Below are 72089 nucleotides of genomic sequence, written 5' to 3' on the forward strand. Positions count from 1 at the left end.
ATATTTGGATATTTCTCAAGCATTGATTACTCTGGACAGAGGATTGAGGTCTGATGTTGCATAATTAAAAATGAAGCTATTGCACTGGGAAAATAATACCTGTTCCTAGAGAAAGTGACCGGAGAGCCCTATTTCACTGCATTAAATTAACTGAAAAAGTTGTTGAAGCATTTGTTCTCTTATGACAAGGAAAATAATTTTTCTTATAACATTATTATGAGGAAATTATTCTCAAGAAATAAATTCATACCGATGAAAATGTCATTTGAAACAGAAATAAAATCAGTTGTTTTACAGTGATGATTATTTGTTAAACTTTGGATAGAAAAAATGTGCTAGATTAGGTCCATGTAGATGTTTCAAAACTGTTGTAAAGAAATGTGAACTACTGTTCATGTTCCATGGACCATATCTCCATCCCTTCCTCTTTCACACTATTTATTAGCATATTATATAATTCTAAAGGCAAGTTTGATTTTCATTATTTAGATGCTATATGTCCAATTACAACTGTCATAATTTAAGCAATGATATGTTAAGTAACCCATTTTAGATCTCCAAGCTTTGTTAATGAAAGTCTGCACTACCATCTCTTCTTTTGTTAACCAAATTCCGTGAAAATTTTGCTAAAATAGTAGTATAAAGTTTCACTGTTTTCCATAAAATCATATGTTGCCCGTTTGTGGCTATTTACTGTTACAGTAGGTAATATTGATTAAACAAAATCTGTTTTTTCATCATTATAATTGTAATCTAATTTGAAGATTATTTCTTAAATCCTTTTTTTTTCTGTATATGAAAACGTGCTGTTCTTTGTATGTAAGAAAAAGCATTCCTTTTAGGTTATCTAAGAATTCAACAGTTCTGTTGGCTTAAAGCTCAAAATAGATGAGAATGCTTTATGGGTATTAGAAGGAAAAAAAAACTAAGAAAAATAAATTTCTTACACAATCAGAATCATGAGAATTCCTTTTGAAACAAGTTTTATTTGCATTGTTAATCATATTAAGGCAATTGCATGAGCCTCTCTAGGGATTAGATCCTTATAAAGACTTAAATGACTCTGCAGATTGCAATGTATTCTTTACCATTCGACACCCAGTTCTTAATTAAGAAAAGACATTTTATTTCCCCACCCTCCATAGTTACTCAAATCACAGAGTCTCTATGATTTTCCACAGTAAATATGGCAAACACATTACAGAATATATCTGTAGAGAGCTTTTATCTTTTTTCTTTTATTTTTCTGTATTCTTTATTTTGTTTTGCTAGAGAGCTTTATCTTTTTAAAAGCATTTTCACATGCGCATGACCTTGAGAAGGAGGCACAATTTCCATGTTCTACAGATGAGGACAGGGAGACCTGAAAATGAGTGGTATCTTCTTATTCCAGATCTTCGTATCTGGGCTGTAAATTCAACTTAAGTTTTGGGATACCCAGATTTAGGGATTTTAATGACCATTAAAAATGCATAGATAGATCAGTTTTCCCACAGCCTGGAGAAACTTCATGACAAACAACAGTATAAATTAGTTTAACATCCTTCTTTCAGATATCTAATTCCAATTATATATTTTAATTGGTATGAGCAGAGAATAACCACTCACAAAAGTTCTTTTAAACATGGAGCATGTTGATCCTGAAGATGAAGTGTGGGGCTGTTATCAGATGTGTCCAGATGTATTGGATCCAGGTAATACTTGGAATATTCTGGAAGTATCGTGTTCTGAGTTTTATCCCAGTCAGTATGGTTCTGGTCTAGTTCAAATCCTAGTTGTAACATTACTAGCTCTGCATCTGGGGCAAGCTATCTAATTACTCTAAGCCTCAGTTTTCTTGTCTCTCAAACGGGGTTAATAATATGTAATTCACAGGGTTTGTAAAAAGAGGATTAAATGAGTTACTGCAAGCAAAACAGTTTCACAGTGCTTGGGAGCATACTCTTGTCTCCTACCCCTCATCCAAAAATGGGGCCAATTCTGTGGTTTCCAACCCTGACCACACATCAGAATCACCTAGGTCAGCTTTTACAATCCCATCACCCAGGCTGTCTTTCACACTAATTAAACAGGACTCCCTGGTGTGGGACACATCATTTGTATTTTTTAAAGTTCCCTTGGTGATTCCAATTCAGTCAAGATTGGGAACCACTATATAAAAACAGGCCCATAGAGGCGCCCAGTCTTCTGGATTATCCAAAACTAGAATTTTTAGGTTTTACCTGTTCAATAAACCAAGCCTTCTGAGGAACATAGAGGAATTTATTGTTCTGTCAGCTCACCCACACAAATCATTGTGATTGTCTCTTTCACACATTTAGCTTGTCCTTTATGCCAACTCTCATTACCTGTAGGAGCAGAGTTTAAGAAAACAGTTTGCTTTCGTTTTCTAGGCTCTTATGTAAATGCCATGAAATGGTTCAGCTTTAACAATGGGAATTTACTTGTTTATGGTTTTGAGGCCAGAAAAATATCCAAATCAAGGCATCATCAAGGCAATCCGTTCTCCCCAAGACTGCAGCATTCTATGGATGGCTGCTGGTGACCCTTGGTTCTTAGATTGTCATATGGCAAGCCACATGGTGGCATCTCCTTGTTTTTTCCAGGTTCCATTTCGACTTCTTGCTTCCTGTGGCTTTCTCTCTCATGTCTGATTTCTTTCCATTTATAAAGGACTCCAGTAATAGGATTAAGATCCATCCTGAATGAGGTGGCTCATACCTTAACTGAAATAGTCTCATTAGAAAGCCCTATTTACAACATGGGTTTCCAGGTTGGAGTCTATTGTAAAGGGTCCTATATTGTAAACTCTTATAGCAGTCACATATACTCAGGAGCTGTTACTGTTATTTCTAAATTTTGAGAGATATTGATCTTTTTGTTTATAACCTGGTCATTCCCAGAAACTTCGGGTATTTATGTGACACCTGAGACTCAGAGTTAGAGCTCTGAAGTTATGAAAGTCAGAAGTATCCCATATAGGAATTGTTTAAAAGTTGAAAAAATGATCAGACTAATCTGGGTAGAACTAAGGTAAATCAGAATACAGGGTAAAGGATGATATCATTCATATTTTAAAACTTCGAGTTCATGTGTGAGACCAAAGGGAGAGATGTTTATTTGGTACAAAATTTGTATTTTGGGCAGTGCATTTTCCTATTTAACTTGTATGGTCAATTTAGTTGTACAGCATAAGTACATGGAATCTTGAATAGGCATGAGATTTTGTTGATTTGTCCAGGTTAGTGTGATGCGCCAATATATCCCAGTGTAATTTGGACAGTGAATAAAGAAGTATTTGCATGGCCCCCTTGAGGGACTGGGGAGAAAGGAGAAAATATTCAACTTCCCCATTTGGGGACTTTCTGATATTTTCACAAGCAGTGGGGACAACCAAATTAATAGGCCAAGCCCTTGATCTTGGGGTTCATCCCTATGAAACTTATTCCTGCAAAGTATAGGCTAATCCTACTTAAAATTTGGTTTAAGAGTCACCTCCACCGCCACGCCCGAGGACCCGGGTTCGATTCCCGGTGCCTGCCCATGTTAAAAAAAAAAAAAAAGAGTCACCTCCAGAGTATCTCTTTTGTTGCTCAGATGTGGCCTCTCTCTCTTAGCCGACTTGGCAGGTGAACTCACTGCCCTCTCTCCTACATGGGACATGACTCCCAGGGGTGTAAATCTCCCTGGCAACAGAAATCCTGAGATGAGCCAGGTCCCAGCATCAAAAGATTAAGAAAGTCTTCTTGACCAAAAGGGGGAAGAGAGAAATGAGACAAAATAAAGTTTCAGTGGTTGAGAGATTTCAAACAGAGTCGAGAAGTTATCCTGGAGGTTATTCTTATGCATTATATTGATACCCCTTTTTAATCGGAGTGGTTGGAAAGAAGTATCTGAAACTGTTGAGCTGTGTTCCAGTAGCCTTGATTCTTGAAGGTGATTGTATCAAGATATAACTTTTAAATGAGACTGTGAGATTGTGAAAACTTTGTGACTTTTGCTCCTTTTATCTAGTATATGGACAGACGCGTACAAAAATATGGATAAAAAATAAATAAATAATGGGGGGGAAGTGTAAAATAGTTGGGTAGATGGAAATACTAGTGATCAATGAGAAGGAGGGGTATGGTATATATAAGGTTTTTTTCTTTTTATGGAGTGATGCAGATGTTCTAAAAAGTAGTCATGATGATGAATATACAACTATGTGATGATATTGCGAGCCACTGATTGTACATCATGTATGGAATGCATGTGTGTGAAAATTTATCAATAAGAATATATATATATATATATTTAAAAAGGCCTTATTTACAATGGAGTCACACCCATAAGAATGGATTAAATTTAAGAAAATATTTTTCTGGGGGTAAATACCACTTCAAACCACCAAAGAGTTTAAGGCAGGTCTACGTGGAAGCTTTTAAGACAAATCAAGCTCCAACTTCAGTGATGTTCACTCAAGAGGACTGTTTTGGGGATTGGATACAGACATTACCAATTTATCTCCAACTCTAAATTAAGTCAAAGTCTGGCAGTGTTATGGACCCCATGTTGCTGGAACAGTCCTTTTCTAAAGTTCCTAGGCACCTCTTGCTAATAAAAATGCCACACTGGTTGTGATGGTTTGAGGCTGTATGTACCACAGAAAAATATATTCTTAAAGTTAATAGATTCCTGTGGATGTGGATCCATTGTAGGTAGGATATTTTGGTGAGTAGGATCTTAAGTTATGACCCACCTTATTCAGGGTGGGTCTTAATTATCATACTGCAATTCTTTATAAGAGAATGAAATTCAGTCAAAGAGAGAGAAAGGCATAAAAGCAAGAAGCTGGAAGCAACAAAACCCAGAAGAGAAAGGAGAGACAAGCAGATGCCACCATATGTCTTGCAATGTGACAGAGGAGCTCAGAATCACCGCCAGTAGGTCTTCGGAGAGAAATCATCACGTGATGATGCCTTGAGATGGACGTTTCTCTCAGCCTTGAAACTGTAAACTTGTAGGCTAATAAATTTCCAAGGTTAAAAGCCGACCTATTTTATGGTATCTGCTTTTGGCAGCCTTGTAAACCAGAACGCTGGTGGGTTTTTGTTGTTCTGCTTTGCTTTGCAATAGCTCAGGATGGTAACAAGAGTAGATATTTTCTGGATCGGGCTCTCGGAAGTGTTAGCATACTCTTTTTCCAATTATTTCCTTTCAACACGATTTCACACACTGACCTTCTCCATGGATTACAGGTGACCTTTCACGGCAAAACTCCAGGAGAAACTTGGAAAGTAAACTTAGTATTGTGCCACCTCCATCAGGAAGCCAGCGTATGCAATCAAACATCACCACCATGCAGAGCTGAAACACAATGTGCCCCTCCTTGCTGACATGCATATTATATTTAAATAACTGCTCTCTTCTACCTAGTTTGGTTATTCAGTCATCAAGTACAGGTCTCCAAGAGGTCCCATCAGTGACTCCTTCTGTTCCAATGGCCTTACTTTATCCTTGCTGAAAATGTGATCCCAGAAATCAGTATAATATAGTATTTACATTAAAGGGTACATGGTTGAGGGCAGGCCACAGTGGCTCAGTGGCAGAGTTCTCACTTGCCATGCCAGAGACGCAGGTTCGATACCAGATGCCTGCTCATGTAAAAAAAAAAGTGTACATAGTTGATAAAGCAGAGAAAAGCAGAGTTGTTTGTTGTCAAAATACAGCCTTAAGGTGAAGAAATAAAGCTGTAAATTATAGCACTTAGGCATTACTTGATTTTTGAAACATATTTTGAGATAGCAGGATGGGTCTGATGCCTTGAAATCATGCAACACGGCTGTCCACCTACTCTTCATACACCTTAGCCTAGACCCAGAGCTGGCATCTTCAGAACATCCATACAGTGCACTGGGATCCACACGAAATTTGTCATGCTCAGCCTGAGAATCTTAAAAGAGTAAGCTGGAATTCGGTCACAGACGTCTGCTTGGGAAAGGGAAGTGAATTCTGGGAAACTTGAGTGTTTTGGGCTGGAGAACGAGGTGGGAGTACATGAGCTCTCTAAACTTTCTATCCTGAGGGAGATGGACTTCTCTTTCCAAGCAGCATTAAAAGGTCAGCAGATTAAAAACACGCAAGATCATTCAGTTATACTTATGTAGATAGCAAAACTGTATTTAAAAAAAACAACCAAGATAATGAATATCACAGAAGTCAGAATAAAGGTTACATTTGTGAGAAAGGAGGTAAAAAGATTCAAGAAAGGACAGGGCACTAGAGGGTTTCTAAAAGGAGCAATGTTCTATTTCTTAATCAATAGATGATTATATATATATTTATTTTATTATTCTTTATAAGTGTTTTAAAAATATTTTTCATGATGTATGCTATATTTCACATTTAAACAAAGAGAGCTGGGTTAAACTGAATTATGAAGTATGGAAAAAGAGTTTATTTTTTTTCCATTTATTTCAAGTTGCCTTTTATTTGGGGACAGTACATTTGGTTTATACAAATTATATCCCAAATTTTAAAAAACATTCCATAAACATGCACATCTTTAAGTTGAGAAGTTTTCATTGTCCACCTTTAAATCACAAGGGAAGTTATCTTCTGGGATGAGCACAGAGCAGAGAAAACAATGGGTCTGCTCATAAAACTGCCTTATCATTATCACTGTTTCTGAAAATGAGAAATACTGAGACACAAAAGAAGACATTAAGAGAGAGAACGGGCAGAAAATTGCTGTTTAACTGGTCTTCCTGTTAAATTTTCCAACTCCTATTCCTTTAACTTTTCCTTTTATTCACAGAGTTTATATCTTTTTCCCCAACTGCTGCTGGTTTTCACCCAGTATGCCTGCAAAAGCCATCGGTGAGGTCGACTGGAAGATTTTTGGAAGACAGTGTGTGGATCCATAAATGCTGGAGTAGCTCCTGGGAACCTGGCCCCTCGTTCCACCTCCTTTCCTTGTGAGTCGCCTTAAAAAATGGCTGTGGGCTTGTTACATTAGTAAATGGACTTTTCCACTGTGTGGGCGAGTTCTAGGACTTAATATTATTGAAAAATGTAGCAATCATAAATTTTTTTTAAAAGTTAATGCAAAGAGGGCGGGCCGCGGTGGCTCAGCGGGCAAAGTGCTTGCCTGCTATGCCGGAGGACCTCGGTTCGATTCCCGGCCCCAGCCCATGTAACAAAAACGGAGAAACAAAATACAATAAAGCAAGAAAATGTTTGGAGATGTTTCCCTTTCTTCCTTCCTTCCTTCCTTCTATCCTTCCTTCCTTCTCTCTGTCTTTCCTTTAAAAAAAAAAAAAAAAAAAAAAAAAAAAAAAGTTAATGCAAAGATATAGCCTGACAGTTCAGCTTATTACAACATTTATATTTTGCTAATTTGGATACAAAAGTGGCAATAGAATTTCAATTATGCCTTTCCATTTCACCCTGTAAAATGAATATGTGAAACACAAGAAAGGTGATGTTCATTTTATTTTATATAAAGCAGATCACTAGGGTGAAAGCGGAGGGGGTGTGTAACTTTAAAAGATACATTTTAGTCTCTTCCAGGAGAAAAAACAGTGTTTTATCCACGCAAGAATTTAATTGGCATTTCACAGCAGTTTGCTTTTGTTCTTAATTTTCTAATCCATGAATTTAATGATTCCCACATTTAAATTTTGTTTTAATACCCCAAAAGATTTCATTGCTTTTATTTCCGTTTATTGCTTTGGGAAATTTTTAGCTCTTCTTTCCAAAGTAACACTATAGAGACATTCTTAATACTGATTCTAGGTTTGGGAATTAATAATTCAACTAGAATTTTTGTAAGGGTATTTGGAAGCATAGGCTCACAAGGCTTTCTTTGTTGTGTCAGTATTTATTTACTCAGATCCCCACACATTTTCTACTTTAACTGGGGGTTGTGTGAGTAGGTGAAGAAGGGGGTAGGTTTTCTTTAAGTCAGAGTACAAGTATTTAAAGGGGTTCCTAAATTCAGCAACTGTTCAGCCTCCGGTGCAGAGAAAGTAAGTTATTTAGAGTTGCTGACATTTTAAATAGACCGAAAGAAAAAAGTGCTAGTTCAGACGAGCTAAGTGAAGGGAAGTTGGGTGAAAGATCAGCGCACACCCCGACGGTGCCTTTCGCCCAGCTCACCATGGGGTGGCGCTCTAAGGCCCAGATTTGCCTGCCGTTGTGCTCTTCCCAGTTGTAGGGAACCAAGAATGAACGTTCTAAAGCTCTCTCGTGGCGCTTACTCACTGTGCATGTAAAATATTTACGTAAAAACCCACTGGCTGCCCAGCACTGATGAAAATTACAAAGTAATTAGAAATCGGTTGGACATTTGTATACTTAGTCGTGCTAGTGTGTTTATACAGGTGATAGAAATGAAGGTTTTGGATAAAAGGAATAGTAGCATTATAATATTTTCAAGTTTGAATTAAATTTTTCCTGAAAATATTTTAGTAGATTATAGACAAAAACATCTTCATATCTTAAACTCCCAGGGGTCCACTTTTAACTTTTCAATAAACTATACATTGCAATACAGTTTTAACACCCAATGACTCAAACTGATTTAATGTTATTGAAGTCAGACTGATTTTTGCACAATAAAAGAAAAAAGGTGACTACATTTTAAATACATGAAGATTTCAAAGCAGCATCTTTGTTTTAGTTTAGTACCTTGGACTGGGCTTTATCAGAAAAAATGCAAAGTCTTAGAATAAACTACAAATTAAACTCTGTTCTCCAAATAATCTCAATCACTTTTATTGTTTAACTGGGCAGATATATTGCTCTGTGCAAAGTGAAAAAAAGGGAGCACTCCGTTTTCAAAGGGAAAGAAGCATAGAGGATAAGGTTCACAGCTAGAAAAATACGTATGATTCATTTTTAAATGAAGTCTTCTTACGGACAGTTGTCTGGAAAACCACCAGCATCTTCCATGGCTGTTGCCAAGAGAAAAATACCCTCTCATATGCACACTTAACGATTGTACCATACTTACTATTGTTCATCTTATACTTTTTAATTTAATTTCATATTGTGGGCACTTTCTGAATTATTAAATGCTCTCAGAAAAACTGATTTTTGAAGTCTGTCATATAAATGTTTTAAAATTTGCTTATTATTCATTTTCCAAATAATGTTTTAATAATTATTATAAGTGTGAAATAATTATTGTAAGTGTGAAACTATGATGGAATTATTTGCACATAAATTATTGTCAAGTAACTGTCTTCAAATTTTGAAAGAAGGTTTTCTTTAGTATAAAAGTAATGGCTCTGGGGCGGGCCGCGGTGGCTCAGCGGGCAAAGTGCTTGCCTGCTATGCCGGAGGACCTCGGTTCGATTCCCGGCCCCAGCCCATGTAACAAAAACGGAGAAACAGAATACAATAAAACAAGAAAATGTTTAAAAATGTTTCCCTTTCTTCCTTCCTTCCTTCCTTCTCTCTGTCTTAAAAAAAAAAAAAAAAAAAAAAGTAATGGCTCTGATTTTGACTTTTAAAAGTTTAAAGAACAATTCTTTATACAGAATTAGATAGAAATTTATATGGTATAGAGTTGATTGAATAGACAGGGGGTTTTCTTGTTGTTTGCTTTTTTGTTGTTGTTATTATTTTTTTTTGCTTTGGTCTGGATTTTAAATCCCTAATGAGAGTAAAAGCTGATACTGAATCTACTTGTATAGGAAATTCTCTGTAACCTCAGGTTCTGAATGATCTGTTTGAGCAAAGCAAGCTGATGGATTAATTATGGGTTACTACATTTTCAGAAATGTATTTAGCAGCTTTCACATTAGTAACTTATTCTCTATGCACAAAATAAAATGCATGGGGCAGGCCACGGTGACTCTGAAGGCAGAGTTCTTGCCGGCCATACCAAAGACCCAGGTTCGAGTTCTGGTGCCTGCCCATGCAAAAAAAAGGACATGACCCTCTCAACAAGAAGGCGCTTTCTTAGGCTCAAGTCACCTACAGAATTATTTCACATCTTAATGTCAGGTTTACACCCTAAACAGAGCTGAAATATCAAATCTAATTTAATGTTTAAATGTTGACGTTTTATGTTATTTTCTACAGAAATATTTGGAAAAATCTTCAATACCCCTGAACCTAAGGAAGTGCCCTTCTTTCTTAAGAGGATCATGTATTTCATTTTGTATATTGAGAATGAGTTCCCCATGGCTACTAAATATGGAAGATTTTTGTCCATGATCTCAAAATAATGGCAAAAACCTAAAGATATAAAGGGTTATGCTCAAATATACAGTTCAACAAGTGGTGTCTGCTGAGAAATTCTCTTTCTATATTTGGATGTGAACTTTTTCATAGAAATTCAAGCATAGACTTTTGTTCTTTGACTTGCTGTTTACACATGCCCTGGTCATAATTTCTTAGTGAAGAAGAACCTCTCCTTTTATAAAAATTTGCCAGTCAGAAAATAAAACAGGAGTCTCATAAAGTAGAACTGAATTTTCGCACTTTAGACTATTAATACTATTGGATACAGTTTAAACCAAATATTTCACAGTTCTAGGATTCTTTCAATTGAAACAAATGTAATCTTTAACTTTTGTTTCTTCCACTGTTACTGAAAAAACTGGTTAAATATATTCAGATAGCAGCTTGGAAAACTGAAATATTCTATTCACACATCAAAAAGGGCATTCTTCATGGGGCAATTTTCAGTGTTATACTTTAAAGAGAACAAGACCTCTTTATTCAAGAACTGTCTGTACTCAAACAATGAAGGCAAGAAAAGTTACATACCCTTAGGGCTTTTTTTCAATATCATTACCAAAAGGAAGACATGCAAAGAGAAATTATCTCAGCTTTGAGAGGGCAGAAGCCACGGTGAAGATTTTTTTTTTTTTTAATATAGTACCCAGGCCAGAGCTTGGCACAGGTGTGTGTTTTACAGACAGAATTTGCCGATGGAATGAGCAGCGCAGAGTCTCTGGCTCTCCATCTGTGAATGTCTGTCATTTGGGGACAGGCAGCAGCACTCTTATTTTCTTAACCCAACGGACAGGGAACGTGTTTGGATTGTATTGTGTGACATCTTCTCTATCGAACAGACCCAAGAGGTGAAGGAGGTGGGGTCTGGCTTTTTAAGGATGGCTGTAATGAATTCAGCTGTTATCACACTTTGCTGATTGTAACGACTCATTTTATGGTTTCTTTTCCAGCTGCTCCAAACATTCATTGCAGCATCCTTTAGGTTTATTTTAATATCCTGTAATTCAAAGATCTAAGAAAGAAGGGTTGAAATAGAAATCCATGACCTGATTCCCTCTCCATTTTTTTTTTTTTTTTTTTTTTCTCATGAGGAAGAAGGGATTTAGGATTTGGACACATTCCTCAAAATCCTTTCTGGAGAATGTTTCTTTTCTGTACGGAAGGGGCGAGAGTGGAGCACATTCATAGGCTTAATTAATTCATTGAAGAGTTGAGAAAAGATCCTACGTAGGTACATAAAAATTTTTTAATTAAGGGCGGGCCACGGTGGTTCAGCCGGCGGAATTCTCACCTGCCATGCTGGAGACCCGGGTTCGATTCCCGGTGCCTGCCCATGCGAAAAACATTTTTTTTTAATTAAAACAATTCAGAGTCTAATTCTTCCTTCAGAGCATAATGAAAATGTTTCATATTTTAGAGTGGTGGCAAAACAGTTATACTCTGTTGTGAAGGATGAGAATTTGCTCTAAAATTTGTTCTAAAACATAGTAAAGGTTAAATGTATGCAGCTTCATAAACTGCAGAATACTTTCGTATGTAGGAAAATTGGAAGGCGGGGTTCCACGTACTGCTTTGGAAAACATCTTCACTTACACATCAAAATCATTTTAAATCAGGGTATTAGATATCAGTTTTCTCATCAGTTTGATCCTCTGCAGAGTTAGATATATGAGAAGTGATCCGGCTAGAATTATATGTTGCCATTTCTACCTTTTCCACTGTGTAGCAGTGGCTCCTTTCAGTCCTTCTTAAGTCCTTTAAAAGCCCATAAGAGAGAAAAAAGTTGCCTGTAAATCGCAGAGACTCAGTTTCTTGATTTCAGTGAGGGGTCATTTTACTGTCTGCTGTCACCACAGCTGTCAGCAGGATGCCTTAAACATCCTAATTGTCACCAGGGACTGGATTGGATTGTTCCTTAACTAATTGTTTAGATCAGCTAATCTGGATCCATCATCTGCAAAGGGCCCGCAGACCCCAGCTTCCTGTAATTTAGATAAAACTCCTCTCCTGCGTCCAAACACAATTGTTTGGGTGACCAAGGGTCAGGGGACCAAAAATGCCTTCCTACTGTTGGAGTAAGTGTATGGATGGTAAACGGAAGAGTGGGTGAGCCTACAAGTGTGAGAAGTGCCAGCCACCTGCATGTGTGCCACTCAAACTTCTAATCAGCAGAAGATTCCATGTCATTGACAGCTAGATACTAAAATCCAAATCCAAGCCCACTGCCTGTGTCAGCTCTCCTATCTGCACTTTAATGGACTTCGGGGCTTAATGTCAGACACAGATGTACCACTCTATTTCTCGGTTCCTGAGTTAAAATTCTAAAATCATGTAAGCAGCAGTAAATTAATTATATATATATTTAAAAACATACACTTCATATTAGAATGCAGTCTACCTTCCCAGCACAACTTCTTAAGGCAGCTCCCCCAAATAATTAGTACATTTGTTATTTTAGACTGTGGACTGGTTTCTCTAACATTTTTCTGCTCATTTATCCATTCAAATAGAAATGTATTTCAAACATTTTTATGAGCCAGGCAAGAAAGTTTCAATGTCTCAGAAATGCAAACCCGTTTAGAAACAAGCCACCACCTTACATTTATATAATGACTATTTCAAAAGAATTTTTTAAAGTGGTTTCAAAAGAACTAATGAATCAACTTAAAATGAAAAAAATAATAAAAAAAGCAACCAGGTCTTTGTTCTCAATTTATTGGGAAGTGAATAGGGGGAAAAGACATACAAATCTCTGATAAGCAATAAAGAAACAAACATATTTGCCTTTACAAAAGTGAAATACAAACATTCATTAGAATGCTTTAAGAGAATGAGCTGGGGGATTTTTTTTTGCATAGTAGTTTGGAAAACTCTCCACACTCCCTTCCTCTTTCAGATTTAAATCAGATCCTATTAATTTTTCAGTAAAGAAAATCTATTAACTTTGCTTAGTTTTTCCCTCACTTATTTGGATTTCTTTTTAATAATTGTATGTCTATGAATACCTTATAGAGCCAATGTGCTATTACAGACTCTGAAAAAATAATAAAATAAAAGCAATTACCAAATAATAATAACCAGCATCTGTTGCGGCTTACCAGCCATTATTTTAAGCATTTTACAAATACATTAGCTCATTTAAGCATCATATTTTAATGATGTAGGTACTCTTATTATTCCCATTTTGTTATAGGAAAATGAATCAGAATAAGTTTAATTAATATCCCTAAGATCTCAAATGGTGCTAGTGGGTTGGAGAATAGTTAGGTAAGCTAAGGAAAACCTCTTAGAGGAAAGGGCTTCGAAATGGAAATTAAAGGCAAGCAGGACAGTGGGGAGTGCTTACTGTTCATCAGAAGCAGATGGGACAAAGAGCACACGGATCTGTAAAATCAGATTGGAGAGAACCAGACCCCAGGGCCTGGGACAGAGGAAAAATGAGAGCAAAAGGGACTCCTGGGAAGCCTCTGCAGTGATGAGATTAGTGGCCATGGTGGAATTGCCTGAATTTAGTAACTTGACTTTGTCACTTTCACCCATTGCAATGATTAAATAAGTTGGCAAATCTGTAGAATAATTTTTTTTCTGATTACAAAAAAAAATTGTATTTATTTATTGTAGAAAATATAGAGAACAAAAAACACGTGCACAAGAGAGAAAATAAATTTAAAGTGGTTATAATCCTACCTCCCAGAGATTACCATTTTTAGCATTTTGGCAAATGAAATTCCAGATTTTAAAATAAGAAAATCGAGTCATGCACATAATAATACACAATTTCCTTCCCCTCTCGACAACTTAATTTGGTTTAGTGACTATTTTTCATGGTTTATACATCACCATGTAAATGAATGCACTGAATTGGATTTATTTAACAGACCTGCTATTGCTAGAGTGTTAGGGTCTTTCCATACAATGTTGCAAAGGATATACTTTCAGATGAACATTTTCCCCATTTGAGATAATTTTTTATTATAATTTTGCACAAAATAACGTATTAAATCAAAAGGTGTGGGTATATATAAATATACATATTTATTGTATATGTATATATAGATACTATGTATATTTTTAAAGGATTTTGATTCTTACTGCTAAAGCCCTCCAAGATTGCACCATTTTATCTTCCTCACAGAATAGAATGAGAAAGCCATTTCTTCACACACCACAGCACAAAGGTACAGAAGTTCCTATACTTTCAAATTTACAAGCTTTCATGGACAGGAAACAAGTCATGTCTCAAAGCAAAGGTGGGTCACCTTGACCTGCCACCAACAGATGGCGTTGGTTGCCACTTAGATGGTGTCACTTTCAAGGAACAATTAATTTAGAGTGGTCTTTTAGAAGTTAACCTTTTAAAAATCATTGTTGATTTAACAAGTAAAAGTAGCATGTCTTTATTGTTTAGATTTTGTATTTCTTTGATTACAAAGAAAATAACATTTTTCACATGTTCATCTACACTTTTTTTGTAAATTGCCCTGTTATTTCTTTTGCACAATTTTTTTTTACAGGAAAGTTCATCTCTTTCACATTATGTATAAATTATCTTTTCATGTAAGGATATTAATCCACACTTATGTGGCAAATGTTGTCCCAGGTTTGCATTTTTCTTTATATGCATATGTATTTATATAGTTCAATGACGGAGAGGGGTATACAAAAGTTTTAAATGTTTAAATAGCCATTTCTATTTTGCTCTTTATTCTTTCTTTATTTTTATGCTTAAAAGCTTTTCTTTACCTCAAAACCAGAAAAAATATTCTAGTACTTTTATTTTCATTTTTAAAAATACTTAACTCTTTGATAATAGGTATTTAATTTAGTTTAAGGTGTTGGATGAAATCCAACATTATTTTTTCCAAAGAGCTAGTCAGTTGTCTCTGTACCTGTTCTAGTTTTCTAGCTGACGGAATGCAGTATAACAGAAATGGAATGGCTTTTAAAAAGGGGAATTTAATGAGTTGCTAGTTTATAGTTCTAAGGCCAAGAAAATGTCCCAGTTAAAATGAGTCTATAGAAATGTCCAATCAAAGGCATCCAGAGAAAGATACCTTGGTTCAAGAAGGCCGATGAAGTTCAGGGTTTCTCTCTCAAGTGGAAGGGCACATGGAGAACACAGAGTTTCTCTCTCATCTGGAAAGGCAGATGGGGAACATGATCAGTGTTCCTCTCTCATCTGGAAGGCAAATACGGCGTCATGAAGCTCCCTGGGAAGCATTTTCTTCCATCTCCAAAGGTCACTGGCTGGTGTACTCTGCTTCTTACGGCTACGTTGTTCTGCTCTGCTCTCTCTGAATCACTTTTATTCTCTAAAATGTTTCCTTGAACTTCAGAAACTAATCAAGACCCACCCACATGGTTTGGAGACATGCCTCTACCTAACCCAGTTTAACAACCACTCTTGATTAAGTCACATCTCCAGGGAGATGATCTAATTATAATTTCAAACATACAATAATCAATAGGGATTAGAAGAAACTGTCTTTACAAAATGGGATTAGGATTTAAACATGGCTTTTCTAGGGTACATACATCCTTTCAAATCACCTTAGTACCATTTAAAAATAATCCCAGGTTTCTATAACAATTAGAAATACCAACCTTACCCTAATATGAAATCTTATGTCTACTGGGGTCTACTTCAGATCTTTTTGTTCTATTTTTGCAACAGTTACCCTTTCTCAGTAGTGCATCTTAACATATGGTAGTGCTGATTCCACCTCAATATTTTTTCTTTTTTGTTTTTAATCTTTTAAAATATTTTATTGAATGTGATTTTTTAATTACTACATTAGCACATGCTCCTTATAACAAATTAAATAGTGGAGCATGGAGTCTACATAAAGTTAATAATTTCCTCCTTCCCCATTCTAGTTCCATGCTCCTGTGGAAACATTGCATATAGTTTGGCAAATAAAGTTTTACAAATTGCATATGTTCTATAAATAATAAATTACAAGAATTAAAAATTTTTTCAAGTACTTACTATGTGCAAGACAGTGTTCTAAGCACTCTACCTGAATTATTTCATTTACCCTTTATAACTAACATGAGGTTGATATTATTATCAATATTCAGATGGGTAAACTAAGTCATTTGGAGGTTAAAGTATTTGCCCAAGTCACAGTTAGTAAGTAACAGAACCAGTATTCAAATCCAAGCAGGCTGGTTCTAGAGCTTGAGTTTTATTTTCCTTTTTTTCTCCTCCTCCTCTTTCCTTCCTTTCTCCAGCTCTATTAAAACATAGGCTTATAGTATCCATATAGCTTTGAAACTTGCCTTCTTTCATTTAAAATATACTGTGTTTTTTCTAGGTTAAACACATGGACACATCAAATTTTTTTGATACATCAGCATATAAGATAGCTGCATAATATTTTACAGTAAGATATACCATACTTTAATATTTTTATCCTTTTGGTAGATATTCATTTCAAATAGACAATGATTTTCAAAACGACGGATGATTCACCTTTTTCTCTGTTTCATATCGCTCCTTTAAGACCCTACCCGAGAAATTTCCTTTCAACAAAAATAACATCAAGAACAAATATGATACAAATTTTCCTCCCTCTCTCTCCTCCTTCCTTCGTTTTAAGATAAAGCAGTCAAATGATTCCAAAGAGTCATTCTGAATGCCTTTTAGAATTCCAGCTCAAGTTGAAAACTTTTTAAAAAGTTTTTTTTCTTGTTCTCATTTTATTAATTTGGATTGCCCAAAAGCACACTGCAAGCTGGTACAGACTGAGATTTGAAATAGGATCTCCTGATGACTCACCCATTTCTCTTGTTATCTCAGAGCATCTTATTTACTCTGATATGGGCTAATGGTTTCATTAACCAATGATAACTTTCATGGTAGACTAATCTAAACTGTTCATTTGCCATCTTAGAAAATAAATTTCCCTTCTCATTTAGGAGCAGATGTAGATAAGGCCATTTTGCTTTACTTAGTTCAGAGAGTGAAAGATTTTTCCCATTAAAAAAAAAAAAGGCTATCTAAATGGACTATCCACATCCTTCAAGATCCAGATCAGAGACTGCTACTTCTATGAAGTCGTTTTGGCCTCTCCAGATTAGTTATTTGGGACTCTGTGTTCCTATCTCATGTTATTTCTTCTTTTATTTTGGCCTTTGCCATCAGAATGTTTTAATGAACTTTCGATTTGTCTGTTTCTCTCACCAGATTGTAGAGAAGGGCACATACTTTTCTAAATCATCTTTGAACCTTAGAACCTAGAATGTGCTGGTGTTTAGTAAACACAACAAATATTTGTTGAGCAAATGGCGGATAGATTGGTGAATACCTATTTATTTTCCATAATTGCCCTGTGAAGTTAACTTTGAGACTACTAAAATGGAGCAGCTGGAACTGGAATCCCTTTAATATGTTAATGTATTAACATCACATCAAAGAATAGGTGTAGGAACTAAAACATTAGTGCACTCATGGCTTTTCTCATCCTGGGGACAGGGAGACCCATTATATCCACCCCACCTGAGATACAGCTTCACAGTATGCTTGGTTCTTTATCATTCAGTTGAGGCTCGTCAATATATTTACTTGTGAGGTGATGATTTCTCTGAGCATTGCTCATTTGGTGGTCTAAACCTTGAAAAATCATTTTGGACTGGGCCTTGAATGAGACCTTTCCATCAAGGATGGCTTTTTCCTGCCATGTAAAAACCAGGTTCTAAACTCAACATGTTCACTATCGTCAGCACTTTCACCATTTGGTTATGACTGTGAATTCTTAAACCAGAATTCTTAAGCCAGAATGCAGTGTACCACCTTGGGAAAGCCACTTCCCCCAGTCCACTAAGCTGCACAATTTCAGAGGTGCCATTAACAAAGAATAGAACAGAAGATGATGCATACAGAGTGTTTGAAACCATTTAAATCAAGCAAGTAGCATTCACGGAATAAGCTAATATTACATTACTGCCGTCCCAGCACCCCCGAGAGCAGGTGTTGTCAACGCCATCGCAAAGGTGGAGACATTATGATCTACCAGATTAAGTGGCTTGCCCAAATTTAAACAGGAAGTCAGAAGTAGACTGCTGACTTCCCACCTCCAGACAACCAAGCTTGGGCATTTATTTCCACTTTCACGATTATGAGTACCCCTTTTGCAAGGATATGTGGCCTATTTTGTTATTGTTATTGTTGTTCTGGCTTTCCTGGAGTGGGTGTGACCTGCTGTGCATGGGGTAGGATTTTACCATGACCCAATATCAAAAAGCAAACAAAAAAACACCACTACAATGAAATGCCAATTTGGGATCTTGAGGGTGGTTATTCCATTATTCAGCACTAAATTCTTGCTCCTGGCCTCTTGTCTCCTTCCACACACTTTGTGTAATGCCTTGTATCATTACTGGATCATAAATCCTGTAAGGACTGGGGCCTTGCCTTACTCATCCCTGAATTCCACCTAGAGATGTAGAATAATATTCTATCCATAGTAGATGCTCAAAACTATTTCAATAAATAGGCACTTACTATCTAGGAAAGAATTCAGAATTCCATTATTCCATGCTCTTAAGGAGCAAAATCTGACTGACTATAGACTGGGTATTTTTTTTTTTTTGCATGGGCAGCCACCTGGAATCGAACCTGGGTCTCTGGCATGGCAGGCAAGAATTTTGCCACTGAGCCACCTTCACACTGCTCTAGACTGGGCATTTTTAAAATTATGTAGCATGTAAAGTGCTATATAACGACTACTTTATTCAGAAAGTACATAGACCATGAACTAATCATCTTTGAACATCTTAGAATTTGTGATTGATGTTCATAGACTAACAGTTTTAGTTGAGGTCTTCAAAGCCAAATTGAGTTTAATGCCAAGTCCAACTCTCCTCTTGAAAGATAAGCAATATTTTTGATACTTAAGTATTAATATTGGACTACTGGAGGGAAGCCTGGTAATTTGGAAAAATGAGGTGTGTTCTCTAGCTGAAAAATTTAAAACATCTCATAATTGTCATGATGAATGAGTCCGACTTTGAAATAAGCCTATTGTATAAAATTATAAAGGTACGTGAAAACCAAAGTCATGCCTCAGACTTAGCTAGGATTAGAATGAGTTCTCATGTAATTCATGTGTTACAGTCAACATTTTAATAACCAAAATTAAACTAGACTAAGATATGATATCTACTGAAGTTAAGCTATTATGTCTATAGGTTATATTTTAAAAGTTGGATTTCAGTAAGGAACTGCTTTTGGCTGACTGGTATTATAGATAAGAATCATTTGGTCATAAAATAATTAAGTAAGAGAAATCTTATCTTTGAAATCAAATAAAATGCTTATCTTCCTTAGTTAAGAATATCAAACAAGCATTATAATGCCCAAGTACTTTGGGATATTCCCGCTAGCTCCCTTTAGGAATACATTTATGGCTGTAAGAGTTTGCACATTTCTTCTTTTAAAATCACTGTGCTTCCCATGCAAGCCAGCCAACATCTTCTCCTGGCAGTCATCGAGTCTTGCAATTTCTCTTTAATGTTAAGCCCTACAAGCTGTTGGGAATAAATAATCATGCCTATTACTTGGCATGAAAATGTCCATTCATTCACCAAATATTCAATTTCACTTCTCCATTAGGAGATTTTCTTTGTGAGTAAAAAGGTAGCTTCCATGTCTCCTCAACATCAGCTGCATCCCAGCTGTGTTTATTAAACAGTGATTTCACATTGTCTGCCCTTTTGTTTTCTGTTCCATCATTTTCCCCATCTGGCTTTTTTTTTTTTTCAATATTTTAGTGAACATATCCATATTTTAACTGACAGCAGTTTTCTTTTATAGCTTTCCCTGATGATAGCAGTTAACATTCCTTTAAAAGCTTACATTTCACCTCTGTTCCCCTGTTCACATTGCAACTATGTGAAATTGGGTGATTTGAAACAATTTTAGCAGCTTCTCACTCAAATAAATCCCTTACGACTTGTGATGGTTTTGAATTCTTGGCAAATATTTTCTATGTTATTAAGACTTTCTGTAAAGGAAGGAGTGTGAAGAATTACAAGCAGTGAGGCAGTGTCTTATAGGATAAAGAAGACCCATTTATTTTAAGAAGAATAAAATGAAATTCCCAAATCACTTGCCCAGACTTCCCTACTTTCCCAGGTGGAAAAAAGGTGGGGTGAAGAAAACACACCTTATGTTTGAGAAGAAGGAGGAACGAAGCCCAGGGTCTTGACTGGATTGGGCACTCCATTCCTTAGGAACTCAAAAATATTAATCTCCAATTCTTCTGTCACTGTTAGTACTGTTTGTAGTTCTATTTTCTTTTAAGCTTACCTTATTAGGAAGATAAATACAGTGTTTTCTATTTATACATTACTCTGTAAAGAAATAACCTTGATTTATTTCTGTGAACAAAGTAAGTTCGCACAAAATATATTCCATAGAATTTAAAAATTATTGGCCAATCTCTAATTTTTTCAAAATCAAATATTTCTTTAATATTATTAGAAAATAGCCATTCATTTGTAAGGACTTATAAGGATAAGTTTACTATAAAAGGAAAAATCATTAATTCCAAAGTTAATTGCATAATTTGTTCAAATTTATTTTTTAGCTACAATTGCAAATAGAAACTGACCTTAGTCCTACACTTCTTACCTGTTTGATTTTTGGGCAAATTATTCAATCTTTCTGTGCCTTGATTTCCTTTTCTAAAATGGAGCTGATAATAGCAGTATGTACCTTACAGGGTTGATTTGAGATTAAATTAGTTAACACAGGTTAATATCCTAGAGCAATGCTTGGCACCAAGTAATGCCCTGTAATTGTAAGCTATTTAGTAGTTACAGTTATAACATCAATCAATCTAGGGCATGAGTTATATGTCAGTGGTTAACACACACATATTGGGATAAGAAAATTTCTATATGACCTCAAGAAAACTGACTGTGAGACAACAATAATCTGACGATAAGACAAATCTGAGTGTACTGCTTACCATGTGCAGGCATCCATTACCTTAACAGAGTCTCACTAGCGTTTTAGAGGCACAGGGCAGAATTGGGATCTTTATAGAGATTTTGAAGTTTGGCTTAAAGTAAGCCTTTTAATCTGCATGTATATGGTGAGAAACCATCTTGCTCCTCATTGATTCCTTTCGTTTGGCCTTCAAACATAATTATGCATGTGTTAGTATAATATAATATCTGTTGGGTCTGTGGGCTTCAAATCATGGTCTCCTTTTCCTTCTCTTCTGAGTTACTTCTATGCCTCGATTCCTTGATTGTTTCCTTACAGCCTTGATCATGGACTTGATAAAAGCAAAGCTCTCCCTTAACCCCAAAACTCTCTCTTGGTATCAACCTCTTACTCTCCAATACTTCTCTTCCAGCCAAGATTTTAGAAATACTAAATTCTGATACTGATTGTCTCCATTTTTTCACTCTCACTTACTTCTCATTTCACCAGAATCTAACATCTTGGTAAGGCTGCCAGTGATTTTCTAAGTGTCAATTTCAAGCGAAAACTCAAATTTCTTATCTTTGTGGCATTTGACACTGCTGCCCACTCCTTCATTGAAAAATATATTCCTTTGGCTTCTGACACCACACCTTCTTGATTCTTTTCTGACCTCCAAGACTCCACTCCCTTCTCCCTCCTTCTCAAATAGGTTCTTTTGCCCACACCTTCTTGATTCTTTTCTGACCTCCAAGACTCCACTCCCTTCTCCCTCCCTTTCTCCCTTTATCTCAAATAGGTTCTTTTTCCCACAGCTGCTCTTTAAATGTTAGTGTAATTTGAGGTTTCATCGTTGGTTTCTTGATTTTATCATACTATCATTCCTACGGGCTGATTTCATTCCTAAGCATGGCTTCCCCTATCACTTATCTGTGGATAATTTCATAAGTTTAAAATTTCCAGAATGGCTCATTTCTTAGCTTCTGATACTAAAACCCACTTGGATCAAATTTATTATTTCCAAAGTGAATTCATTATCTTTTTGTGTAAGCTCTTCCTTCTCTTCTATTTTTTATTTTATTGATGGAGGCACTATCCTCTTTGCCCAGTATTCCCTTGACTACCCGAGTGATAAGTGTTACCTGCAGCACTTATTAAATAGTGAAGTCATCAGGCTTTTTACCTAGAAATTCTGATTCTGTTGTCTGCCATTGGGTAGTATAAGAAATGCTGATAAGACTGAGAATCATTCTTTCTCTCTCCATCTGCTTCTCTCACACCCTACTCTGTTGGTTACTGGGACCTATTCATTTTATCTATGAAATATCTCTCAAACCATATATCTCCTTCCCAGTTCCACTGTTATAGAACTATAATCCAGGCCCTCATGAACTGTTTAGTTTTTATATATTTTTAAATAAAATCACCTGCAATCTCACACCCCTGTCCCCAACTCAGTTCCCAGAGAGGACTTTCTGAAATGTGTGTCTTCTCTTGCTTTTCCCCTGGTAGAAGCCTTCAGTGGATTGCTATTTAAGCAGAATGAAATCCAAATCCTTAGTTAAGTCCCTCAGTGATTGTTCTCTGCATATTCTCCAAACCTGAACTTTCTATTGCCATTGTACTGAACATCCAAAAGTTCCTTTATCAAGCCATGTTCTTTTTCATATCTTTTCCTCTTCCTGAAACCCAATCCCTGATGCTAGCCTCTTTTGAATGTCAGATGACTCATCCTTTGAACTCAACTGGAAAAGTTCAAACATGGTTACTTGGAACATGGTAACTACACAGTGAGTTTTAAATGAAGAAATCCTCCAAGATCTCTTGATTAATGTCATCCTGGATACAGCTTTCCTGTTCTTGCCAAGGGAGCAGTGTTTCACCTGTGGAAACAGACTAACTCTACCCAAAGCTTTGGCTTCAGATAGACTTGAATTTAATTCCCATTTTTTCCACTTAATGATTGTACGATTTTGGGAAAACTCCTTAAAATTTGTAAGCCTAAAGTCTTCATCTATGAAAATGGAGATGGTAATAGAAAGGATTAAATATCATAGTAGAAACAATGTGGTAAACACAGTACCTGGCACAATTGGGGCTCTAGAATCTTCATATAAGGTAGTGATTTATAGTCCAAATCAGAATCCTTTGGTAGTCAACAAGGTACTATTAATAACTTTGCCAAGACACAGCTATAAATCAAGACTGTCCACAGCAAAGAATATATGCTTACTTTACATATAGGAAGGACTTTGGGGCTGCAGTCTCATTAGAAGGGTAATAGTGGCCAAAGGACTTGCCTTGAAGTTTGTTGGCAGTGAAATCCTACTATTTTTTTTTTTTTAACTAATTCATATGTTTGGGTGTGAGTTTTGAGAATGGACTAAAGACCCCCAACCCCCAACTCCATTTCCTGGCACAAGTAAATGGACAATATGTACAGTCTTCAGAGCTATTGGCTCAAGAACACATCCTGGCCACACGTGTCTCTGTTCAAATCTAGACTTTTAAGTCCTAGCTACATTCTTCCTGCCTCAAATCTTAGCCCTTCCATCCTCGTTATATATCTTGTTTGACCAACCAAATGCCTGCTCTCTTGTAGGGCACGTCTGTTCTTTGGAGAGCAGAAATGAGGCATCCTCAACGCTCTCCTCCAGAGTAAGAGATCTGGCTGAGGCTGCTTTTTCCTCACTTCATCAGCCTTCATTGTGTGTGGGATCATTCCACAGCTCTGCTGCTGGAGTCACCACTGACCTACAGGTAGCCCTTTTGGAGCTACTGACAAAGCAATTTAACCCCCTGGAATTTTCCGTGGTTTTCACATGAGCAGCTTCTGTTTCCTGGCTACATAAAGTTCACAGTGGTTTCTTAGTGCTTCCTCATACCAGGGAACACCCATGCCCCAATCTTCACACTCTAGCTTCACACATGTGTTGGTTCTGTGACTTACTGATTTATAGAATGAGAAATTGTCAATCCTCAACGTAGTCATCCCCCAATCGCTTTTGATGGGGATGAGTCAAAAAGGGGAGATAAGAAGGATACTTCTTTTTCTTACCAGGCCCTTAATCTATATTAAGTACTCTACTCAGGAGTTCTCACAAAACCCTGTACTTTCCTATAATATGCCTCCCTTATCATGATTTATAGCGACTATGTCCTTTCTTGTCTATCTCATTCACTAAATTATAAGCCTCTTGAAGGAAAAACCTGTTTCTTATTTATCTCTCTATCTCCAGAAAGTAAAACTGTCCCTAGCATATGTAGGTTCTTGTGAAATATTTAAATGGATGACTTAATTATCCAATGCAAATAGCTCCAGGAAATGTTATGCTATCAGTCATACCTCAAAGCTGAATGCTGTTGTGAGCTAACATTAGAATGATGAAAACTCAGTTGGCATTGGCTGGCTTTGCCTATTTTGGTCCCTATGGCAGCTTTGCATTTCAGTGTTTCCCACTTTATTTTGAGGGAAAGTCCAGTCCAGAACACACATGCCAATGAGAGTTTCCAGAAGAAAAGCACCAGGGTGGACAGGCATCTCAGCTTCTTAGCCACCTTGAAGGGAAAGATAAAGCTGTAAAGGGTCTTTCCCTCCAGAGACTTGAGAGAAGTCATGACACTTCCCAAAGGGATGATGGAAATCTGAAGAGTGACTCAGGCTCAGGGAAACTCACAATGAATTGATATTTTATTTTTAATTTGGCATTATCTTATTTTCAATTTAATTGTTTGTCATGTTGTGAGTCCCTGTGAATGATCAGGCCTGGGTACAAAGGAGGTGTTTAGTACATACTTTATAAATAAGTCATGGAAGATTTGTATATTCTTTTCCTTGTAGATATACACATTTAGTCTGTTCATAAACACTACATGACACTTTATTTTCAGTTGCTCCAAAATCTATTCAACAATGAACATTCATTGAATTTCTTCTTTCCAGTTACCAAACTAGGTGCCAGAGAATCTCAGATTAATCCAGTACCATCATAGCTTTCAAGGAACAAATGGTTCCAGTGGACACGCAGAGAACTAAGCCAAATGAATAATGAAATAGAATAAGCCAATGATAGAACTATTTACTAGTTTTTGTGTAAGCACAAGCGAAAGTTGAGCTAACCAGACAAACTTGTGGGGAGAGCAGTGATGAAAGGGATTTTAGGGAAACCTTACGGGAAAAAGAGCACTGCATGGAATTTCACAGAATAAACAAATTAGAGCATGGGTGTGTGGGTGGTGGTGGAAGGGTGAACAGAAAGGAGAAGGACATTTCTGGCAAGAAGACAACATGAAGAAATCTGTAAGGTAAGACACAATACTGTGCTTAAAGGGAATGAGAAGCAGTTGAGGATTGCTAGAGAATCACGTTCCAGATAGAGGATAGGAGGAACAGAGTAGGGTCAGGTCATGTGAAAAATTCGAGACTTCCATTTCTTTGTGTTGGGTAGTCATTGAAGAAGTTTGAATAGGAGTGCAAAAATGGGGTACTATTTCAGATAAGAGGGGGATGGATTTGAGGAAGACAAGACTGCTTTGATGTAGAGGTAAGGATAACAAAGCTGATTGTTAGGTATCCAGCCTTGGTGACTAGGTAGCTGGAATAAGCTATCTCTGGAGTCGGGATGCCTGAATGCAACTCTTTACCACTGCTAACTGTGTGACCTTGAGCAGGTTTCCTAACTGCCACACCTCCAGCTGCCTAGTTGGATGACGTGTTATCCTTATATCCTCATGAATGATTTTGAGCAGCAGGACTGAAGGACAGATCAAAAACTTCTTTTTATAAACAGGGCCCTGTGTCTGTGGGCTGTCAACTTTGCTCCTTTTACAGGCACTAAATTCATCAGCAAAATCTTAGTTAAACCTTCAATTCAAACATTATGGCTAAAAAGGAAGGGGGTGAGTGGGTAACCCAGGGCCGAAATAATAGAGACCAGATTCCAAAAGACACCAATGATTCTGTATGTATTTATATCTGTTTCTGAGGAGGTAAGTAATCCGTGCACTTCCTGCAGCTGAGGACTTGATGTTATAGCATTTGGTATGTAAATAGTGTCTCTCTAAAGGGCAGCGGCAGCTTTAAGATAAAAGGAACTCTTCTCCCTCCCACAAAGTTCTATTATTGGTCCAAGAACACCATTACACACACACACACACACGCACACACACACACACCTGCACACTCCCTCTCTCTAGCAAATGCAGTCACTTAAAAGTTAAATTAAAGTGCAGCGTAGTTAAAAACTGTCTCTGAGTAAGAAAGGGAGTCACTAGAAGTCTCCTTTTTCAAGTACTTTCACATTAAAGAGCTTGAAATTGGTGGAGGTGAAAGGGAGCAGTTAGCTTAGACCATTCAGTCTCTGTTAAGCTCTGTCTTGCTGAGGTCATATTATCTTGGGTCAATTTTCCCAAAAGAAATGCTGTTTTCTTTCTCACCAACATCTCTGAAGAAAGTAATAGTCACGTTTGATGCATCTCCCTACATTCTAGAACAAGCATTTAACTGAGAGCTTAACTGAAATGTGTTCAGGCCCAAGTATCTCACCTGCACTACTCAGGCCTCCACACATTAGTAGCACAACTCTTTGCAAATAAACAAAACGTTGGGTTCCTGGGGAAAAATGCAGCTTACACAGCACTTAGGGCACTCAAAAGGCCTCTGTTCCCTCTCCATACTAATGTGGTTTCACAAGAAGACCAAGATTATTTTATTGCCCCAGGATGCCAGGAAATTTTCATTTGGCTCCTTCAGATCTTTGGGATAAAAGTGGGACAGTAAGGAAAATAATTCCCTTTGCTGTCTTAGATTTCTGTTCTCCAGGAAAATATGTTATGTTTTCTAAGATCAGATACTCTGTCATTTATTTTTAGCTTCGGTGAGTGTATTATTTTACATTCCCTAGTCCCCTCCCCCCCCCTTTTTTTTTCAAAGGAATATCTCCCCCTTTGGTCTTTCCTGTTTTGGATCATTTCATGGGATTCCACTTTTGGCTAAAATATAGGTAGTGTCTTTCACACTTCGTAGGCTAACTGACTGCATGTGTCCTCAACTTCATGGAAATGAAGGACACGAGTAATTCCTAAGTAGAAATGGCAATTGCAATTAAAAATTAACAAAGTAAATTTTCTAGTACACACTGAAACAGTGCATACTAGAAGCTTTTGAGATGCACTCTGTCAGAGCAATATTCTTGTTATCTAACTGACAGCTGAGGAGAAAGTGCTTCTTACCAGCCTCCAGATTATCACACTTACCTCTGTTCTCTTCACTCCGCTTAACTTTTCTTCATAGCACTCAACACTTAGCATAGTTTTTGCTTGTTTATTTATTTGTCTGTCTCTCTCTACTATAATGGAATCTCCGTTAAAAACGAGGTTGGGTCTTATCTCTGCTGTACTTCTGGTGCTCAGGAACATTTGATGAAAGAATGAATGACCTTAGATGAGAAAGGAATAGTTTTTCTGTACATTGAAAGAAAATGGAACCTGACTTTTAACTTTAAATCAGGTTAAAAAACTCTATGACTCCATATCTTAAGGTCCTATCTTGAATAATTCCAGTCAGCTTTGCAAGGAAATATTTCATGAACTCCACAAGGAATGAGAAAGAAGAAAAAACCTGTAATTTCACTCTTATTATTCAAGTGAGAGAAAGTGGTCTTTCTTCCATTCTCTTTCTCTCTCTTTCTCTCTCTTACATACACACATGCACATATACACACACACACAAGTGGGGGGTTGTAAACGGTCAGTCTCTCACACATGTGCACTTGGTTCTCTGTACTTTGTATATACTAGTGCCAGGTGTTTAGTGTGCTTCCCTACAATCCTGCAATAATATCTGTTTGGGGAGTTTTATCTATTAAATGTTTTTCCAAAGTACACTGGCGTTTGGCAAAACCAGAATCCAAAGCTTTCTACCATTTGTAACATTAAAATGTTATGAACGTTTTTTAAATTGGAAGGAAAAATTTAATAACATTGTCATGTTGAGTCCATTTGGGAAGTAAATGGGGAGTATAAATAATAAATCAGAATAAAATTAACATGTATATAACATCACACACATTTTCCCCCTAAATTATCAGGTATTCCCTCTCCTCTTCAACTTTGTTCTCCAAATGCCCAAATGCAAAATTTACTTGTACACAAAATAAATATGTTCTAAGGGGAATATATATCATAAATCTTGTTAGAGAGGAAATTTCTGTTAAGCTGATTTCCTCCCCAATTGCTCTCAAAGATTTTTTCATATGCTTTTGACCATAAATTTAACACAATTGCTTTCTTGACTTTGAAAATTTGCTCCCCAAATATATACATTTTAATTGTTCTCTATCATGCACTGGGCAGCTCTATATATTGTTTCATTTGATGTTCACAAATTACCTGTGAGGTAGACGCTACTTACCAAATTTGGGATTCTGAAGTTCAGAGAGGTTAAGTTACATACCCCAAGTCACACAGAGACCAAGACATAGATCCCAGAATCAAACCCAGGCCATCTTGACTTTAAATCCCATGTGCTTCTCTTTATTTATTAAACTTAGGCCTGACATCCTGCATCATCACATATTTCTTTCTCATCCCATTGGGGGCAAGGGAATTCCCACTTGATTAGAAAACACAGACTAGTAGAAATAGCACTGGATTGGAAGAGGAGGTATTCATGTTTTTTTTTTTGCATGTAGAAAGTATAGGCAATGTACAAGGAGAGTTTTAAGGTCTCTTTCAAAACTGAAATTCTTATGTTAATGCAATATCTTAACAGGAATCAATAAAAAGTTTTAAATATAATTGTTTCAGTGTGAGAAATTATAGTTCAAGCTCTTACATTATTCAAAAGGAAGAATGTGTAAAAATAATAAGTTTTTCAAAGCGATCATATAAAAATATATACATACATATACAGACACACATATATATTTAAGTATGGATTAAAAAATAATTTTTTTTTTAATTTAGTTCATCTAAAGTCAGCACCTTTACAACTGCAAAATGCTTTATTAAAAAGAAATGATCTAGTCTGACTAGATACCCCTGTTTTTTACCACCTCCTGAAAGGGCCAGAGTAATTCCCAGGCCTGACTTGAGAAAGGGCTGCAAACACTGGCCCTTCAGACATGGTACATAACCAGGATGTCGCCACAGCCAACCGCCACCCTGGGCTCTCAGGGGCCGTGTGCAGAGCCCACAGGGCCACTTCCTGGTTTCCATTTTGTTCTCTAAAGTTTGACAAACAACTGCCCCCACTCCACCAACTTGTGACGCTTCGACTGGTAAGGAGACTATTGTGCCTATTTTAAAGTACAAAGGCCTGTTCCAAACTTTTTCCGATAACTTATGGTAAAAGTTTCATTTTGAGGTTAACATTCCCTGATGTGAAGCTTTACATTTCTCTTTGAATGGTCTTGATTATTTTCAATGTCCTTTGACTGCCCTGTTCTATAAAGCACATTGGTGCTTTCTTTTAATCATGTTTATACACACTAGAATGTATTCCACTAAATGTATGCATATTTGTTGCAGCTTTCTTAAAGTATTAACAACCTCTTAAAGCTCTGGTAACTCAACGCACAGGCATCTAATAGCAGTAGATTATGCCAAGTTAGAAAAAAAAGAGTTGAAACGCATTTTTTAGTACGTTTGCTTTAAGAATGTTACTATATTTGTCCGGTGGAACTTTCATTTTTGAGGTGGGGATGGAGGAAAAATTTCAGCAGACTTTTACCATAAACATAGCTTTATGGAGACAATGTGTAGTTCAAGGAATGAGAAAAACAGGAGTACAGTTTTATTGGCAAGGTACGTAAATTTCTGTCTGGATTTGCCAAAATACCACTGATATTGTGAAATGTGACATTCAAAATTGCTAAAATCTCAATATGCCACTCATATGTTGTTTAAAGATGGTCCTTACTTTCAAAGAGCATCTACCCAAGTTGTACCTTTCATCCAGAAATTCCACTATCTAAACATTTCAGAGACTTTGAAATGGAAATTGTATCCACAAAGCAGTATTTCTTTTAGGGGAGAGGGCAAAAATCTCAGGGGTAAAAATGGATCTTAAAATCTTTATCAAAGAGAACAAAACTTCAAATTGAAATTTCCCATCCATTTGATGTTAAAGCCAGTTCATACTCTGCCTATATGTTTTAATGAAATGATCTTAAATCAGAATGCAGCATTTACCTCTCACGTGTTTGAACAATTACGTCCAGAAGAAAACGCAGAGAGGTTCACTGAACAGGTGAACAAAGTATATCTGAGACAAATAATCTCAACCACTAAATATAGCCTGCACTCTGATAATGTTTTTGGTAAAGGAAAACTACATACATAAAATACAATAATGGGTAAGTTAAATATTTTAATAATAGTCTCATTTTGAAAAAATAATACACGGAAGAGTCATTTATGCAAAAGTCCCCAAATGCATACTTGTGTGGGTATGTGGATGTTCTCTCACACACACCCACACACCCACACACCCACACCCACACACACACACCTTCCAACCCTGCCAGATTTACCTGTTATGTGGGAGGGCAAGATTTTCATCCGGTTATAGAATTAAGCCTAACCTTACCTTCTCATGTTAAGCATTTGTTCTGACATATTTCCCCCCTTCCAACCTTGTTGGATTTTTTTTATCCCATTTTTATAGGACAGCTTTGACTCTGCACTAAACCATGCCACTAACACATTACTTAATCTAACTGGCACATTGTAAAGTTTTACACATGCGCTCATCCAGATAATTACACAATTAATTTTCACTTAGTTCAGCTGAAATGGGGATAATGAAATTTCCACTGGTGTACTGTTACGTCCAGGGGCCAAGGGTCAGTTTCCTGTTTGGATAAGGGTGAGTTTAAAGAGGATTTCTGACAGTCTCCTTACTTCAACTGGCTCTAAAAACACTGCAATGGAATTTCAATTTACAGCTCAGTTCAATGAAAGAAGCAGATGTCGGGAGTGTGCCACCGCCATGTGAGAGCTGCCTTCCACACAGGTGTACTGGGGAACCACCATCAGCTCTCACTTTAAAGACATGTCCTTCTCCTTCCACTCTGTAGTGAAAACGTGATTGACAGACACTTGGAATTCATTTTGTCCCTTAAGATTTAGACGTCTGCTGAGCCGTGATAGTAAAGCTAAGGTCACAATTCCCACTATCTTTAATTCTAAAAGAAAACGGCAGAATTCCAATGACTAAATTGATCTTGAGTTTAGAGGATACTTGTAATCCTGTTCTTGTGACATTATTTCACAGTGCAAAAGTAGCCCACATTCTTATTTGTCTGGTGATTACAGTGGAGAAATTTTACTTTGAAATAAAGTATAATTTCAAAATTTTAATCTTGCATTCTTAGCAGTAATCGGACATTTTGTAAAGTGCCTAGCAAAGAAATTATGGGCATCTTGGCTAATCTATTTTATTCCCTCAACATACTCTTTTCACTGAAGAATGACACATATTACTAAAATTCTATATGTGGTTGGAAGAGGAACTGGGTTCTGCCACTAGTCAGCTTTATGTTTAATCGCTATGCATGTACAATGTTTGTTGTCTGGTGGGTGATAAAAATGCCTGAGCAGTGCCATATCTGTTAATTAAGAAAGCCTGCTTGGTACTCTAGCTTGATGTTGAATCCTATCTAGATTAATCTTAGGAGTGAACAACTGTTTTATAGCTGAATCCAAATGCTTTGAACATTGCTATGTGAAGGAAGGGTCTCAGATGTTTACCTATATAAATGAAAAAGAAAATTATTAAAGGAAAATATAAAAATATGGTATGTTCCTATTATTGGTCAAATATATTTTGATTTCTACTACCTGCTTTGGAAGACTAATGTGTTGAAGCTGAGGTCTAACATTATAGCAACGTGCTTAATTCTGTATTTTCCAAAGAAATAATTTGCCTTTTTAAAACAAACGAGTCTTACATAGATCCAAAATAATTGAAGAGAAAAGGCCTGGAACGAATGGGGGTCTAAGCCTTCAAAAATGTAAATAGGTGGAGAACATTCATACCCTGTTTTATTGTGCCTTGTATTATTTCACTTTACAGATATTGTGTTTTTTACAAATTGGAGATTTGTGTCAACCCTGCATTGAGCAAGTCTATTGGTGCCATCTTTCCGACAGCAAGTGCTCACTTTGTGTCTCTGTGTCACATCTTGGTAATTTTCGTGATATTTAAAACTTTTTCATTATTATATTTATTATATTGATCTGTGATCACCAATCTTTGATGTTACTATTGTAATTAGTTTAGGGCACCACAAACCGCATCCATATAAGGCAGTGAACTTAATCGATAAATGTTGTATTTGCACTGACTGCTCCATTGAGCTCCTCCTCTACCTCTTTTCTTCTCCTTGGTCTCCCTATATATTGCAATAAGGCCAATTAATAACTCTGCAATGTTCTTTAAGTGTTCAAGTGAAAAGGAGAGTCACATGTTTCTCACTTTACATCAAAAGCTAGAAATAATTAAGCTTAGTGAGGAAGGCATGTCAAAAGCCAAGAGACTGAAAGTTAGGCCCCTTGCACCAAATACTTAGCCAAGTTTTGAATGCAAAGGATAAATCCATGAGGGAAATTTCAACAGTGCTACTCCAGTGAACATATGAATGACAGTGAAGTGAAACAGCCTTATTGATGTTATAGAAAAAGTTTTAGTGGTCTGGTTAGAAGATCAAACCAGCCACAACATTCCCCTAAGACAAAATCTAATCTAGAACAAGTCCCTAACTCTGTTTTATTTCTGTGAAGGCTAAGAGAGTTGAATAAAATACAGAAGAAGAGTTTGAAGCTAGCAGAAGTTCATTCATGAGCTTTAAGGAAAGAAGTTGTCTCCATAACAAAAGGTCAAGGTGAAGCAACAGATCCTGATATAGAATTTGTAGCAAGTTATCTAGAAGATCTAGCTAATATAATTGATAAAGGTGGCTACACTAAACAACAGATTTTCAATGTGGATAAATCAGCCTTCTATTAGAAGATGCCATCTAGGTCTTTCATAGCTAGAAAGGAGTAGTCAATGCCTAGCTTCAAAGCTTCAAAAACAGGTGGACTCTCTTGTTATGGGCTAATGAGCTGGTGACTTTGTAAGTTACTGCCAGTGCTCATTTACCATTCTGAAAATCCTAGGGCCCTTAAGAATTAAGCTAAATCTACTCTGCCTGTGATCTATAAAAGGAACAACAAAGCCTGGATGACAGCACATCTGTTTACAACATGGTTTTCTGCATATTATAAGCCCTCTGTTGAGACCTACTGTTCAGAATTACAGATTCCTTTCCAAGTATTACTGCTTATTGACAATGCACCTGGTCACCCCAGAGTTCTTGATGAAGAGATAAAACAAGATGAATGTTGCTGTTACACTGTTAACACAGCATCCATTCTGCAGCCCATGGATCAAGGAGGAATTGCAACTTTCAAGTTTTGTTATTTAAGAACTGCATTTCATAAGTGTATAGCTGCCATAGATAGTAATTCCTTTGGTGTATCTGGGCAGTCGATTGAAAGCCTTCTGGAAATGCTTTGCCATTCTAGATGCCATTAAGAACATTCATGATTCATAGGAGGAGGTTGAAATATCAACATTAACAGGAATCTGAAATGAGCCTGTTCTAGCACTAATGGAAGACTTTGAGGGATTAAAGACTGCAGTGGAGGAGTAATTGCAGATGTAGTGGAAATAGTAAGATAACTAGAATTAGAATTGGAGCCTGAAGATGTTCTGAAGTGCTGCAATTCCGTGTAAAAGTTTCATGGATGAGAAGTTGTCTCTTATGGATGAACAAAAAAAAAATGGTTTACTTGAGATGAAATCTCCTCCTGGTGAAGATACTGTGAACGTTATTGAAATTACAAAAGATGATTTAGAATACTGTATCAGTTTAGTTGATAAAATAGTGGCAGGGTTTGAGTGGATGGACTCCAATTTTGGAAGAAATTCTATTGTGGATAAAATGCTATCAAAAAACATCACATGCTACAGATAAATCTTTTGTGAAAGGGAGAGTCCATTGATGTGGCAAACTTCATTGTTGTCTTATTTTAAGAAAATGCCACTCAAACCTTCAGCAACCACCACCACCCTGATCAGCAGCCATGAACATCAAGGCAAGACTCTCCACCAGTAGAAAGACTGACTTTCTGAATGCTCAGATGATGTTAGCGCTTTTTAGCACTGAAGTATTTTTAAGTTAATGTATGTATATTTTTTAGACAAAATACATACTTACTAATCTACAACATAGTGTAAATATAAATTTTTTATGCACTGGGAAGCCAAAAAATTCTATTCGTATGACTTGCTTTATTCAAATAGTTAGGAAATAAACTCGCAAAATCTTTGAAGTATTCCTGTACATGTTTCCCCTGTATTATACAGGGTAGTAAGCTGGACTCTGCTCTTCCTTCAACATACCAGACATGCCCTGCCTCAGGGTTTTTGTACTGGCTAGTTCCTTTGTCTAGAATGGTCATTTTCCAAATATTTACAAGAAGACACCCTCACCCCTTTCAAGTGTTTGCACAAATCTCACCATTTCAATGAGGTCTAGTCTCACCACCCAAATTTGAAACTACAACTCACACTGTCCCTCACTCTGCCTTGGCTCTAGATCTTCCGGATCCCATTACCCTTTCTTTCTTTTATTTTTGCTTTCTTTATATCACTTATCACATTCTAACATACTATAAACTTATACATTTATTATATCTGTTGCTTCTCATCCAGTGGAACGTAAGCTCCACAACGGCAGGAATCTTTGCTTTGTTCACTGCCACATTCCATGCACCTAGAATAGTGCTTGGTAGGTACTCAGTGAATTCATGTTAAATGACTGGATGAATGAATAAACTCCATGGGGCTAGGGTCTACTTCTCTTTTCCTCCTTGTTGCAACCCCATAAACTAGTGTAGTCCTTGACATAGATGAGAGGCTCACTCTTTTTTCAGAGAAGAATGAATGAATGGCCAGGTATAGTTATGTTGCTTTTATATACTGGGGTTGCAGAGCATTCTTGGAAGACTATACACTCTTAGACCAATAAGTGATAATCCCAAGATGATAGCATGTGTTAGGAAACAACCTTGCCATCTGAAGACAATTAAGTCTACTAGGTTAAGGAGAACACACAAAATCTGTCCTGCTCTTGACTACTTTCCTGTCTTGAGTCATCACTCAATTTGCTTCGATTTCACTGTTTTTTTCACTGTCTTATATTTGTAAACGTTTAGATGGGTCTATTTCACTTTTAGGATGCATATATGATATGGAGGGAACTATGGATCAGAAGACTATTTATCTTGCATCTAGTACAGACTTGGAGATAATTAAACACAAATAATTTAATTTGTGTAACACACTTCTGTCATTTTTAGAAAAAGCACCATAAAACCTTGGTTATGTTTAGTGCAAAGAGTAAGAACAGAGTGAATGCATTTCTGAAAAGAGTAAGGCAGTCAAGCATATCTTCCTTTTAGGGGAAATAGGTTTTTGCTTTGAGTGATTCTGAAGCCACCACTAGATTCACAGGATATTCAGGCTGCTGGTGATAAGCAAGTCACAGCTTGGGCATGGCCAGTGGTCACCAAAGGAACAACCATAGAGGGTTGGGGAGACTCTGATAACATTTTATTTGGGGATAAAGAAAGAGCTCTTTATGAAATTTTTATAGTTTTCCAAAATAAAAACTTGCTATATGTCACATTTAAAAATAAAGAACAAATGGTTTCTTGTAAATTCTTTGTAATTTACATTGTTTTTACCAAACCCTAGTTGTATATCATCAATTTAAAGTAAAATTAAGCATGAAATGGATTATTTTGATGTCTTCATTTCACCTCCCACCATCATGCTGTACTTGGACGCTTTGCATTTCACTGCAACACCACCTACACAGAAAAGCACAGAACAAACTTAAGCTTAGCTCATTCCTCCACAATGAAGAAATGCTGAGGCTAATAAAAGCAATTCCCCCATTAGACCATGATTCTTATTGCTCTTGTTATAACTACCAGCACTTCTTTCCTTCTACCTACCCCTTATAAGACATATGTACCCACCTAACCACCAATTCTCCTCATCACCATTTCCTAAATTCACTGAATTTTCTGAGATCACACATAATTTTCAGTGATATTCCATACTGTTAGCCAAGAGCCTTAGGGAATTTAGACAAGGGGAAAAACCATCACTTATCAACGAACAAAGATCTATGTTCTCTGTTCTTTATGCATTACTGAAAATTGGGTGATGCATTTGCAATTCCTACTGCCTTAATTTGTCACTTAATAAAATCACTACTTTGCTTCAATATGTTAGGTTATTGCACTTGTAGAGAATTTTCGATGGGATATTGAGCACCTCATTGAAAATTGCCTCAAGATGCATTAAATTCTTCTTTGCTTGGGATTGCATCATATCTACTATTAAAAATTACTCTACTGAATAGAAACAGGATACCTCCAATTTCTCTCTCTCTCTCTCTCTTTTTTTTGTTCGAAGCACAAACACATCGATTCAGTCAAGTTGCTCATTTCAACCAAACCCTGGGAATCATCACAGTTATCAGGTATACATGAGACTTTAGAACCCTCTTGCTCCTCTTTCACTGTCTCGGAATCTGAACAACCAACACTGGCCTCACTTTGTTTCCACTCTGCTCAAACTGTTTCAGGAATATTATCCTCATTTCTGGAACCACATTTGAAAAACGGTATTGACAAACAGAGCCTATCCAGAGAGAGGAGAGGAACCTGGCTATGTGAGACAGTTAAGGAAGACATTAATGAAAATTTTTGGAAAATTGTTGCTGTGTGAAAGCACAAACAGTAGTCTTGTATGTTATAATATAGCAATATGTTTTAAGGTGCTTTGCAAAGAGCAAAATGACATAAATTTTGGGGTTAGTTATTATTAGGTCAGAGCAAAAAATGTCTAGCAGGGGCTAGACATAAAAAATGAAATGAGGAGAACTATTTTCACAAAACTTTTTTCACCAGTGAAAGTGAATTTTCCCAAGAAATCATGAAATACTCTTGCTGGAGCTGCTTAAATAAAGATGAGATGGCCATCAGCCAGTTAACCTGTAAATGGCTCAGGCTTTAGCTAGTTGAGTGATCCTGGGCAAGTGACCTAACCACTCTGAACCTGTTTCCTTATGGGAAGTTGTTCTAGTTTGCTAGCTGCCTGAATGCAGTATACCAGAAATGGAACAGCTTTTAAAAAGGGGAATTTAATAAGTTGCTAGTTTACAGTTCTAAGGCCAAGAAAATGTCCCAATTAAAACAAGTCTATAGAAATGTCCAATCAAAGGCATCCAGGGGAAGATACCTTGGTTCAAGAAGGTTGATGAAGTTCAGGGTCTATCTCTCTAGTGAGACAGCACATGGTGAACACAGGCAGGGCTTCTCTCTCAGCTGGAAGGGCACACGGCGAACACGGCATCATCCGCTAGCTTTCTCTCCTGGCTTCCTGTTTCATGAAGCATCCTGGGAGGCATTTTCCTTCTTCATTTCCAAATGTCACTGGCTGGTGGACTCTTTGCTTCTCACAGCTATGTCATTCTTCTCTGCTCTCTCTGCATCTATATCATTCTCCAAAATGTAAAATATCAGTCATATGGGATAGTTGCTAAAAGAATACAAAAACACTATTTGAATTAGAAAGCAATATACAAACAAAAGGGAATAAAATTGCCCTTTACTCTAAATTTAAATGATTCTGTATAATTTCCCTTCTCCAAAACCTGATAGTAACTACTATCACTGCTCCTACCTACACTGCTAGAGAACACAGTGGAGTTTCTAGGACTCCGTGGCGGGCCTTTACGCATGCCTTAGTAACCTGCTATCTTGACCAGACAGCTTCATTACATGGTCCTTCTTGTGACCATTCTGCATAGTTGATGCTGTAGACATGGAAACTGGTACTGTTGCCTTTCTCTGAACTCGGCTACTCTAAACTGGCCTTTTCCTTTCATTAACTGGTTTTTGTATTTTGTTTCCCTCACATTTAAAAAATGATGAGGGAATCCAACATTCTTCTTATCATTTTAAAGTTATATAATAATTGTCTGGGTTTGCTAGGACTATTGTTTATGATGTCTATATGAAGTGTCGTCATTTCTTTATATTTTGATGCATGCTTCGTTTGTCCTGCCTTTTAATAAATGGATACTTGAGAATCGAGATGCTCTGTACTTTGTTCTGCAAGCCTCCAAAACAGTGGTTCTTTTTTTCCTTTTATCTCCTTCAGAATATGTAACTGAAGCCTAAATAAAATCTCTAAAACCAGATGAAAAGGCATTCTTCGTGACATATAAAAATTGGAGGAGATAAAATAAATCAACTTTACATTTACAGTTAAGCGTACACATTTCAAAACTTGTGACTAACTGCCCAGACTTCCTGTCGTCTTTAACATTTAACTTATTCAATCATTTTAACTTCTTGAATAGAAATTCTTAATAAAAGACTCCATAAGACTTAATGATAATTAACCTCAGAGGGACCAGTATGCCTGCTCTTTAGGAATAGAAACGTTGTAATACCTTTTTCGATCACTCTCCTACAAAAGAAGGTCTTTCACATTTCAAATATTGGTTTTGCTACTTCTACACATGGCAAATTAATTTGGCCTTTATAATGAGGTGGAATGTTTCAAATCTAAATTAACACCTTTGGCTTTACTTTGCAAGAAGACCTACTCATTACTCTATGGTAACTTAATGGTTGTGCTATTCTATGAACCAAAATAGTTTAATGTAATCTGACATTTATGACTTCCACATAATATCAACTGCTAAAGTTTGAAAAGAGGTTTCTATTCAGAAAAAACGCAAACTAATAAGCATGCACCCAATATTAAAATCGGGTCAGAGATCCTTTTCACTTTCATTACATATAATTTATGCCACTTGAACGTAGTTTAATAAGGTCGTAAAAATGCCAGTTGTGGTATCTCATAATACTTTTTATAAACTGGTTTTACAGTCTCTCCTTTGTTCCAAAGTTCAAAGTGACAATTGAAATGCACAGGTTGCATAGGAGTTCTTGAAGTTTTTCCTGGAAAAACTGTATAGGGAATATATCAAATACATACATATATATATATGTATGTATGATGCATGGCATCTGTGACTATGTGTATAGTATCTACCTTATATGCGCTATTTACTTAAAATGCATTTTTTAAATATAAAACTTTGGTTTTCAGAATTTTGGTTATCTCTAAAAGATTATTTTTCTCCAGGTGTGTTTGAGTTGATGCTTTGCAATTAAAAGGGAAGAAATAAAACAGGATTTTTTAAAAAAGGCTAGTTTTATATTATTGGTTTGGCTCTATCCTTTGTTAAGATAAAATAAAACCTTCCCAACACTCATTTCTAGTTTGGTCAGCATTAAACAATACTCCGAGTGCTCTTACAATAGTCCCATTGTACCGCCCTTGTCAGCTTTCCATGACTTCATTTACTCACTGACCACTGCCTTACTTCCTGGCTGAGGTAAATAAGGCTTTGCAAGCACTTCCCTTAAGTCATTTCAGAGGAGATAAATTAAATAATGATTGCAATGTAATATTGTGATAGTGCTAAAATATTTCCTTCAAGTTTCAACTTTGAGCACAAGTTTCCAATAATATATAATTTTTCATTTGCTAGCTCAAACTTTCAGTTTTATTAAATTCTACAGCTGCATTCAGTATTTATGCATTTGGTGACCAACTTTGATATATTATAATAATACAGAGCTAAGACTTTATATATAAGAACACAAAAAATTTAAATCACCATTGAATCAACATGGACATTTAACACAATTTCTGTGAACACCCATTGGACAAAAGAATGAGCAAGTGTTTCAGTTCTGAGCCAGCATTAAAATTGGTATTTAAACCGAGTTTGCTCCATTTTTCTGAAATCTTTTGTAGATTCATTAATATGATCAATTTGTATTAATGCTAAACAGTTTTTTCCCTCCACCCTCAGTTGGGTGCCCAGTGTGTGGATTTAAGACAGTGCAGCACTGGTCTTGAACTAGAAGGGGAGGATCATTCCCTCCTAATCATATAAACTTATGATTGGTTCTGCCTTCTTGGTTAATAGCAGTCTGCTACTCTCCCACTGGGGAGTGTAGAAAGAAGCCAGTAAATTTTCCTGGGAAAATACATTCTGTGTTATTAGATGAAATCAATACCGATAGCTATGTGGAATATACAATGTATATTAAGTACAAACCATTTGTGCTTACAAATGTTATGATTGAAAGGTAAGTTTCACTAGATCCTTAAGAAAGAATTATTTTATCATTTCAGATATAGCTTTCTTCTTTCTTGGTAAAATAATCTCCATATTTGAAATCATTTTGGTGCCCCATGTTTTTCTTTTTTCTATTCTCATTCATTCTCCCTCTCTCTCTCTCTCCATCATTTCCATTCTCCTCTTCCCTCCCTATCTTCTTCCCTCCTCCAATATAGACACCAAAAAGAAGGAAAACTGGTCCTGAGCTACACCGATGCCACTCTACCTGGAGTCTCGACCTTTACAACATCAAGATATGCAGTCCACCATCACCTCCAATGATCTTTCAGGCAAAATCCTCAGAATACCTTTTAGAAGTTAAACCTGGAGGTAGAAGGCCCATTATGAAGACACAACCATAGCAAAATTACTAGAGGCCCTTTGTCATATTATTGTAAAACTGTTTCTGAAAAATTGATACACATATAAGAATCAGAGAAGAAATGTCATCAGGAGAATATGGTGAGTACTAAATGGGAAGAATTATTGTGACTATTGAATGGGAATGATTGTAGTAAAGCTAAATCTGTGGTTCAGCCAGGATCCTTGGATGTTTACTTTTATAACAAGAAGGAAACAATCCTGTATTATAAGTGTCCCCTGAAATAACCTCTTGCTAGTGCTTTCAGCCAGGCCTTGGTACCTGCGCAACTTCCTTGTAGGGAAGTCAAATCTGAAGATTTAGTCTTCGATGTAAAAACTGACTGTCTGAAAATCATTATCAGTAATTGTTAAGACCTATGTTCAAGGAACTGTTTGGTCTCCCAGGTTACCTATTTGGGTTGTTCCTTCAGGCATTACTAAGGTACTGGTGTGAAGATGTGTTAAGGACTTAAATGGCATATCAAATACCAAAATACTGGGCACTCTTATAACTCCAAATGTTACACTGCTGAAGGCAAACATTTTGAGGAAGAATCAGGAGGTCCATCCTAGAAATTGGAAACTTCACAGACATAGGTTTTTTACAGTACACCACCCAGTAGTTCTTTCTATGGCTCTTTCTTAGAGACTCACTTTGCGTCTAAACTCAAGAGGAGAGAGGAAAGAAAAGGGGACTGAACCAGCATGTCAAGGACTAAGGAGTAAGAATAAAAACAAGGAAATACTGAAGAGGAAATCTTATTGCCATGGATTTAATTTATTTATCATTTGGAGGGCAGAGTAGCACAACTCAAAACTGATTTGGAATTAGGGTATGTGGATAAATCCAAAACTTGACCTTTGCTAAATGGTATTTTGGCATAACAATTAACCACTTTGAGCCTTAATTTCTTTATCTATAAAATGGGGGAATAGCCCATTAATTGCCATGAGGTAAAGTATGTAAGGTACCCAATAGAGTAATTGGCTAGAGTAGATTTTCAACAATTTGTAACCAATGTTGTTTGTGGGAGCTAAATTGTTACATGTTTCCAATACAGTCCAAAGAAGGAACCTTACTTCAGCAACTGAACTAGTTTCCTTCCACCTTCCATCCACATGCAAAATTCTCTTTTCTTGGCAACAAATCTCTTTAAAGAGATTGTCAAAGTATTTACTTCTCACATCTTTCAGAATCCATTCCAGTTATTTTCAGATAGTTTTGAAATCCCAAGATTGAGGCTCTCACACCCAAACATTTCCTTCAGTTATTAGAGACTTGGCTAAGTTTCCGTGACCTTTTTGGAAAAAAAAAAAAGACTGCTAAAACCTTATCATGGGAAAATGACAAAGACAACTAATCTAATCTGGTTTTCCTCCCTACAGGAAATATTGACATAATGTCCATTATTCCTTACATAAGATAACTCTCTGTCTTTAAAAGATTTCCAATTGTTTGAAGTCAAACTGAAAGTGGGCAGAAACAAAAGACACTATCTAAGATATCTGAGCTTGAATTTGAAAAGCAATCATGAGTACATATTACACAATGCTTTAGGATAATAAGCTCATAGAACTTTCCAGTTAACTGTCCCTAAAAGATAATAAAATATTTATTTATGTTTGTTTGGTGCTATGACCTAATGTTAAAAAATATCCACTTGATTCAAAATATTTATAAAGCATAATAGTCCATCACCATAAAGGGAAGTTCATACCATTAATAAATGGATAAGCACTGAAAGAACCTCGGTAAAGATACCATGGGCGCTGAGCATCTCTTAAATCAAGTCAGAGAAAATTAAGTTGTCTCTTCTTTGAGTCATAATGGAAAATCCATTTCTATGTAGTATTTATTCATATAATCTTTTATTAAATCACTGAAATATTCATGTCCAGTGGAAGAGGAATTAACTGTGGTAAAGATGGCCACCAACAGTTCCTCCTATCATACACGCATGCCACTTCTATGGCAGAGTGATTTTCCTCTCCTGTTGCAATTCTGCTGGTTTTGGTCAATAGAATGCAGAAAAAATGACTCAGTATTACTTTTAGGATAGGGCTTTAGCAGCATGGCAGCTTTCATTTTTTTTTCACATGGAATCCAGGCTCCTTGTAAGAACTTTGGGCTTCTTCATGAATAGTAAGAAACCCTGTGGTGAGGCAGTGAGGCCATGGGAAAGAAAAATGAGGCACCTCAGCTGATCACCTGCACCAAAGCCCCAGACATGATAGTGAGGCCACATTGGCTGTTCAAGTCCAGCTGGGCTTTTGCCACTTGAATACAGCTGCATGAGTGACCTTGGTCAACCCAATGTGGAGCAGAAGAACCACCCAACTCAGCCCAGCCAACTCCCAGAGAGGTGAGAAATACTTTTTTTCATTTTAAGCTATCAGACTTTGGTATGATTTGTTATGCACAAGTGATAACTGAGCAATAGATACACCCCATTGTCAGAATCAGAGAATGGAGGTTAACAATTCTTAGAAGAGAAGTTTTGTAAATTGCACTTGTCTTAAGTGTGGTAATCTTAGCAATATCAAGAATAAATAATTCCGGCTTAATTTCCAGAGGAAGAATTATTTTATTGTGTTCTTATAGCATCCTTCTTAACATGATTCAAAGTGTTCTTAATCACATCTTTTACCACAGCAATTCCTTGTGAATCTGAGATTGCCAGTCAGATGCTTTTTCAACAGTAGGTCTATTTTTCTTCAGTTGAGTCTAGGAAACCATAGACAGCAAACCACTACTATATACCCCAACACCTTCTTGCAAATAATGACGCTGAAAAGATCATGCTTCCAGCATCTGTTGGATGAGCTTGATGAAGATGACTTGCCAGATTTCAAATTTCTCAGAGCAGTAGTACTCAACAGTGGAAAATACTAAGTACTCCAGCAGATGTACCCTGCTCAGAATATTTTATACATTGGAAATAATTTTGGAGAATGGTGTCTATTCTGGTGAGAGGCAATGGGAGCTTGAAGTGGAGTCATGATAATGGGGAAAGAAGGCTAACAGCACAGGATTTGATAATGCTTAATATATGAGTGATAGATTTAAAGAGATTTGTCAAGAAGGGATTTTAATAACAAAAATATGCAATGAATATGAGTTGCACTTACTTTCTTTTGGGGGGTCGAGGCCAGTAGACCTTCAACAAATCATCTTTTATGGGTACAAAACCCCTTTGAGTTGATCTTACCCTGTGGTCTACACTAAAGATACTCTTAAAAGTGATTTTTAAAGAGATTTCATTGGACTACTGGGCATATACAGCAATTTGAATAGGATGAGATGTAAATTTGGATTTAGATTGATGTAATAAAAGTAAAAACAAAGCAAAACAAAAAATCCAAAAGGGTATTAAATAAGACCTAATAGAATGGTGGTTTGTGCAGCAATTACTCAGGGATTGGGGATACAGTTATGTTTACCACTGAGCAATACTTTTATTTCCAGCAGCAAGTTTTATTGAAAAGTTCAGATATGACTAAAATGTTCCTAGAAGGGCTGGTCATCTAGCTTCCAGTTCCTGTCAAAATGCCTAAAGGAATTTTTTATTTCATACTTGGGCTTTGGCTAGGGTTACATTTTCTTCTCAACTCCTACAAGGAAAATGCTAAAACCTATTGGCTTTTAGACATATTTCTTGAGCAAATCCCATGTATTCCATCTGCTGCTCAGTACTGAAGCTTTAAAGCATTCTCTACCATATAGAAAACAAACAAAAGCAGAAATTCTCCAGGGCTCCACTCCTACTCCAGCTACCTCCTTCTCTCTTTTTCTCTTCATGTACACCCATACTTTTCCTCATCTTTATACTCATTTTCCCCCAATCCACTCCCAGTTGATTTTCATTCCTACCACTTCATTAAATTGCTTTTGCTAAGGTTTCCAGTGACACCTGTGTTGTTAAATCCTAAGCATTTTTTTCTATTGACGTCCTGTTTTCTGTAGAAACATTTTTTAGTCTTCATCTTTCTTGACTACTTATCACCTTTCAGCAGAGTTTACCTCTCTTTCTTTCTTGAAGAATTTTTCTCACTCTGCTGTCCTGACACCACACTTGCCTACCTTGTGTTCCTCTCTGCTCAAGTTTCTTTTGGGACATCCTACCCTCTTTAAATATTAGAGAGCATTAACATTCTACTTTTGAGTGTTCAATCACTCTATTCTTTCTTTCTAGAAACTTTCTTCTTCTATCTTGATTTTATATGCTGTCCGTATAAAGTCATGCAGGCAGGGCACACACAACTCCAGGGAGTACCATCTACAAAGCCTACTGAGGTGAAGCAAAGTAGTGGCCCTGTTCATATGGAATGACTTTCAAATTTATACAGTCTAGATGGTTTTCTCCTCAGATTCCTATATATATATATATATAACTTCTGCTTTAATATATGCCTTTTATTCTTTTGTAGGCATTTCAAATTAAACATGCTGAGAACAAAACTCACGATCTTTCTTCCTTTCCAAAGCATTCCACATATTGTCAAATGGCTTCCCCATTCACACAATTGCTCAATGCTGGAACCCTATGGTTATCTTTGACATCCCCCCCTATCCTTCTCTGTCTTTAATCAATCTCCCAAGTCCAACACAAATCTCTGTACCTTAACACAAATAAATATTGGTTTATTGCTTCTATCACTGACCGATATAAATTGAATGGCTCTCTGGACAGTGCTTAGTGCTGAAGGTGCCCTACCCTGCTGTGGACTTGCCATGACTGACACATGGCCTCCAAGACCACTGTGCAAGAGATACAGAGGACTGCATGCGGGAGAATTTGGGGGACAAGTCTGGAAGTATTGGGCATAACTTTCATGCATATTCCATTGTTCAGAACTCAACCACATGGCCCATCTAACTTCAAATCAGGCTATAAAATAAAGTTTAGCTGTGTATCCAAGAAAAGGAGAAGAAACATGGGCATTGGCAATCATAAGTGTTTTTTACCATGATAGGTCTTTATTCAAAATAGATCTTTCATCCATTTGTCTTTCACTATTGTCAGCATCTTAATCCAAACCACCATCCTCTCACATCTGAAATATTGCAAGTACCCTCCCAATGAATATTTCCACTATTGCTCTCTGAAATCCATCCTACCTTGGGTGGCCAAAGTAACTATAAACACAAATACAAACTTATCACTCCCTCCCACCACTCTCCCCAATTAAATCCTTTTCCATACTTGGACATTCTCTTAGGGAAAACCAAAACCCATAACATGGTCTATGAGGGACCCAAATGATGTTTCCTTGACCCTCTTCAACAGCCTTTCCACTCTCTCCCTTGTTCCTTGTGATTTAGCCACATGCAATCTGCTCCAACTCAGGATCATTGGGCCAGATCTTCTCTCCTTTGGAATGCTTTTCTCATCTTTCTTAGTTTTGGCCATGGCCTCTTTCTTATCCTTTAAGTCTCAGTTTAAAAGATATTTCCTCAGGATATCTTCCCTGACCCTTCCTCACTGCCTCCCCACCCTCCCCCGAAAAAGGCTGAACTCCCAGATATTCCTATTTATAAAATCCAAAGCTATTTTAAATTAAATAACATTTGTCTTTTATCTGTCTTCTTCACCAGTCTATAATCTCTCCATAAAGACAGGAAATACATCTCTCATCTATGTCACCAGCATGTGGCATAGTGTTTGGCACCTAACCACAGTGGTGTGTGATCAGCTCCTACTTGCTAGTGAGAGCTGGTTGTTAAATTCCCAGGACCTTGTAAGCTAGTTATTAAATAGCCATTATTCAAAAAATAATTTGCATACATTTACAATTAGATTATATCTAAAACAAAGGTAATAAATACTCAAAAGTCATCATTTTCTAATTATCTTCTAAATTTTTATCTATTGATCTTGAGGTGTTTTAGTGTCTGTTGAATCTGTAACTGGAAATAATATGTAATGGTGTGCTAATGAGTGTCTCTTCTCAGCTCTACCTTTAGTAACTTCATATTAGTAACTTGAAATTGGCTATGTTGGTGGTATTTATACTATCAAAATCAGGAAATGCTAAAATCAGACTCCACCCAATTAGTTTGTTCAGCAAATAATACATGTTTTCTAACTGTATGTTGGATGAATGTTTTTCTCCATTGTCATAGCAAATATGTGGATTTTTCCCTGGTGTAATGCAACATTACCAATCATCCAAGTAATTCAAGTCAGATATCTCTAATCTATTCAGATAGTATAGATGTAATAATTTATACTATCTGAACAGACAATTCATTTTGGCCAGAAGCACATGGAAAAATTCTTCCGTTCTCCATCTATTTTGTGTGTGAAGACCCAACCTCTGTTCTAGAATTTAAAGGTCACCATGACAGTATTTTCTAAGAACTTACCCTGTCATAGTTTTTCCCAGTTTTTGTTTTTTGACCAATTTATTGGTCAGTGAAATTGATCAGGAACCATGAATTTAATTGTTTAGCATTATATAGGATCTACAAGAATTTGGGAAATAATTGGGTAATTTGCAGTAGACCAACATACTCTCTGGCACGCCTACTTTACTTTCAAACATTTTCTGACGTTTTCAGAAATTCTGGTTTTCATGAGGTCAGACCTATCAGCACCACAGAGCCTTGTAGATTTCTCATCTCTGTAGAACTTATAGCATAGTACCTCCTTTGTGGCTTTTCCATAATCAGCATTAAATTACCATTATTTATATGCTTGCTTTTTTTTCACCACTAAACTCCTCAAGTAGAAGAACTAATTATTTTTCACCTGTATCTCCTACAGAAAGCCCAGACTAGGTGCCCAACAAATATTTACTAAAATGGGGATATCTGTCTCCTTTATTCCCTGGCTAATTCTTCAAAGTACTTTCATTGACCTTGGGCAACTTTAAAAGTCTATGCTTTTCTTGGCTACTGGATTGGCTATTAATAAAGAATGTTTCAGAAATATGAATAGAGATAAACATGAAAAAAAATTGTAAAATTTGATATTTTCTTATACATGGAACTTGAATTTTTTTTTTTTTTTTTTTAGTTAGGTAGTTTCTGTCTCAAAATCAATTGTGCAATGGGATCTAACTTTAGCTCCATGGCTATTTCCTGTTTGTCATGAAAGTAAAATAATATTCAGTATTTGCCATCGATTTCTTTTTAACACAGTCTCACTCAAAGACATGGTCGCTGTGTAATTCATAGGTAGAATATAAGAAATGAAATGAATCACTAATGGAGTAGGGCTTAAGGAATGTTTCCTTTTCAGGATTCCTTCAATTTTCAGGAACAAACAAATAAGCAAACCTGCTAAATTTTCCAAGCTTTGAAAAGTTATTTTACCTTCACAGGATTTTCATAAACTCTCTACATTATGGTCCTTGTGATTCAGAGTGTGGGAAACTCCTTGTCTGGGCCATTTTCCTCGCAGAAGCACTGAATCACATTAGCAAAGAAAGAAGGGAGAGAGCTGTGCTCCTTTGTTTATCCTGTGTTAGCATCTCCTTGGGTGTGGGTGTCCCTGGTTAAGTCTGGTCCTGTTGGGTTTAGTCATCAACTCTGATCAGACTCAGTTTGCTACAGTCTCCAGCATGTCATGAGTTATCATTTTCAGAGAAGACTGATCCTCCTTTCAGGGTCAGGTGGTGGTAGGACTGACTCAAGCTCATTTCCCTGCAGTGTGGGTATTCTCTGCCCCTCCATGGCTTCCTGCAGCTGCAACCCTTGGCCAGGGTGCTGGCTACAGTCTTTTGGGAAACCAGAATGAATCAGTGTCCTTTCCATGCTCAGTGGCTGAAGAGTCAGGCAGGCTTAATGCAGGAAAACTTAACCTAGATTCTTATCTGAAAGGACTAAAGCCAAAAAATAACAGAAGTTATGAGTGGGAGAAATTTCAGAATTGTACCCTATAAATGAGTAGTAGTTTGAGATAATCTTAAAATTAAATTAACAAATTAGAGAGGGATTAACTTTTTTTACTGTGATAGCTATGATCAAATAGTATGTGCACATTGGTTATGGAAAGGTAAAATCTAAATTACATGTAAGCATAAAAAAGAGAATATATTCTAAAAATATTTATGTAATAAAATAGTTTTATTTTATTATATTATAAATATTTTCAGACAGACAGGCCTATTCACATCCAGTCGTAAGTAAGGATTAAAATAAGTACAATGTGCAACCTTAATTTACTCTATTTCCCGGGACTGTTATGACACATACCAAAGACTGATTGGCTGAAGAAACAGGAACTTATTTTCTCAGTTGTGGAGGTTGAAAGTCCAAAATCAAGATGTTGGCAGATCCATGTTTTCTCTGAAATCTGTAGCATTCTGGTGGTGGCTTGCCAGCAATTCATAACTCAATTTCTGTTTCCATTACATGGCTATCTGTCATCCCCTCTGTCTTCTACTGTGTCCAGACTGTCTCTGCTATATGGACTTCAGTAATATTGGAATAAAGCCTACCTGATTTAGTTCAACTTCATCTTAACTAATAACATCTTCAATGATTCTGTCTGCAAATGAATTCATATCCACAGGACCAGGGGTTAGGACTTGAGCATGTCTTTGTCAAAGATGTGATTCAATCCATAGCAGACCTTAAGGAGTTGTATAATAAAATAGTTTAAACTCTCATAGGGGTAAAGAGTAAAAAAAATATGAATTTCTTGCTATGCAGGAGAAAGTTTCTTGCAATTCTGTAACTTGGAGATATGCTGATAAACATCTATTCTAAGCTGCATATTAGGCAATAATATACTAATTAAGTCCTTTTCAGTGTATTTATGGAACAGGGATTTAGTTTAACATCAGGATTTATCTGTTAAGCCTACTGCTATTTTACTACTGCTATAGATTCCTATAACAATAGTGCATAGCACTTTTTAAATTTTCCAAAACCCACTTCTTGATGGATCTTTGGGATGGAGTAGCTTTGGTATTGTCAATTTACTCTAGGGCTGCTAACACAGAAGGAACTGCCAGGGTCCCTAAATCATAGGAACACACTGTCCCTAGAGGGAGTTAGCTCTCCCTCTTCTGCTCCCATCTCTCTTCATCCAATCCAATGGACAAGAAGGAACTCTGTGGTCCATTTGACCTGTGGGAAGAGAACAGAACAATCATATATGAATCACTGCATACCAGGACACATTTATAATCAACATTTTGCATAACCACAGAGTCATTCTTCATGATAGATTATTTTCTCTATTTCACCAATGAGGAAATTGAGGTTCAGAGAGGCTCAATAATCTGCTAAATGTCACACAACTGAATGCAAACAGGCATGTCAGTTGGAAAGGCCCCTACTCTTTTTTCTATGCATACACTATACTGCAGGCAAGAAGTTCTTTCCCATAGAGATATGAAAAAATATTCATCCATTCACAGAAAAATAAATGACAATGACTTGCTATACCAGTTTGAAGCTATTACGTACTCTAGAAAAGTCATGTCCTTTAATTCCCATTCAATGTTGCTAGGTGGGATCTTTTTAATTGTTTCCCTGGAGATGTGACCCAATTGTGGGTGGTAATTTTTTATTAGGTGGTTTCCATGGAGATGTGTCTCAACTCATCCAAGGTGGGGTTGCTTACTGGAATCCTTTAACAGAGAACCATTTTGGAAAAAACTTTAGAGCCACCAGAGCCAACAAAGCCCTCACAGCCGAAGATCATTGGAGACGCAGAGGAATACCCCCAGGAATCTTTAAAGCAAGAAGCCAGGAGAGAACGCTGTCAGACATCGCCATGCACCACCCCAGCTGACAGAATTGTTCTGGACCCATCAGCTTTTTTTGAATCAAGTTATCTTTTCCTGGATACCTTAGTTTGAATGTTTTCATGGCCTTAGAGCTGTAAACTTACAATTTAATAAATTCAACTTTTTAAAAGCTGTTCCATTTCTGGTATATTGCATTCTGCCAGCTTTAGCAAACTAAAACACCTGCTAAGGGCTATGTATAATAACTGTTTATTGAAGGAAACTCATCAACCTTGAGAAAAACAGAAATGGGTAGAGAGCTGTTTCCTCAGCAGTGTTCACTATCTACCCTTGACCTCAGCCCAGATGCAACATGTTATCTTCCCTTCAAGTGGCACCAAGTGTCAAATCACAATGTGTTAGTGTGGGGGGGGAAGGAGGTCTGAGGCGAAGAGGTATTTACTGCATAGGATGATAGCTGTGTAATTATACTTTTCTGAGTTAGTCAAGGTGTCTTCACTTGTTCACTCTCATTTAACTATGAGACCATCAGTCCAACTGGCGAGCAGCTCTTACCTTCTACCCATAGACAAATCCCTTTCTCACTTGCAGTCTATCATCACAACTGTGATGGCACCAGGAGCCAGAAAGCAGAAACCCATTAACTTTCTGACCCTGGAGAAAGGGGAAGTGAGTGGGGAAGGAAGACATACAGACACTGATTCCAGAAATTGCCATATTGAAGAGACAGCATTGAATAAGGAGGTCAGATATGAATGCTGTGTGGATTTCTAAGGACAACAGAAATGCTAAGACATCACCTGTTCTACATACTTAGTCTTCAACAGATACAAACTTCAACAACAACACAGACATGGCCCTGTTAGAATGGGGAAATACGGCTCGATAATGCCCAGGGTGAGTTCAACACCACAATTATTAGTTGAAGTTTGCCTTTAAAGCTAGCTTTGAGGCAGCTCATTGATGAACCTAGGACTATACCACTGATGGATAGGAGTGAGTAAACTTTCCAATTATGGGCTCCCTCAGTCTGCAATTTGTTGAGGAATATGATTTTTGGGGGGACAATGGTGAGATTAGGTCTTATACCTATGGATAACATCATGAGGTCCAATTATGCTTAACTCCTTTGAACCATGAGGCTTGCTCCCAACCACACAGCTACTGCCTCCTGACAAGCCTCGTGACATTGCTCAATGCCCTAAATTTCTTGTTGCAATATGAACCACTGCAAGGTTTCTTTGACTTTGAGCTTGGCCTTTTTCTCTCCAACATGACAGAAGAAATACCTCTTTCAATGTCATCACTCTCTTGAGTGGGACCTCGACAATCATTACTGAAGGCTTCTGAAGATGTCCTAGATGGCCAACCTGAAGCAGCCACATTTCAGGTGTGATTGAATTGTATAAACCTGAGCAAGTCAATGAATTCCCTAGGCCTTGTTTTCCTCATTTGTCAGTAGAGCTTGAGCTAAATGATACATCCTTTTTAGGGATAATTCACTGTAATTCTTGCATATAAATAAAGGTTATGTAGAAGTCTGAAACTTCTAGGCTTCCTGAAAGGCAAGGAATCTGGGAGTACGAATTTTTGCTTAACCTGTTAAGTGCAAATATTTTTCCAAGTTTGCCTCTCTACCCAAAAGATCCCTGAGGTTTACAGTGAGTTAACACCAAGCCAAAGAGGTAAGCTGTAAATTATTTAGTTGGCCAAAAGCAACTGTAGATCAGTTATTTCAAGACTTGCTCAGTTTTAGCGTTTGAAAAACATCAACACCTCCATTATGTTGTTAGTATTGATGGAGAAAAAAGTACAGTGGACTCTCTTCTAAAGAAACCAGTTTTGGGAGGGAGGAAAGCCCTCAGTAAGCCATCACACAGAGAGTGTTTTAATAAAGAGGGTAGAACAAGGCCTTTGAAAGGGAAGTGTTGATTGCAAAGCATGTTATAGGGGAATTTAAAAAATAAAACAGACCCTATGTGGCTAAATGATTAGTGATGTTATTTGAGAACTAGAAACTTAAAGACTGGCATGAAGAACTTTATTCATGTTAATCTATTCATCAGTTAGCTGTATTTAGAAGTCATCTCAAATACATTTTGCATGGGCTATGAGAAATTTATACTGAAAAAGTGCTACTGTGACTTTGCCAATAAATTGTGTATTTCACCATGTGCTAATGATTTTTTATTTTTAACAAAAAAAGAATATGTTGTGACCTCAATAAAGTTTTATATGTCAAAATAATGAAACAGAACCTTATTTTCTGGTGCCAACTTTCTATAAACTCACTCTTTAAAAATATTAATCTCACTGCAGCATGTAGAATTTTATACGCAGCTTCAAAATAGTTCTGGCACTATATTTCTTTATAAAGTTAAAGGACTTGGAACACATTCAAGATTCAAATGCCAAGGTTTCTATCTGTACCTTTGACTTCTTATTGTTTTAAAAAAAATGTATATAGCATACGCTTTCTACTGTATCACATAACAGAGTCACATCTTAGATAGCATCAGTTGGCTGATATTGCTCCTTTGTGACGTTTTCCACATTGCACATTTTTATGGATCTGTGATGTAGAAGACAGTAAATAAACATGCTCTCTTTTCTTCTTCTAGAGTTGTTGTAGCCCTAAAAATAACAAAAGTTAATAGCATGATATTTAAAAAATCTAAATGTCAACTTTTATACTGGCTGAATTTATCTTTGGAGTAATATCTCCATTAAGAAGCATGCACTATGGCTGGCTGGGTTCAAATCCTAGCTCTGCCTATTACTCCTGTCTGACCTTGGGCACATTATTTAACCTTAGGTCTTGGTTCCTTCATGTCGAGAACATGGATAATAATAACACCTACATCATAGGTCATTGTGAGGTTCAAATGTGCTAATATTTGTGAAGAATCTTAGATAGTGCCTGACACCTGGTACAAAGAAATGTTCTAAGTTCTTATTGTCATTGTTGTTGCTGTTATCACTCTTAAATGCTCAGAGGGCTGAAGAGAGAAAAAGAAAATCTACATCCTCTTGAGGAAAAAAAATAAAAGAACAACTTGGAAGAAAAGGAGAGGAGCGCAGTAACAGATGTTGACTTATTTATGCAAATCATTTAATTGTTTGCAAATCATTTACAGCTTCATGGTCAAGATTTTACTGAACCATAATTTTATTAAAGAAAATTCCATTATAAAGCAATAGGAGAATGATCAGAAGGAATGGTGGAATAAGGACTTCCTAAAAGGTGCTCAACCATAAAAGCAATAAGATCTCCAGTCAAAAATGGTCAAAATCAATTTTTTTCAGAATTCTGGAAATCAACCAAAACTTGCAACAATCTGAAGAGTATTTATTGAAGAAAAATGGTTATCAGTAAGAAAAGTGGGCTTTGTTGAGTCTTAACTTGTCTTATTCTCATTCCTCTCCCCTCAGCTCTGTGAACTCCTTGAAAGCCAGCAGCTTCACAACTCTGTGAAGGACAAGATCCCAGCCTCTAGAGGGAGACAATATTGATTTAAAGCTTTCCCATAGCACCAATATCAGAGGACACTATCTATTTGACCAGACTAGAACTTCCCTGGAAATCCCCACTCACAGGGCTTATTTTCTCACAATATGAACACACTTTCCCCTGGGCACACTTATAAAAAACAATCAGTGGCAAATGTTTAGCATTGAAACTTTCTGAGGTAGTGAAAATAGTTAGAACAAGTGAAAAAGCTGACCAAAAAACTGAAAAGGGAAAGCAAAGGAATTAGATGTCCATTGAACACTTTGAACAAGGCCAACTCTTCCTGGGATTCTAGAAGACTACATGCATGTGTAGGGCTGTGTACATACCCAGGAAAGACCTGAAAGAGTTCTAAACTTCCACCTCTGGTTGACTTGAAGCACTATATAAGCAAGATGTGAAGACTAAGGTAGAATTTTAAACTGCTGCCTGAATCATATAAGTGGGTGCCAAAAGGCATATAGAACACCTTGTCAAAAGCTAAAGGCTTTATTGATTCCAGGACTTTAAAGGAATTTCTGTCCAATCATCAGCTAACCACTAAGCTAACTGAGCAGAAACAGTAGTCACAACAAAAAAGAAACTGACTTTACATAATTCGTTCTGGAAATTCACTAAATAAACAAACAGCAACAATAATAATAACAAGGAGAGAGCACTGGTACTAAATGGTAGAGTAGGAGGTTTTACAAATTGCTCCCTGCAGTGGAAAGAGAGAGACTTGAATTAACTAAGTGGTAACCCTGGAATTAACTAGGTGGTAACCACAATGGATATGTAGAACAACAGAAGTGCCAGGGGAAGTGAGAGGTTGCTGAGAGTTCAAGTTTTGTAAGTGACAAGTGACCAGCCCCCCTTGCTCAGCCCCGTGGAAATAGCTATGGCTGAGGTAACATGACCTGGAATCTGGGAGTGGCTGGTTGGTGTCAGAACTGGTAGAGGGAACTTCTTTCTCTTAAAGTGGGGCAGGGGATTGAAGTCAGTCTGGGAGATCTGTGATGCATTAGTGTGGAAGCTGGCCTCAGTTTCAGCTCTCTGGACAGCAGTATGTCCAGTCTCCCACCAACATCCACCAGGATGTAATGAGTTAGTGCACTGTTTTTGGTTTTCAATTTTTTCTTTTTCCTTCTTTGTATGGGTATGTACCAGTCTGGTAAATCCCTGAGGACACAGCAGAGATTCTGGCCTTAGTTTGCAATGGCATCTGGCCTAACATAAGCATCTAGCAAGGCTTAAAGGTCCAATGCATTTTTTCATGGGTTGGGTTTCTTCTTTTTCTTTCTTGTATTGTTTAGTCTGGCAGATCCATGAGGGGCCAGCACAGATGTAGCCTTGATTTCGCTCCAAACTGCTGTTTTCTGGCCTCACAGCAATATGTACTAGGACATAAAGAACCAATGTACCTATTTTTTTTTCTAGTTCCTGGTCTTTTTATTTCTCTGTTTCATATTTTTGGGTCTGGTGGCTCCTTGATAGGTAACAGAGAAACTGGCCTAGATTTTAGCCTCAATAGCAACAGCTTCTGGTTTTCCACTGGCACTTAACAAGAGACATAGAGAGGCAGTGAACTTCAGTTTTCTTTTCCATATTTTGTAGATTTTTGTCTGTTACTGTTTTTCTTTTCCTTTCTCTTTCCTCCTTTTTCTCCCATTTTTCTTTCTTTTATTTTTCTTCTTGTGCTTAATCTGGCAGACTGAAGAGTGGGAGAGTAAGATTTCCAGTTCTCAACAAAAATTACAAAACATATAAGAAGACAGGTAAGTATGATCCTGTCATAGGGAAACAAGAATTCATTGAAAAATATCTTGGAGAAAGTGGAGTCTCTGGGATTAGTAGTCAAAAATCTTGGAACAACTCTCATAAATAGGCTCAACAAACTAAAGAAAAATGTGGACAAAGAAAAAAGAAGTCAGGAAAAAAATACATGAACAAAATGAGAATTTCAACAATAAAAATGAAATTATAAAGAAAAATGTAACAGAAATTCTGGATGCCAAAAGTACAATAACTGAAGTGAAAAATTCAATGGAGGGGTTTAAGAGGACATTAGAGGAGGCAGAAGAGAGAATCAAGGAATGAGAAGACAAGAGAGTTGGTAATGTCCAGATTGAGGAGCCAAAAGAAAAAAGAATGAAAAAAAAAAAAAAAGAACAGAGCTTGAGGAAATTATGAGACATCATCAAGTGTACCAATATATACACCATAAGAGTATCAAAAGGACAAGAAAGAGACCAAGGACAAGAAAAAAATATTTGAGGAAAAAAATGGCAGAAAACAATCCAAATCTGATGAAAGATATGAATATACAAAATCCAAGATACTTGATGAATGCCAAGCAGGATGAATCCAAATAGATCTACACTGAGAAACGTTATTATGAAACTGTCCAATGGCAAGGATAAAGCTAAAATATTAAGACAGCAAGAGGAACCCAAAGTAGTTTGAAATTGTAAGCTGCACCATCCAATTGCATGCGCATCTTTCCTCTTTAGTTCCACACTCTCAGCAGCTGCCCAAGCAGCAATGGCATTGGTAACAGCCTTCTCTCTTACCCCTATGCACCACTCTGCTCAGCCAGGTGGTCTGACAGTGGCAGTCATTGTGCACTATGCCCAGGCCCAGCAACTGGGGTTTATACCCCACTTGAAAACCTCCCCACTCTGGCAACATGGGCCTTCACATGCCTCACTTCACTATGGCCTGAGGGAAAGAGAGCACGTGAGTCCAAGGGGTGGCCAAGGCTAGTGATTGTGTGTGAAGATTGTAGCCAAGTAGTCGATCCATATGACCAATGAGAAGCACAGCATGGACACTCAGAGTGGCAATGTCTCCAAGACCTCGAGAAATGCCCTCAAAGAGAATGCATCTGTAGGACCCTGGTTATTGGCTGTCTTCATTTTTGTCATTTGTGGCTCTGAAATTATCCATAGTATTCAAAGTATTAGGATGGGCATGTGAAGTGACTGACTTTAAGATGCTTCCATTCTCCTGTGAATTTTAGCTTGAACTCATTCCTGATGTTTGATACCCTGGATAAACACAATTCAGAAAAGCATCCTAGCACAAAATGACTTTTCATACCAACCCAAGGTTTCTTCACCAGTCATTCTGAGTTTTCTAGATCACACCCTACTGCTTCGCAAAAATACTGCATGAATAAAGTAATAAAATTTGATTGTTAAACTTCAGTAGTGGGCCTTATCATTCAGTCAGTAGAGAGTAAGTTTTCCTATGTGAGTGTTTGAAACAGTGTATAGTATGGATAATTATATCAAATTCTGTGTAGTCAGGGTCTAGATTTTGTTGACCCTAATGTGGTAATGCAATTAGTTTAATTTAAAATTGGAATCTATGGTTTTTATATTGCTGGACACTTTATTACTATCTTTTGAGTTGAAAGCACATTCCCATATAAGGTCAAGTAACTGCCCTGTAATGAGGTGTTTATAAAAGGAACTGCCACATTGCATAGTTTTGTCACAATTTTAAGCACCTGAAAATTTAAAAAGCTTCTAAATGCCTAATATGAAGAGAGATGCTTACAGCCACAGCATCTGTTTTAACAATAGTCCTTATATTTCACTACCTTGGATTTTGCATGAGTGACTATACTAACCTAAGATGCCATTACAAACAAACAACAAAAACCCTTGATTGAATATTTTGTAACACAGTCTTTACCTTTTCACTAAAAGCTACCATAGAGACAAGTCAGGGAAAATTGTGACTGTCAGCATTGATTTCACCAGAATTGTTTTAATTTGTCAAGGGTGTTTACTATGTTAATCAAAATTTAAGTGAAAAATACCACTAAAAATGGATACCTCCTTGGAGAATGATGACAAAAGCAGGAGAGACACAAGAACTAAAGAGTACATCAGCCAGCTACCTTTGGAGATGAAGGAGAATGTCCCTGGGAGAGCTTCATGAAGCAAGAGACCTGGAGAAGAAGCTAGAAGATGTCACTATGTTCACCATGTGTCTTTCCAGTTGAGAGAGAAACCCTGAACTTCATCAGTCTTTCTTGAGTGAAGGTAACCTCTTGTTGGTGCCTTTATTTAGACATTTTTATAGACTTGCTTTAATTAGGACATTTTCTCAGCCTTAGAACTGTAAAATAGAAACTTATTAAATTGTCCCTTTTAAAAACGATCCAATTTCTGGTATATTGCATTCCAGCAGCTAGCAAACTAGAACAGATTTTGGTACCAGAGAAGTGGGGTGCTGCTGAGGTTTGCAAATACCAAACATGTTGAAATGGCTTTTTAAATGGATTAGGGGAAGGTTTTTGGAGAAATTTTCAGGAGCTTGATAGAGAAGGCCTAGAATGCTTTGAAGAGACTGTTGGTAGAAATGTGGACTCTAATGATACCTCTGGTGAGGCTCTAAGAAATGAGGCACATATTGTTGCAAACTGGAAGGAAGGTGACCTTGTTTTTAAATGGCAGATAATTTGGCACAATGACTAGTGGCTTTTGCTTGAAGGCAGATTTTAAAAGCCATGAACTTGGATATTTAGCAGAAGATATTTCCAAATTAGATGTGGAAGGTGCAGCCTGGTTTTTCCACACAGCTTATAGTGAAATGCGACAGGAAAGAGATAAGTTGAAAACTGAACTCTTGGGTACAAACCAAAAATTGATGTTCTGGAAAATTTTGGGTTTCCAGGAAGGGAGACCAAAGAGAACAGTGCCCCACATGAGAATTTAACTGAATGTCGAACCAGTCAGCCATTTCAGAAAAAGCAGGATTGGAAATGGAGTACCCAAGAAGGATTTGTGGAAACTCCTGCTGTCTGATGGACATGATCCAAGCTTGTTACATAGAAAACCAACAAGAGTGCTGTGGAATTGTATAAACAAACCCACAGACAGTCTGGACTGAGAGGGACGGAGAAGGGTTACATTGGAGGAAAAATAGTTTCAGAGGCAGAACCGTGGAGGCTGGGATCTGAAGTCAAGAAGCCTCGGGCCAGGAGAGCAGACCCACCAAGAATGTGGAGAGGGTGAGTTTGTCCCAAAGGCAGAGGATGGGCATTCCATATCATTGCAGAGGAACAGTCAGTGCCTCAGGCCTTGGAAAGGGTGGAGCACTTTCCCTGGGGATTGGGGAGATCCTGCCTCCCACCACATGGAGGAGTTGAGCATGTATTCTGGAGATGGCAGAGAGCCCAGGTGCAGCTCCCAATGCTTGGAGTAGGTGCAGCTGAGAAAAAGGTGGTCTCCCCAATGGTCTCTCTTCCTCCTTTGTATGTTGGCAGCAAATAATTTGTCTGAAGTTTCACAAATCTAGAGCCAGAGGAGAATTTTTCTTTAGAACAGGCCATGCCTGTAACAGACACTGATGAGACTTTTTACTGGTTTTAACCCTGTATAATATTTATATTGTTACTGAAATGGTTTAAAGTTGAGGTGAAATGAAGGTATTTTGTAAATGGGGAAAAAATTTCTTTTTTAGAGTTCAGAGGGTGGAATATGCTGGTTTGAAAGGAATTATGCACCTTAGAAAAGCCATGTTTTAATCCTACTCATTGGCAGTTCCTCAGTGAGGAAACAGTGTTATTATATTACCCCAAAATTCCACTTTTAGGTGTATACATGTCTTAGTTTTTCAGGCTACTACGATAAATACACAATAGATTGGCTTAAAGAATGGCAATTTGTTGGATCGTGGTTTTGAGGCTACAGAAAGTGCCTGTAAGTGAAGATAAAGATTTTGACAATGCTTGTTTTCTCCCCACAACCTGTAGTCTTCTGGTGCTGGTTTCTGGGAATGCTTGGGGTTTCTTGACTTTCCCATCACATGGCAGTGTCCTCTTCTTTCTTCTCTGAGTTCCCGCTGACTTGTTGGTCTGGCTTCTCCTTGTTCCTCCAGTAATTCACTCTCATTTAAGATCTTTCCATTGGACCACACTTTATCCAAAAATATTTTCATGAGGTCCCATTTATAATTTTCACACCTACAGGGATGTGATTAAGATTAAGTACATGTCTAAATTGGAGTACATAATTCAACCCACCATAATACGAAAGAGAAATGAAAACATGTCCACGCAAAAACTGGTACATAAATGTTCTTAGTGGTACTATTTACAATAGCTAAGCTGTGAAAACAACCTGAATTCATGGATGAACAAGATGTGGTTTACCCATACAATGGAATATTATCTGGCCATAGAAAAAAATAAAGTACTGCTACATGCTAAACATGGAGGAGCATTAGAAGCATTATACGAATAGAAAGAAGCAAGACAGATATTTTGTATGAAGCATACAAAATAGGCAAATCCATAAAGACAAAAGGATACTTAGAGGTTGGTTGCTGAGTGCTGGAAAGAAGGGGAGGGGGACACAGAAAATGGAGGGAGAGGGAAGTGAGTGCTAATAGGTCTGGAGTTTCTTTAGGGGGCAATGAAAATATTCTGAAATTAGATATTGTTGATAGTTACACAACTGTGAATATAATAGAAAAATATTTTTTAAAAGGGTAAATTTTTTGGTATGTAACTTTTATCTCAATTAAAAAAAATGTTTAGCCATGAGTGCATTTACACACATATGTACTTCCTCAGACAAGTTTCACTCAATTCTGGTCCTGCATAGATTTGCACTACTCTTTTTATCAGATAGTCTCTTAATCAGAAATTCAGTATGTGGCAATAAGCCCTTTCTTTTATTTTTTGGTTAAGGGTTTCAGGAAATAATATGTCAGAAAAAAATCCAAAATTCTTAATATAAAAGTTCTAGGATAAATACCATTTTAAAAAATGTTACTGGGTCAAAGAACACAAGTGTTCCCAGGAGGTAAATGAGGTTACATCACTGCAGCCTAATGTGAGAGAATCCTTCAGCATTTGCTGACATTTACCAAGGACAAAGCTCTGCATACAAGCGCTGCCAAGGATACAATAATATAAAGAGCTAGAGTCCTTCCATCATATTCATTCATTCAAAAAATAATTATTGAACACCTATACATGGGAGGCATAGCTTCTATGGGAAACAGCAGTATAGAAAACAAAAACATTTATCTTATGAAGTTTAGTCCTAACTTGGGAAGATACAGAATAAACAAAAAATATAATGAAAACATGTCCTACAGGGTAATTATAAGAATTGTAAGTGTGTGCAGAAGGGCTAGTTTATATTGTCATTGAAGGGTCAGTGTGTAGGCTCATTGGGAAGGTAGATATTTGCAAGAAGACTTGAAGAAAATCAGGGAGTTTTCCAAGTAGATATCTCAGGGAAGAGAATTTGAGGTAGAGGAAACAGCTAATGCAAGGGTGGAAGCTGGACTGGGGTTCTCAAGAAGCTGCCCAGAGGCCACTGTGGCTGAAGCAGAGTGACTTTTGAAGAGTGGAGAGAGCAGGATAAGGAAAGGAAATCAGAGAGGCAAGGGGTGAGTGGCGGGACAACAGAGCGAGGGCTATGGAGGCCAAAGGACTTTTGTGCTGCTTGAAGCAGAGGTGGCATGGTTGGATGCAAGTTTTAAAAGGAGTAATGTCTTCTATAGAGAATCCCCTGTGGATGAACAAAGATGGAAGCGTTAGGAGGTTCTTGTAGTAGTGTAGGCAGGAGGTTATGGATGCTTACTCCTTTAGTCACTCAGACTCTCATCCTGAAGGATGCTGATCAAGACCAAAGCTATGAGGGGAACAGCCACAGACTGGGGCTCTTTCTGGAATCCTGTTGCCTCTCTTGTTGAGAATTAATGTGGTTTGTCCTCTTTCTCTGTTTACTCTCTCCCCTAAGTAATTAGAAGAGATCTTCGATTTTCACCTGAGATATAAAGACACAGTTTTTTTTTTTTTAAAGACATTCTTTTTAGAATAAGAATAATTTAATGCTCTTCTTTCAGGGTCATAACTGGTGGTCTCTAGCTCCAGTAGCATTCTCTGAAAAAGAGGGTTTAATTTTCTTTGCCTTTTATTGTGCCATTATTCAAGGAAAAAATATGTGGGAGAAGTTGGAGATTTGGGAAAACATTAACATCCTTTTTGTATGTTTTCCTTAAGCAAAGAGCAAAAATCTTTGTTGTTAAATGGATGCAGCTTTGGTAAATGTTCACTAACACTTCAACAAGATCCTTTAACTGAAATGAATGCCTCAACCATCATGAAGCCAAAATGGGCCTTGATGTACAAACATGAAAATCAAAAGTCAGTCCTGGCCACAATGACATATTCTATATTTGTTTATTTTATTTCTACACTCATACTAAGTTGACTTAATAAAACCTCATGATAGGATTTTAAAATCAACGTTCTTTCTGTTTTAATCACAGGTTTTTTAAGGTTTCCAATACTTTGAGTGAACAATGATTCATTTTCTTAGTACTGCCAGCACTGTGCTAGACCCAGTGGTGTCACAAAAGTAGCATTAGACACAGTAGGGTTACAAAAGAAGCATTAGACAAAGCTCCTCCGCCAGATTTTTGTAAGGGGCTGACAGAATGCTCTTAGGGGATCTGATTTCACTGTAGCCAATCTGACCAATCAGCTCACACCAGGGTGCTAGTTCTGATTTCAGAGCACTGGACATCTGTGTACACTCTGTTGGCTGATTCCAGAAACAGCCAAAGGCAACTCTAGCTCCTCTGCTCAGGAACCTTCTAAGTTGTCTCCATCAACTAATTGTCCTGTTATTGTCTTGCCTCATGGCCTCCTCCAACCCTGGCTCCTACCTTGTCTCTCTTTCTGTCTGATTCTTCCAGTCTGCCTCTGTTCTTTTCAACCCTCGGTATGGGTATCAGCTTTAGCCTTTCAGTAGAAATTTCAGCTCCATTTTTGCAACCAGGTGACACCTGTCTATGGGAAGAATCACTGAATCACAGGGGTGTGCTTATCATCATGCTGCCCCACTCCCTGCACCCTGCCCAAGAGTTCAGGAGTCAGCTGTTATTTTGTGTCCATCATAACTGACCTGATTACCTGTTCCTATTTCTGGGAGTATCTTACTAAGTGTGATGGTTTGAAAGGATGTATGGACCCTAGAAAAGCCATGTTTTAATCAAAATCCCATTTCATAAAATGGCAGAATAATCCCTATTCAATACTGTGTGTTTGAAACTGTAATCAGATCATCTCCCCGGAGATGTGATTTAATCAAGAGTGGTTGTTACACTGGATTAGGTGACAACATGTCTCCACCCATTTGGGTGGGTCTTGAGAAGTTTCTGGAGTCCTATAAAAGAAGCATTTTGAAGAATGAAGGAAATTCGGAGCGAGCAGAGAATGCTACAGCACCACGAAGCAGAGAGTCCACGAGCCAGCGACCTTTGGAGATGAAGAAGGAAAATGCCTCCCGGAGAGCTTCATGAAACTGGAAGCCAGGAGAAGAAGGTAGCAGATGACATCATGTTCACCATGTGCCTTTCCAGATGAGACAGAAACTCTGACTGTGTTTGCCATGTGCCCTTCCATTTGAGAGAGAAATCCTGAACTTCATCGGCCTTCTTGAACCAAGGTATCTTTCCCTGGATGCCTTATATTGGACATTTTTATAGACCTGTTTTAATTGGGACATTTTCTTGGCCTTAGAACTGTAAACTAGCAACTTATTAAATTCCCCTGTTTAAAAGCCATTCATTTCTGGTATATTGCATTCCAGCAGCTAGCAAACTAGAACACTAAGAGTGCATGCAAGTAGTATACAGCAAGACAGTTGTCCAGTAGGAGAGCATTAGTAGAGAGATTTTTTTCTAAGATTTCTGTGGGTAATTTCCCCAAGACTTTTGGTTTTCACAGAAGAGTCAGCTTTTGGTTTTCACAGAAGAGTCAGCTTTCTAGAAAAATAAAAGCTAAACCTGCATAACGTTGTCAAAATTCCCCCAAGAAGATATATTAAAAGGAAACAATTTTCCATTTTTTATGTAGTTCAGTTTGTCAACCTTTGACTTTATTACATCTAGGTTCCCTGTCTTTTTTTAAGGGGAACTTCTTCTTACTAATGTTATATAAATATTCTCCTGAAGTTTTCCTAACATTTGTTGTCTTAATTCCAACTGTCACATTTTTAAACTACCTGGAATAATTTTTTTAGCATGGTTGAGGCAAGGCTTTAATGGGATTTATTCCATTAAAATTGATAGTCATTTTCTGCATAGTAAATCACTCCCTAATAAAACTCGAAAGATATCAAAAAAACTTGAAAAATTTTGAACTTATTTGATAAAATTTACCCACAAAGGAGGCACTGATACCATCAAAAACAGCAAATGAGAGAGGGCCACGGTGGCTCAGCAGGCAAGAATGCTCACCTGCCATGCCAGAGGACCTGGGTTCGATTCCTGGTGCCATGTAAAAAAATAAAAAAAAAAAGCAAAGCAAAAAACCAGCAAATTATTTGAATAATCTATCTATCAAAGATGAAATAATTGGTCAATAAAGTCATTAAAATACGTTCAACCCCCGTGGTAATCAGTGAAATGAAAATTAAAAAGCCAATCATAACCATCCAGTTGCCAATATGGTTAAAGTCTGAAGAACGTTCAATACCAATTGTTGGCAATAATATGAGGAAAAGAGTTCTCACATATTTCTAATTGGGAGTGAACATTGTGCAACTACTTTGAAACACAATTGGGCAATATCTAGTAAAGTGGAAGGTAAGCATGCCTTGCAATCCAGAAATTCCATTTCTAGGGATATTCCCAGCATGTGTACACTTGTAGCATTGTCTGTGGTAGCACAAAATTAGAAATATCCAGATGTCCTTTAGGAAAAATAGACAAATAAATTGCAGTTTACTCCTTTTGGAATATAGTAGAGCAATTAGAGTGGATAACCTGGACCTGTTGTGTCTGCATGGATAAATCTGGAATAGATAACACTGAGTCCCACAATGTTCTCTAGAGGGCAAAGCTCTTTATGTAAATTAAATACATAACTAGACTGTATTAGCTAGGGTTCATTAGAGAAACAGAATGAGCAGGAAATACCCATAGATGAAAGTGTCTCACATAACCATGGGAACATAGAGTCCAAAGTTCGTAGGGCAGGCTCTGAAGCAGACAACTCCAATGAAGGGTCTGGACAAACTCTGCAGGAGAGGCTCACTGGCCACAACAGGAAGGACTGTCTTTCTGAATCCTCATTAAAAGTCTCCCGGTGCTTAGATTAAGTGTCACTCATTGCAAAAGACACTCTCCTTGGCTGATTATAAATGCAATCAGCTGTGGATGCAGCCGATGTGATCATGATTTAATTCTATAAAATGTCCTCATAACAACAGTCAGGCCAGCACTTGCCCAACCAGACAAATGGGTACCACCACCTGGCCAAGTTGGCACATGACCTGAACATGACAGTCCATTCCTTGTCAACTTGACAGCTATACACACCACCTTAAACCATACTTAATCTGTAAATAAAAAAAACAGTAAAAGACACATTTTTTCCCCACTTAACAATACTCAACTGTTCTGCATATAACTGGAAACACATTAAATTTCTCCAAAATAGGGTGCAAGTCCTTGGGTAATATTCATTCTTAAACTTGACATCTTGCAATTTGAATACTATAACATGAACAAAACAGCATTACAGTTGTACAACCATCACGTGGTCATAGTTCATATTTATCACTGCCTTCTACTACCCATTCCATGTTCCCTTAACCCTCAGCAAGCACTACAGCAGGCTGTGGTGCTTTGCCTGGTGGAGTGACCCAAACCTTCATTTCTGAAGTTTCAGAGCCATTGGCAGTCCTGCCTGGATTGGGTTTTTGCAGTTTTCCATTGATTTTAATAACAGGGCATCGTAGTACTAAAAGATGCCCTAGGGGATCTCCTATATTCCAGGAAAACTCTTCTTTACCCCCATTGTGTAGTTGCAGTCCATTTCCCCCTGATAGTCACAGTCAATCACCCCAGCCAGTAAAGTAATCCCCTTCTTGACTTGTTGATCCAGGGGCATGAGTAGCCCAAAGTGGCCAGGTGGCAGTCTTAGATTCCAGTTCAATGGAATCATTGTTGTTTCTCCTGGTGGAAGCACTCCCCTTTCTGGAACTAAAAACTGTAGACCAGCAGAGCACAAGTTTTCAGGGACAGGAAGCAAAATTTTCCTAGTGGATTGCTAGGGGTAATAGTGAGTGGTGCCACTCCCATTTTCACCACTTGGTTCCTGGACCCATGGATCCTGGCTAAGGGAGAAATAGAAGAATACAGTGGATGCTGATTCAGAGTATACACAGTTTCCTGGAGAACATTACCCCAGCCCTGAAAGGTATTGTCACCTAGTTGGCACTGTAATTGAGTTGTCAAAAGGCCATTCCACCGTTCTATCAATCCACTTGCTTTTGGATGGGGAACATGGTAAAACCACAGAATTCCATGAGCATGAGCCCATTTCTGCATTTAATTTGCTGTGAAGGGTATTCCTTTATCAGAAGCGCTGCTGTGTGGAATACCATGATGATGGATAAGGTATTCTGTAAGTCCATGGATGGTAGTTTTGGCAGAAGCATTGGGTGCAAGGAAAGCAAACCCATATCCAGAGTATGTGTCTTTTTCAGTTAGAACAAATCACTGCCCCTTTCATGAAGGGAATGGTCCAATGTAATCAACCTGCACCATGTAGCCAGCTGGTCACCTGGGGAACGGTGCCATATCAGGGGCTGAGTGTGTTTCTCTGCTGCTGGCAGATTGGGCACTCAGCAGTGGCTGTATCCAGGTCAGCCCTGGTAGTGGAAGTTCATGTTGCTGAACCCATGCATAACCTCCATCCCTACCACCATGACCACTTTGTTCATGAGCCCATTGAGCAATGACAGGAGTTGCTGGGAAAAGAGGCTGACTGGTATCTACAGAACGGGTCATCTTATCCACTTGATTATTAAAACCTTCTTCTGCTGAAGTCACCCTCTCGTGTGCATTTACATGGGACACAAATATCTTCATGTTTTTAGCCCACTCAGAAAGGTCTATCCACATACCTCTTCCCCAGACTTCTTTGACACCAATTTTCCAATTATGGTCTTTCCAAGTCCCTGACCATCCAGCCAAACCATTAGCAATGGCCCATGAGTCAGTATACAAATTCACCTCTGGCCAGTTCTCCTTCCAAGAAAAATGAACAACTAGGTGCACTGCTTGAAGTTCTGTCCACTGGGAGGATTTCCCCTCACCACTGTCCTTCAGGAACACTCCAGAAAGGGGTTGGAGTGCTGCAGCTGTCCATTTTTGAATGGTACCTGCATATTGTGCCAAACCATCTGTAAACCAGGCCCGAGTTTTCTCTTCTTCAGTCAATTCACTTTAAGGAAATCTCCAAGAGGCCATAGCTCTGGTCTGGGAAAGAGAAGGTAATGTGGCAGGAGTACAGACAATGGGCATTTGGTAACTTACTTGTGCCTTCAGGACCTACTCTGGCCCTATCTTGTATATACCATTTCTACTTTATGATGGAGTGCTGTAGCACACACCCAACTTTATGGCTTGGTGGTTCACACAACACCCAGCTTATGATAGGCAACTCAAGTCTCATGGTAACTTGGTGGCCCATGGTTATGCGTTCAGTCTCTACTTTTGGCACAGTAGCAGGCTAAAAGCTGTTTCTCAAAAGGAGAGTAGTTATCTGCAGCAGATGGTAAGGCTTTGCTCCAAAATCCTAAGGGTCTGAAAGGGGCCTGCCAAAGGCTCCAGACAGCATCTCTATTTGCCATTGACACTTCCAGGACAATTCGATCTACTGGATCGTATGGTCCAAGTGGCAGAGCAGCTTGTACAGTAGCCTGGAGCTGTTGCAGAGTCTCCTTTCGGTCAGGTCCCCACTCAAAATTAGCAGCTTTTCTGGTCACTCAATAAATGGCCAGAGTAGCACACCCAAATGAGGAATATGTTGTTGCCAAAATCCAAAGAGACCAACTAGGCATTGTCCCTCATTTTTGGCTGTAGGAGAGGACAGATGCAGCAACTTATCCTTCACCTTAGAAGGGATATCTTGACATGGCCCACACCACTGGACATCTGGAAATTTCACTGAGGTGGAAGGCCTCTGTAGTTTTGCTGGATTTATCTCCCATCCTCTGACATGCAAATGCCTTACCAATAGGTCTAGAGTAGTTGCTACTTCTTGCTCACTAGGTCCAATCAACATAATATCATCAATATAATGGACCAGTGTGATGTTTTATTGGAGGGAGAAATGATTAACGTCCCTGCAGACAAGATTATGACATAGGGCTGGAAAGTTGATATATCCCTGAGGTAAGACAGTGAAAGTATATTGCTGACCTTGCCAGCTGAAAGCAAACTGTTTCTGGTGGCCCTTACTAGCAGCTATTGAGAAAAAAGCATTTGCCAGATCAATAGCTGCATATCAGGTACGAGGGGATGCACTGATTTGCTCAAGCAATGATACCACATCTGGAACAGCAGTGCAATTGGAGTTACCACCTAGTTGAGCTTATGATAATCCACCGTCATCCTCCAAGACCCATCTGTTTTCTGCACAGGCCAAATAGGAGAGTTGAATGGAGATATGGTGGGAATCACCACCCCTACATCCTTCAAGTCCTTAAGAGTGGCAGTAATCTCTTCAATCCCTCCAGGAATCCAGTATTGCTTCTGATTTATTATTTTGTTAGGTAGGGGTAGTTCTAGTGGCTTCTACCTAGCCTTTCCCACCATAATTGACCTCACTCCATGAGTTGGAGAGTCAATGTGGGGATTCTGCCAGTTGCTCAATATGTTTATTCCAATTATGCATTCTAGAACTGGGGAAGTAACTATAGAATGGGTCCAGGGGCCCACTGGACCCACTGTGAGATGGACCTGAGCTAAAATTCCATTGATCACCTGACCTCCATAAGCCACCACTCTGATTGGTGGACCAGAGTGACATTTTGGGTCCCTGGAATTAATGTCACTTCTGAACCAGTGTCTAATAATCCCCAAAATATCTGATTATTTCCTTTTCCCCAGTGCACACTTACCCTGGTAAAAGGTCATCGGTCTCCTTGGGGCAGACTTGGAGAAAGATTAACAGTATACATTTGTGGCAGTGTAACAAGGTCCTCCCCAAAAGGGACCTGGTCTCCCCCTCATTCAAGGGGCTCTGGGTCTGTAAACTGTCTCAAGCTCGGAAATTGATTAAGGGGCTGTGACTCTGTGTTTTTGTAATTCAGGTTAGACTTCTGTTCACTTGACCTAAAAACTCTTTTGTTTATACAGCTCAAACAAGAATTTAGTAGACTGCCCATTTATTGTACTTCTAGGTACCCCATGACCTACCCTGTTGGAACCCAGAAACCTGAAGAGAAGGCCACCAGAGATCGCCTTGTGCCTTCCCATGTAAGAGAGAACCTCAGATGAAAATTAGCTGCCTTTCCTCTGAAGAACTACATGTTTTTAACTAAATAACCCCTCTTTTTAAAAAATCAATCCTTGCCTGGTGTGTTGCATTCTGGCAGTTTTGGCAGACTAAAACAGATTTGGTACCAGAGGAGTGGGGTGCTGCTATAGTTTGCAAATACTGAATATGTTGAAACAGTTGTTTGGATGGATAAAGAGAAGATTTTGGAGGAACTCTGAGGAGTGCTTGAAGAGACTGTTGGTGTAAATGGAACCACTGCCAATCTGAACAAAGGGGGGCACAGAAGGGACAAATTGGAGTTTACAAAGTGAGAGCCTTGGAAGCTTAGGTCTGAAGCCAAGAAAACTCAGGCCAGGAGAGTGGACGCACCCATATACTTGGAGAGGGTGAGTTTGGCCCAGGAGCAGTGGGTGGACCTTCTGCTTCATTGCTAAGGAAGAGTTGTGCGACCTCAGGTATTGAAGAGGGTCGAGTGCATAAACTGGGAGTTCCGGGGAGCCTAGCTGTCACCCCATTGTTCTGGAGGGGTTGAGCGTGTGCTGCAGAGATGGCAGAGATCCTGGGTGCTGCCCCAAAGCTGGGAGAGAGTGAGGCCAAGGAAAAGATGGTCTCCCCCAAGCTTGCAACCACCCCAATGTTTGGAGAGAGCAAAGCCACTGTATGGACCTTTGGAAAGTGTTGGACTGCCACTTTCTAAAGCCCTGAGAATAAATGACTTTCAGACTTTGAAATCCAATGGAGTTTGCTCTGCAGGTTTTCAGAACTGTTTGGGTCTTGTGACCCCTGTGTTCCTTTCAGATTCTCCATATGGAAATGAAAACAAGTATCCTATGACTGTTCCTTCTTTGCATATTGTCCCCAGATAACTTGTTTCAAGATTCATAGATCCAAAGTCAGAAAAGAATTTTTGCCACTTTACTATCATTTAAGTTGATGTGTATAGCTGCCAAGTTGACAAGGGGTGGACATGTGGTAGTTAGGTTTAGGTATCAACTTGGCCAGGTGAAGGTGCCTAGTTCTGCTGCAGTGGATATGAGCCAATGGCATGTGTATTAGTTAGGGTTCTCTAGAGAGACAGAATCAACAGGAAATATCATAAATATAAAATTTATAAAAGTGTCTCACATAACTGTGGGAACATAGACTCCAAAATCTGTAGGGCAGGTTGTGAAGCTGACGACTCCAATGGAGGGTTTGGACAAACTCCACAGGAGAGGCTTGCCAGCTGAAGCAGGAAGAGAGCCTGTCTCTTCTGAATCCTCCTTAAAAGGCTTCCAGTGATTAGATTAAGCATCACTCATGGCAGAAGACACTCCCCTTGGCTGATTACAAATAGAATCAGCTGTGGATGCAGCTGACGTGATCATGATCTAATTCTATGAAATGCCATTGCAACAGACAGGCCAGCACTTGCCCTACCAGACAAACAGGTATCACCACTTGGCCAAGTTGACACATGAACCTGACCATGACAGTATGTGAAGCTCATCTGTCACTTGACTACCTTTGTGGTTGGCTAGGGAGTGTGCCTGCTGCAATGAATGATGTTTGATTTAATTGGCTGGATGTTTAAATGAGAGAGGTCAATACAGCACAGCCCAAGCAGCTCAGAATACCTTATCTCAGCACTTGCAGCTCAGCCCAAGCCTTTGGTGATGCAGAAAGGAATCACCCTAGGGAAAGTTATTGGAACTTAGAAGCCTGGAGAGAAGGCCAGCAGACATCATCCTGTGCCTTCCCCCGTAAGAGTTTCCCCTGACAGTTAGCTGCCTTTCCTCTGAAGAACTATATGTTTTTAACTAAATAAATCCCCTTTTATTAAAAGTTAATCCATCGCTGGTGTGTTGCATTCTGAAAGCTTTGGAAAACTAAAGCACTAAACACACCAATCCTGTGTACAATTTACTGATTTATACTTGTCCTAAAAGTATCAATGATGGCTGGAAAGGAAACACGTGAATTTCAGAACAGTGGTAAACTTTGGGGAGAAAGAAAGGTGAAAGGACAGAATGGGTTCAAAACAAGGTTTATCTGTATCTATGATATTTTCTCTTTTAAAAATATCTGAAATAAATATGACAAAATGTTGATATTTGTTAAATATGTGAGAAGTCAATAGTGTGCTTATTATAATATTCTCTGACATTTTTCTGTGATCATGAGAATTATGAAGGAATGCCCTAAGAGCTAAATAAAACATTTTTACAAACAAATAAAATGTCAGAAAGTTGCTTGATGGTCTACCTGACAAATGGGTGCTCAGCAAATGTTACTTCTTGTTATTGTTATTTAGCAGGAATGGACTATTAGACATTAAGAATGAAAACTCAAAGGAGGAAAAACTACATTTTCTCTGGAGCATTAGGAAATAATTCATAGAGCATTTGACACTTATATATGGGTCTCTGGAGGAGCAGGCAGTCCCTGTGTCAAATGGAATGAAGAGGAAAACATGGCTTGCCACATGGATTATATCTGTAAAATGCTCACCCTCTCCTGCATTACTCCAGTGAAGAAAAAGCCAACACTGAACAAATCAATAATGCTACACCTTCTGCTGAATGCCACCTAGATTGCACTTGTGAGAAGCAGGTGGGTTAGAGGTTTTCTGTTTTGAAAATCTGCATTGTGACTTTCAGTCAGGGATTCATGGGGAAGACCCATGATATATTTCCTTTGCGAGTCCATCCATAGTAG

The 72089-nt window shown here is 37.8% G+C and overlaps 1 protein-coding gene and 1 pseudogene across 2 annotated transcripts; both read left to right on the plus strand.

Annotated features, from left to right (window-relative positions):
- Positions 1-6019: 6019 nt before the first annotated feature.
- Positions 6020-40972, plus strand: LOC143682780 (uncharacterized). Of its 2 annotated transcripts, XM_077159266.1 has the most exons (4): positions 6026-6102; positions 6800-6959; positions 32247-32358; positions 40677-40972. In XM_077159266.1, the coding sequence occupies exons 1-4, from the start codon at positions 6072-6074 to the stop codon at positions 40860-40862; spliced, it is 489 nt and encodes a 162-aa protein (XP_077015381.1). In that variant the 5' UTR covers positions 6026-6071; the 3' UTR covers positions 40863-40972. The 2 variants fall into 2 exon arrangements, 1 of the variants encoding a protein (XP_077015381.1); XR_013175275.1 differs by lacking the exon at positions 32247-32358 and having other exon boundaries at positions 6020-6102.
- Positions 40973-56602: 15630 nt separating this feature from the next.
- On the plus strand, positions 56603-57037 carry LOC143683338 (stress-associated endoplasmic reticulum protein 1 pseudogene; annotated as a pseudogene).
- Positions 57038-72089: the final 15052 nt, after the last annotated feature.

The sequence above is a fragment of the Tamandua tetradactyla genome, chromosome 5, assembly GCF_023851605.1.
Source record: "Tamandua tetradactyla isolate mTamTet1 chromosome 5, mTamTet1.pri, whole genome shotgun sequence".
NCBI lineage: Eukaryota > Metazoa > Chordata > Mammalia > Pilosa > Myrmecophagidae > Tamandua > Tamandua tetradactyla.

Coding starts and splice junctions, on each gene's coding strand:
- LOC143682780 (XM_077159266.1), top strand. CDS start 6,072: ATGGACTTCTCTTTCCAAGCAGCATTAAAAG. Junction 6,960..32,246: donor TCGTTCCACCTCCTTTCCTT/GTGAGTCGCCTT, acceptor TTCACTTTACAG/ATATTGTGTTTTTTACAAAT. Junction 32,359..40,676: donor TGTCTCTGTGTCACATCTTG/GTAATTTTCGTG, acceptor CCTCCAATATAG/ACACCAAAAAGAAGGAAAAC.